This window comes from Prionailurus viverrinus, chromosome A3 (genome assembly GCF_022837055.1).
Source record: "Prionailurus viverrinus isolate Anna chromosome A3, UM_Priviv_1.0, whole genome shotgun sequence".
NCBI lineage: Eukaryota > Metazoa > Chordata > Mammalia > Carnivora > Felidae > Prionailurus > Prionailurus viverrinus.
Window position 1 is genome coordinate 48030507 of NC_062563.1, and position 72089 is coordinate 48102595.

The window sequence follows — 72089 nt, forward strand, 5'->3', positions numbered from 1 at the left end:
TAGGGAGTGACATGGCTTTAAGAGCAAAGTTATGGGGAATCAGATAGGCTTCAGTTTAAATCTTGGTTCTGATAGCTGTGACAATGGACAAATTGCTTAAATGTCATCAAGCTTTAATTTATCTACCTATAAATCGAGCATAATTCATAGTGTCTAGTGCATAATGAAGACATTTAGCACAATACCAAGCACATAGGATGGGCCCAAATAATCATTACTACTATTCGCTCTGTTTTCATGATAGCTAGGACCTCTGAGTCTCGGTTTCCCTTCCCTTTCAAAGTAAAGATAAAAACCACATCCTAGGGTTAGATGACACAATACAGGTGACACAATCAAGGTTACTCTGAACTCCTGGGTCTGCCTCATGGACATCCAGGATGGGCAGTGGAACCAGGCAGGTGTATGGGAAAGTGTCAGACATTTGTTACAGAGAAAATAGATGTTGCTGCTTATGCTGCTGTCAGCAATTATACTGCTATTAAATTCCTATCCAGACCTTGTTGGCAGGGAATTGTTATGAAGATCCATGGTCCTCAAATCTTAAAGCTTATGAGGATGTATGATCATCTTCAATAATCTATACATCAAGGTCATACAAAACTCCTGGGCAAATCTTCAGTTTTAATCCAAAATTATTGTGTCAAACTTCATTTATTTAGATGGGATATAGGAGGATGTGTTTGTCTTGTTGGGAGAGAAAAAGTGAGTCTGAAAATGTGAAAAAATTGAATTAGAGAATGTTTTAAATGGCAGTGTGACAGACACTTTATGACACCCCCCTTTCCCGATCCACAAGCCCTACACTTTAATGTCCCTTCCAGTGCTTGGGCTAGAGAAGGTCATGTTGTCCAATTCTAGCCAACTGAGCATAAAAACACGTGGTGAGTGACTTGGAGGGTACTTCAAAAATGACAAGCTTAGGATCTGGTTTTGGTAAAACAAAACAAAACACTAGTAATAATACTTCTGGACAAAATATGAAAAACAGCCATTTGAAGGCACTGGGGCATTACCAAAACCAGGCAGAAACTGCAGGGATTTAACCCTTTGAAGGAGGAACTTACTTTGGATGATATCCATGTTATTCATACTTTCCCTGAACATACCCCCAATTCACAGAACGTGGGGTAACTAAAACACTTGTAGGCAGTCTTGTGTTATTGGCTGGAAGTGTCAAAAGATGGATTTCAGGGTTTACACAACTGGATATTAAGATGGTAATCTTGGAAAACAAGAAGCCACAGGGAAGAGTCCCAGATCATCTAAATATAAGCTCCACGTAAAGCTTTGACTAACCCCAAAATACATGCAAGAAGGAGAATCCAAGAAGCCCAGTGGAAATTAACAGACAGATGAATGAAAAGGCTGAGCATTTATGTCTTCCACTGACCACGACAGGGGAGACAGAGTTTAAAGTTTAAGTATCACCAAGTTAGGAGGGCTTGGTAAACACCTGGGCTTTTCACTGAAATCCCCCAAAAAGCCATACTTTAGAAGTAAAGATTATATCCCAGAACTAAGGAATTTACTCTAGGATTAAGGGGAGAAAACACAAAATATACATACCCTAATAAAGCATAAAACCAAGTCTTCACAAGTTCTGTGTAATCAACCAAGAATTTAACAGCCTGGTAGAATAAAAGTCAAATTCACAGAACAGAGGGAAATTATACAAACGAGAGCCTCCAAGTATGTCAAAGTCTGCCATAAAATTTAAAATACTAGATGTAAAAAGAAACAGGAAAAAATGACTCATAATTTAAAAAAAAAGAGAGAGAGAAAGCTATCAACAAAACAGGTGTTAAAATGAATCAAAAAGTGTAATTAACAGATAAAAAACTATAAAGAAACTATTATAAGCATATTCAAAGAGTTAAGGAAAAGATAATCATATTGAGTAAACAATAAATCTCAGCAAATAAATGAAAGCTAAAAAATGAAATTCTAGTACTGAAAATTACAATATCTGAAATGAAAACTTTACATTATGATATAGGAAATGGTAGGGAGATAAGTCAGTAAACTTATGAATTTGAATATAACTCAGTAGAAATCAATCAGTATGGAGGATAGAAAGATACATAGATTCAGAAAGAATAAATAAAGCTTCAGTAATAACAAATTGGAGTCTTAGATGCAGAGAAGACAAAGAATGTAACAATAAAGTATTTGATGACATATTTCCCAAATTTCCCAAATTTTGTTAAAATTTTAGTTCCAAGAATTTTAGTAAGCCCCAAGCAGGTAAGTACAGAGAAAACCATAATTATGTCTCTTATGGCCAAATTGATGAAAAGGAACAATAGGGGGAATATCTTGAAAGTAGCTAGAGAAAAACAAACTGATCTCTTATCAGAAACAATGAAAACCAGAAGACAATGAGACAATATCATTAAAGTAGTTAAACAAACAATAAAGCTACTGTCAACACAAAATATTATGCCCAGATAAAATATTCTTCAAGGAAGGAGAAGAAATAAATACATTTTCAAATAAAAGAAAACTAAGATAATCCAGTGCTGGCAGATGTGCACTGTAATAGTGCTAAAGGAAGCTCTCAGGTGACAGGAAATGACACCTCATGAAAATTGGGATGACATCCAAAATGGTAAATATGTGAATAATTATAAAAGATAACATTTACTCAACTCCCACAAAAACAACTGACAATTTAAAGCAAAGACTATGACATTGTATTGTAGGATTTATAAGTTCTGTAGATATAAAACACATGACCAAAAAAATACAAAAGACAGGCATAATAGAATTATACTGTTTTAAGTCCTTGTTATTTCATACAAGGTGGTACAGTATTAATTCTAAACAGACTGTGATTAGATATAATTTCTAAAGCAACAATAAAATAATAATATTCAGGGATATCTGTAAATACCCACGGGAAGTCCATCTACAGGCTGAAACTTTCAAGCTTGACTATAGGTAATTGCAAAGACTTTAGCTAATGGGTGTCATGGGCGAAGCTGCCCTCCCACAGTGGACTTGAGGCATGGCCAGTGCACTGCAGTCTCTGAATGGGGGTGCAGTCAGGACTCAGGACCCCCTGGATGGAGCTGCTCCCTACATGTTTGCATTCCTAGCCCTGGATGCCTTCATTCCTAGGTCTGTTTATCTGAGGCCTGGACAGAGGTCTTTTTCCTGTACCTTGGCTGAGGTCTCCTTATGGGCAGGGCTGGGAGCCAAGGAGAATCTTGAAGACTTTTCCCCACTCTGACTCAGTCCACTCCTAGCCTTCCCCTTCTCTGACTCTACCTCCTCATAACCCATAAAACTTCTGGAGCCTTTTGTTCAGGGCTTCCTCCACAGTGAGACCACTCCCATGCTTGTGTTGATTTAGCTGACCCCTTACCCATGCAACTCCATGGGAGAAAATGGAACAGGGGTTCAGCACTTTCTCCCGTTTTAGATACTTGCATATACTGTCTTAGTAAGTGATTAAAGGCTTCATTGCTTACTTAGTTTTTTAATTTTTTTAAATGTTTATTTATTTTGAGAGAGAGAGAGAAAGCTCAGGAAGGAGAGGGGCACAGAGAGAGTAAGAGAGAGAATACCAAGCAGGTTCCACGCTGCCAACACAGAGCCCCATGTGGTGCTTGAAACCACAAGCAATGAGACCATTACCTGAGCCAAAATCAAGAGTTGACACTAACCAACTGAACCATCCAGGCACCCCTCTTTCATTTTGCCTTATTGTTGTTTTAATCAGCTACTCCAACACCTGACAGACTCTCTCTCTCTCTCTTTCCAGCTCAGCTGAACTCCTGACACCCAACAGAAAAATAAAAATGCACTAGTAAAATATACTGAAAATTTAAAACTTCTCTTAATGGATGGAAAGACAAGCCACAGCCTGGGAAATATCATCAAAACAAATATCTGAAAAAGAAATGTTACCCAAAATATACAGAAAACTTTTAAAACTCAACAATAAGACTACAAATAATCCATTTTTTTAAATGAGCAAAAGACCTGAACAGACACTTCATCAGAGAAGATACACAGATAGCAAGTAAGTGTCTGAAAAGACGTTCCACATCATGTCATCAAGGAAATGCAAACTAAAACAACAATAAGATACCACTACACACCTATTAGATTAGCCAAAATCCAGAGCACTAACAATACCATGTGCTGGCAAGGATGTGGAGCAACAGGAGATCTCATTCATTGCTAGTGGAAAGGCAAGATGAAACAGTTTCTTTGAAAAGCAGTTGGGCTGTTTCTTATAAAACTAAACATACTCTTATCATCTGACCCAGTAAGCACACTCCTAGGTTTTTTACCCACCAAATGGTTTGAAAACTTATGTCCACACAAACACCTGCACACAAAAGTTTATATTTTATTGATAATGTAAAACTTGGAAACAACCAGTATGTCCTAAGGTGAACAGATAAACTGTAGTACATACTGACAATGGAGTATTATTCTATATTAAAAAGAAATGAGCTATCAATCCATGAAAGACATGGAGGAACTTTAAATACTAAGCCATAGCATAGCCATATTGCTAAGCCAATCTTAAAAATCTATGTACTATATGATTATAGCTATATGACTTTCTAGGAAAAGCGAAACTGTTGAGACAGTAAAAGATCAATTTTTGCCAGGGCTTCAGAGGGGAGGAAAGAGGGAGAGGTGAACAGATGGAGCACAGGGTTTTTTTAGGGCAGTGAATACTCTGCATGACACTGTAATGATGAATACATGTCATCACACATTTTTCAAAGCCCATAGAATATGCAACAGAAAAAGTGAATCCTAATGTTAACTGTGGACTCTGGGTAATAATAATGTGTCAATATTGGCATATCAAGTGTACCAAACGTCCCACATCAATGCAGAATGTTAATAACAGGGAAAGTGTTGGGTTAAGTGTTGAAAGATTATACGGGAACTCTTTGTATTTTCAGCTCAATTATTCCATAACCCTAAAACTGCTCAAAAAAATGTCTAGTAATTAAAAAAAAGAATACTTGATTAACCCAAAATAAAACAAGAAAAGAAAAAAAAAAACAGGCAAGAGAGGCAGAAAACAAACAACAAAATGATAGGCCTAAACCTAGTAAACTGATTCGATCAATATGATTTTCTTGAAGCAAAAGTAATGCATTGTGATAGAAAGGAGGGTGTTTGTCTCTGGGGTAAGAAACGACTGGAGGGAGCTTGGGATGTGTGCCAGGTAATGGCATGTTCTGTGTCTTGATTGGAGAGATGGTGATAGGGTGTATGCATTCATCAAAACTCATCAGATTGTATAGTCTGGATTGGTACCTTTCTCTGCAGGTAGATCTTACTTCAAAATTTAAAACAAGAAAAGAAAAAGGGACTGCCTTGGTGGGCCATGCCATAAACATGAATATGAAAGCCACAGGTTGGTGATGAAGGACCAAAAATATTGGAAGACCCCTGAGAGCAGGGGCCCTAGAGTCCCCATCTCTGAACTCTTTATCAAGTGAGAGAAATAAGCATAATGTCAGCCGGCTTTATTAAGTGCAGTCAAATTCACTGCTAAATATTGTGAGTTTGCTTCACATACAAGTGGAACCAGAATAAAATACCCAGAACAGATATTGATTCATTTCCATTCATGTAAGAATTATTTGTAATTCATATCTGTTTTACAAAATAGCATATAAGCATTGAGATAAGTGTCTTAAAAGGTGAATTTTTAGTTAGGCTAAAGAGCTTACCTGAAAATCTCTCATCAAACTCATTTCCCCAATGAACATTTATTTATTTATTTATTTATGGTTTGTTTTCTTGTTTGTTCAACTAACTCATGAGTTGATTCTAGACCTTCTGACTCCAAATTTTGAAATAACAAGGCCCAAATGAACTATTTTTTTCTGTGCTCAAAAAGGATAAATGCCTCATGGTGAAGACCATTCATAATGTATCTAAAGTTAACAATCAACACTTAATTTCAGCCACAGACCATTAAACATCAAATCTAGTCTCTGTGAGCATTAAAGAAGTCATTCTGGGCATCTGGTATCCTCTGTGCAATGCAAAAAAGTATCTTAATGAAAGGCCATGACTTTCCGGCTGACACTGGTTTCACTTCCAACTTGGCATCTGCAGTAACCAAGAGCTTTTCTAAAGTTGTTTTTACTTATGAATTTTAATAACATAAAAGTTGTTCCGTAGTAAAAAGCTGCTTCCCTAAAAGTACTTGGCTTAAAGCCAAAGGGTAGGGTTTGACTGGCCATCTCAAAGAAGGAAATGTGTAGTTAGATGATTTACAGAAGTGCAGAAGGGGGGTGGTGATAAAAGAAATAACCCAATAATGTGAATTTTAAAACTCCATATTCCTTATATGGGAGAGGAAAGTGGGTGTGGAGCAGACAAGATATTTTCTTCATGGTATTATTGAATGTTTTGATGGAGGTCAGCAAAATGAAGGGGATTAATATTTCTTGTGCTACCTTGGAGAGAGATAGAGAGAAGATTGGTCACAGAAGAGGTACCTCCCCAATCATTAAAGCTGAGTGCAAGATATAGACAAGTAACCAGCATTGGAGACAATTCATACAGTTCAAGGCTAACTTCAGAGTCATTCATTTTTTATTACCTCTGCAATAATGAAGCCCAACTCAATCATGGTTCCCTGTTCCATAAAAAATACAGATCACAACTTATAAACTTTTATTTTTATCTATAACATCACTAACCAAGAGTTTAAAGTCAACTTAATGATGGTTTCCAGATGGGAGGAGCTGGGGAGATGGATGAAATAGGCGAAGGCGATTAAGAGTACACTTTTCATGATGAGCTCTGACTAATGTCTCGAATTGCTGGATCATTATATTGTGCACCTGAAACTAATATAACGCTGTATGTTAACTATATTGGAGTTAAAATAAAAAACTTAAGAAATATAAAAAATAAAATAAACTTAATGAGGTGTAATTTACATACAATAAAATGTACCCATTTTATAGGTATGGTTTGATGAGTTTTGATAAATACAAACACTCATGTAACCACCACCCAATCAAAACAGAATTTTTTTTCCCGTGAAGTTCCCTCAAGGTCCTTTGTGATCAGTTCTCATTCCACTCTCATATAATCACTGATCTACTTTCTAGCATGATAGAATAGTGTTACCCAGTCTAGAATTTCATAGAAATGGAATCATGTGAGTTATAGTCTCATGTGTCTGGTTTACTCTGCAAAACATAATACTTTTGAAATTTACCCATGTCATTGTTGTGTATAACAAAAGTCTTCCTCCTCTTCTCCTTCTCCTCCACCTCTTCCTCCTTCCCTTCCTTCCTCCTCCTTCTCCTCCTCCTTCTTCCTCTTCCTTTTCGTCTTCTTCAGAATATTTCACTGTATGGTAAAAAGCTCAATCTTTATCCATTCACCTGCTGATGAATTTTTAGGTACTTTGCAGGTTGAGCCTCCATAAATAAACCTCCTGTGAGTATCTGTGGCCAAGAGTTTGTATAGATGATGGTTCCATTTCCCTTAAGTAAATATCTAAGAGGAGACTGCTACATCATACATGTATATTCAGGTTTTTTTTTTTAATTTTTTTTTCAACGTTTATTTATTTTTGGGACAGAGAGAGACAGAGCATGAACGGGGGTGGGGCAGAGAGAGAGGGAGACACAGAATCGGAAACAGGCTCCAGGCTCTGAGCCATCAGCCCAGAGCCCGACGCGGGGCTCGAACTCACGGACCGCGAGATCGTGACCTGGCTGAAGTCGGACGCTTAACCGACTGCGCCACCCAGGCGCCCCAGGTTTTTAAGAAACTAGTCTATAGTTTTGAAAAGATTGCTGCATTCCCATGGGCTTACATTACAGCCTCAGTGGAGAAGTAGCCTTTGAGGGCAAGGCACAACTACAGGGTGATTCGCACATGCTTTGTTCCCTCCTCCTCCTCTGCCATACACAAACACATCATTTTGATCCAGATAGAAGATGGATGACCACTCTGGGGATCAGTGAGGGTGCGGTCATGGGATTTGCCCTCAGATCATGGTGAGTTGCAGGTGGCACGATCTTTCTGGGGATGGCAGGCAGCTTTGTAGAGATTCCAGTCCCAGTACTTGTGTGTGTGTCAGTGTGTGTCTGTGTGTGTCTCTGTATGTGTGTGTCAGGGGAATGCACAAGCTTAAGTATGTTCATTTGGACATAAAATATTATTAAAACTACCCACAATTGCTTCATGCTCCACCTTTCTTATCTTGAATAGGTTGAGAGGACAACCAGTCTAGCTTGTTGCTGGTTGACACTTTTTCAATTATAGCTCTCATTCATGTTAATTGAAGGCAGTGAAACCTAGTGATCAAGACTGACACCATCAGCTTCCATCCCTACTTCATCAGCTGGCATCTGTGTGACCATGGGCAGGTTTCTCACTTCCCTATCTAAAGTGAGAATAGTAAAAGGGCGTGTTTCTCAATCAATAAATACTACTTTCACATCCAGTAAGTAGTAAAAGTTAAATGAATGGTTTCCCCTATGTGGTTTTAATAACATGTCACATGAAATAATATATCCAGTTGGTCTTTAATTTAAAGAATATTTATGACTCAACTATGTGTGAAGCACTGTGTGAGGCACAATAAGGATGCAGTCCCTTCCCTCTAGCACCTTATAATCTCTTAGGAGGCCATAGCCACTGAGCCAGCACTTGAGAATTAAGTGATTGAGGACATTAGATAGAACAATCCAGAAAGAGAACCCCTTTCTTAGAGTCCTGATTCCTCCTGAGAAAATCAGTCTATGACTTGTGGAAGAAGGAAGGGGTGTCTCAGCTGGATGTAAGGGACAGGTGAGGATGCTGCCAGTGCTTAACCTGTAGCCCTTAGGCTTTTCACTGTGTGCGGGTCAAGTCCCATCTGCCTGTGCCTCATCTCTGTACCTGATGGCTTCCTCAGCCCTTCTGCCCATATGTTTGGTAGTCTGGAAGTGCCAGCAATTACTCACCACCACCCCTGAGGGCAGCCCCCTCCCCATTACAGACAGGAATCCGTGTATGAATACCCTGATTCCCTTGTCCTGCAGGTAGAATGACCCCTCTGGGTTTAATACATTTCCTAGAACTTCCATGGTTACATGACTCTACCAATGTTCCTCATACTTCTAAGGAAAGTACTTGCTTTGGAATCCTTGTATCCAGCTCTGCTTTTGGGAGTTGGAGTGAAAGGAGCCTGGAGGCCAGATGGACATTAAGGTGACAGTCCAGGGGAACTGTAGTGAAGGCTTGAGTATGGGCAGCATCCTGAGACAGACAGGGTCAGGCTGAGCAGACTGTGAAGGGGCAGTTTATGGTCTCTGGCTGCTGGTAGGGGAGAGAGAGGTCACAGATGTCAAGGGTGCAAACAGGACCACCCAGGGGTGGCATTGGCTCACCCTGCCTGTTATACTGCTCCAATGCCCTGCTTTCTCACCATTCAACACTTATTGAGCACCACTGTATGCAAGGCCCTGGTCTAGGTGCCTGGGGTATATCAAAGACCACTGGCCTTCTGGAGCTTGCATATATATAAATATGGATGATAAATAATGCATCGTAATTATGAAAGGAAATTATAAGCTATGTTAGAAGGCATCCAGTGCATTGAAAAAAAGCAGGGCCGAGCAAGCATCCCTGGGAGGCTGGAGAGAAGGAGCATAACCCACTGAGACAGAACAGAAAGGTGGAAAGTATGGAAGAAAAGTCAGGAGACACAGAAAAGAGAACCACCTACAAATTGTTTCCAGAATAAGAGAGTCAAGAGAAAAGACAAGAGGCATGCTCACAATAGTAAGAGAAGAAAACTGCCCTAAACTGAATAAAGCAGAGGTTCTCCAGGAAACAGCAGCAGCTTCACCTGGAAACCTGTCAGAAATGTAAATTCTCGGGCTTCATCCCCAACGTGCTGACTCAGAAACTCTGGGCTGAGGCCAGCTCTGTGGGCTTCAGCACCCCTTGTGGGATTCAGCACCCCTTTAGCACCCCAACACACACATGTTCAAGTTCACAAAGTGCCAGAATAAAGCACCCTCCCGAGATGGGAATGTTCTAGCACAGGCAGGATGGGAAGAAGGACCACATCTGTACACCTGACGTGAAACCTCAGAACACAGAAGGAAGTGAGAAAATAAAAGCATTCAGCAGTAGAATAGAAAAGAAAACAAATTGCTTGTGAAGGAAAATAATCATATGACATCAGCCTTCACACCAGGAACAGCCTGCGAGAATGCAAGGGCTCCGTATCTACAGCGTTCCTGAGGATGATAGTTTAAAGGCAGTCCCCAACTTACCATCACTCCACCTAGGTTTTAGGCTTTATGACAGTGTGAAAGCAATACATATTCGGTAGAAACCACACTTTGAATTTTACATTTTGATCTTTTCCCAGGCTAGTGACATGAGTTACAATCCTCTCTCATGATGTGGGGCAGGGGTAGCTCCCACTCAGCCACACCATCACCAGGGTCAACAAATGGTCCACTGACAACCATTCTGCTTTTCACTTTTAGTGCAGTATTCCACAAATTATATGTGATAGTCAACACTTTATTATAACATAAGCCTTGGGTTAGTTGATTTTGCTCAACTGTAGGCTAATGTAAGTATTCCAAACATGTTTAAGGTAGGCTAGGCTAAGGCATGATGTTGGGGGGCGGCAGGAGGTCAGGCATATTAAATGCATTTTTAACTTACAATATTTTCAACTTACAATGGCTTTAATGGCATGAAACCCCATTGTAAATCAAGGAAAATCTGTATATTACAGAAATCATTATCCAGGTAAGCCATCATTCAGTCAGGAAAAGAAGTATTTCCAGTAGCACAAGGTTGCAGCAAATCTAGTCTTCAATGGACCCCTCAGTAAAAGACAAAAAAAACAACCAACCAGAACACTTGGTATTTAGCTCCACTCCTGTGAAATTCAAGAGCACTTGGAATTAGGGGAGGGGGAGTGGAGAAGGAGATCATGTACAATTCGTAGCATCTAAATAGGTGTTGATCATAAAAATGTATAGAAATCAAACAGTAAAATTCAAATGCAGTGAAGGTGGGTGATAGTGTTGGAAGTTAGTGTAGTTTGAGAAGAAGAGAGAAGAAATCACAGATTGCTACGATTCTTGTCATTTCTTTTTTCAGGGAGAAGGATATAGCTATTAATTAACATTAGATATCAATGGAGAAATACAGGTTTAAGTATATGAGGCAAAAATTAAGATGAGTCAGGGGCGCCTGGGTGGCGCAGTCGGTTAAGCGTCCGACTTCAGCCAGGTCACGATCTCGCGGTCCGTGAGTTCGAGCCCCGCGTCAGGCTCTGGGCTGATGGCTCAGAGCCTGGAGCCTGTTTCCGATTCTGTGTCTCCCTCTCTCTCTGTCCCCTCCCCCCCCCGTTCATGCTCTGTCTCTCTCTGTCCCAAAAATAAATAAAAAACGTTGAAAAAAAAATTAAAAAAATAAAAATAAAAAATTAAGATGAGTCATTTGAAGAATACAATCAGTCCTTACAAATTTCCATACTATTAAGGTAGCAAATAGACAAAGAAATGTCAATAAAGCCAATAATTGATTAAAAAGAGAGAAAGAGAGAGAGAAAGAGAATAGAAGCACCAAAAACACATTAAAAATAGAATAAACAAAATAAGCTGCTGCAAATTTACTAGTAATCTCAGTAACTGTGAATAGGTTAAATCTCCCATTAAAAGACAAAGATTTTTGATTGGATAAAATGAGGGGAAAACCCAGCTTTGTTTTTACAAAAGACAAACAAAGGAGACACAAAGAAGCTGAACATTTGTTTTTAATTTTTTTTTTAATGAAAAAGTATTCAACAAATGTAACCAATTAATCAGGTATATCAGTTGTGATAGACAAAATATAATTGATATAAACTTGTTAAGAAAGGTATACTTCATATTGGTAAAGCATCTGGCAATACATATCAATCACTTAACCACACAGTTTTAAGTAGAAAGCAAAACCGGTAGAAAGGTCAGCAAAGTCACACCACCATGAGAGAAGATGACAGGGACAAAGTCAATGGAAGAGCCTGATGTGGTCAACATGCAGAACCTGCATGCAGTGCCCACGCTGTGACCAGAGAAGGCAGGCCAGGATGCCCAGAGGTCATCTGCTTGGGGTGCCCATGCTGTGACCAGAGGAGGCAGGCTGGTATGTCCAGGGGTCATCAGCTTGGGGTGCCCACACTGTGACCAGAGAAGGCAGACCAGGATGCCCAGGTCATCTGCTTGGGAGGGCAGATGATTGCTTTGACAAGAAAGCGAAACACTTGATTTGTGACATAATGTTTTTGGGAAAGGAAGACCCTGGTGAAACAGGGTAAAAGGCACAATTATTTGCTCTACCTCACAAATTTTATTATTTTCATTTGTTATTTGAACATAGAAGGATTTCTACAGCACACAAGTCATCAATCAGCTTAACATTATGATATGAATTATGTGGACAGGCCTAAAACGTGAAGTGGGAGAGATAAGCAGTGCTTCACAGGAAGAGCTGGAAGGATCATGATACAAAGGGCATTGGTCTTCAGCCAAACTCGGCGAAATAGAGCTATGCCTTCTGTGAGTGTGGTCAAGGAAGTTACAGATGGCAGTGAGGACAAATGGCCCCCAAATATCTCAAACTGAAGTGGAGATGTGTGAATGGTGACCCAATGACCTTGCTGAGTCATCCGTTACCTTGGTGTTCTCTCTTTCCCTCTCTCTCTCTCCCTCCCATCTCTCTGCTCTCTCCTTTTTTTAAATCTCTGTTTCTTCTATTCCTTCCTTCCCTTCTTGCATTCCTTCCTTTCTTTCTCCTTCATTCCTTCCCTCCATTCCTCCCTCCTTTCTTCCCTCTCCTTCTATCTGTCTCTCTCTCTCTCTCCTTCCTTTCTTCCTTCCTTCCTTCCTTCCTTCCTTCCTTCTTTCTAACCACGCAGTTGAATTCTATGGACCAGTTTCAACCAGAAGAGAAGATCAACATCCAAGTCAATGGTGACAGATTTCAAATAAAAACCCCAAAACTAGAATTTGGGGTTGGGCAGCAGCTCAAGGTGCTGCAGTTGTGGGGACCCAGAGGCTCAGGTGAGGACTTGTATGTGCAGCCCCGTGAAGAGCATCCTGTCAATTCAGGCTCCCTGGGAGTGGTTGCTGGCCTCATGGGTTATCCTGGCTCTTTCATTTCTTTGCTCTCCTTTGCTCACTTTTCACCACTTACCTGTCCATCATTTCCTCCACAAAGGATGGCCTGGGGGTATAAGGAAGCTGTGAAGGGCTAATGGAGACTTAGAGTATGTGGGTTTATTTCCTGTGCTCTGTCCCCTCTTACTGAATAAATTTAAAAGTAGGTTGAGAACTTGATATGTTCATCCATCCATGTTAAACTCCTTGGCATGTGCATGATACATATGTGAGTCTTGTATTTTAATCTACATGTCATCTGTTACAAGTGGACTTTGTTGTGCAATAAATATAACTCTGTATAAATTGAATTTCCTTGTAAATGATTCATATTTGAAATATTTATCTAATATTTGTTATTTTAGTTAGCAGATAGCAAAAGTCACCAAGAGATGTTAAATTTGGCATTTTTGTTCATGGGCTTTTCCTAAATTAGGAAACACCGGCCTCGGGTTTTTCTGTATGAAAGAGAAGAATGTTGAAATTGTGGTGTGTGTGTGTGTGTGTGTGTGTGTGTGTTGGGGAGCAGCGATGGTTGTTTATGTTAAGATATAATTTCCAAATGTATTTTGTCACTCACTGGACTGCTAACAGGATCAGCTTTCTTTAACTCTAAGAAACGAATGGTCATCACACGTGTCCTGTCCGTCTGCAGGACAGCAGGATCCTATCCAAGCCCTGTTCTTACCCAGCACCATCCAAGAGGCAGGCAGACTCAGATCTGAACACCTGCTGCCCTGGCATCCAGCCACAGTGAGATTCGTGCAGCCAAGCTGGAGGGGATCAGGTTTGCCTGTCCAATGAGTTAAACAAACTGAAAAGGCTTTGCTGACAAAGTGGTGACAAATGCTCCTATGCTAATTAGGGAATGGTGTGCTCACATCACACCAGTTGTACATGTTTAATCCTGCACCAGGTGTCCCCTGTGCAGTTAAAATGATGTGGGGAATTAAACAGGCAGAGAGGCATGGGGCAGTAGACTCCAGGTCAGAAGAAAATATCTGGAAGCATGGAGTCCGGCCTGGCTGGGTTCAGCAGCTAGGACCCAGGACACACTGTGGCCCCATCCCTCTGAATGTCCCTGTTCCTGTGGATAGGGCCTTGCCCCAACCTAGCTGCTTTGGGGTCAGTATCACAACCAGTAGGTAGAAATGCAGAAGTGGAGCAGCCAAAGTACATTTTTTAGCAGCTCTTTGAGAAGGGAAACGGATATGCTTAATAGCCATAAATGTAAGTCCTTCAGTGTATCTTGAGTTGTTATGAAATAGATTGAAACAAGGTGACAACTGTAGTCCAGAGTTTATTAGGTTAGGCATGTGACATAAAACACAAAGGATGGCAGGCTTGCTGCTTGTCGAGGTGGACTCGATATGGCCCTTGGTTTCTCAGAGTTCCGAGGCCCTGTGCATCAGCCAAGCCTGCCCTCCCCCCGCCTGGGAAACAGTCGGGCCCAAGACAGAAAGACGCCCTGCACAGAAATCCCACGATGGCAGAATGAGTGGAACAAATTTCAAATACACAGATTTAAAAATACTAAATTCTTATCTAGCATTTGTGAAGGGATGACTGACATTTACAGTCCCATTGAGTGTCATAGAACAAGGCCTTGCAAACAACCTAATTCAAGCTTCAGTCAAATGTGCACCAAGAACCCAGTCCAGAAGAATGGTGGGCAAGATTTGTGGAAAGGAAATGCTTGCCCCCTTGCAGATAAAGAGGAACAATGTGAGAAAGATATTCTAGAGTTTTTTCCTAGAAGAGATGCGCATGATCCCCAAGAACAGGTCAAAACACAATTCACTTTTTAAAAAAGCACTTCAGCGTGTATTAGTTTTGGGAATCTGGAACAGAATATGGTATTTGATTACAGAATATGTGGAGAATTCTGATTATCGGCTTTTTTGTTTGTTTGTTTTGGTTGACAAATGCCACAAACCACATGGCTATAAGCAGTAGGTTTTGCAGCCAGACAGGGACAGATGTTTTCAAGGATCATATCTCGGATTCCCATGCTAATCTATTGTTTAAGGTGATGGAAACATGGAGGGGACATTACACCATTTTGCAGCTGCTAGAAAGCCATGCTTTCCTGTTTTCCTGATTTAGACAATGGAGAAGCTAAGGAGAAAAATAATAGGAAAAGGCTGTCCTATATTTGCTTTTAAAAATGCATTACTTTGAATGTAGTACATTTTTGGGAATCAAAACTCCTCTGTTCTCAGTTTTCACAGAAACGTTTATAGGAAAGAGGGTTGGAATAAAATCAGCTAATGATCACATCTATATTTTCCAAAGGTAACGTTCAGTGATAAAAGTGCAGGTGCCACCAGAATGAGTTCAAACAGGGGCTCCTGACTGAAACATAAGAATAGTAACACACATGTGTGTGTTTCAGGGACAGAGATTCATTTCCAACCTAATTCTTCCTGTACTGTGCACATACAACGCTCACATACATGTTTAACTTTTTATTCCACCTTTTTGTCTAATCACGGACAGGATGTTAGCCTGCATCCCTCCCGTTCTTAAGGCAGAACCCACTTAAGTCACCCACTTGATGCAGAAGGGAAAACACGATGTGGATGTGTGGTGCCAGATGCCACAATTATGATGATCAGGCATGTGGGTGAACCAAAGGGACACCTGCAAGGCCATCTTTTGCCTCAAGGTCACTATGTTGAGCAGGGGTGGGTGCATCCTACAAAAGACCTCACTGGGTCCAACTCTTTCAAAGGCATTTTCAGATAATTGCCCCACCTTTGCTTTTTACACTCCTCAGATTCTGGAGCGAGGCTTGTCCAGCATCACATGTTCAAATGAACGAGAAAAAAGAGCAGTGATTATCTCTAAGTTCGGGAATGAACATAGTGGGCTGCATGTTTTAGGAGTCATTCTCCCTTTCAATTATCTGCCTTGGGAGATGGAGAGAGGGCAGAGGGTGAGTTTCTTCCTAATATAAATTGTCCAAGAGCATCCTAGAATTATTGAACTATGGAAAATTCTATTTGGGCAAAAGTATCCATTGTCTTTAAGCCTGTTGCCAAATGGACCTGTCACCCTTTCCCCATCACCCTGGCCGTTCTGCTGCTCTGCAGGTCAGGGACAGAACAGCCCTCAGTCTGCCCCAGCCCAGCCCAGGCACACAGTTGGAGGAGTCTGTGCACAGCAGAGTCTACCTCTCCCATGCTCCAACCCCTCCATTTCCCAGGCTGTGTCGTGGCCGAGCCACCCGGGGAGCTTCTGTATATATAAATGGACAGTTTGCCGACAACTAGTTTGTCAATGGCCACGTGGCCAGTGGTTCATCCACTGCTGGGTCCCCATCTCCCCAAACAGTAGTTCACATCCCTCATACAAAATGGCAGCAGTATCAAAGGGGAGAACAGTATTTGTTTGAGGCCAGTGGTTTTCATCAGATAAGGTCATCCAATTCAGGGATCTTGGCCACTGGTTGGAGCTTCCGGGAGAGAAGGTAGGGCTCATCTGCTCACGAATGGACTGATTCTGCTAGAGGGGATTGGGGGAATTATTTATCGGTCCATTTCTCCCCTTGTGTGTTTCACAGTGGGTATCTGCGGTCTGCCTGCCATCAGGGATAGGGCTTCACATTCCCACGCACAGAGAGATTTGAACAGAAAAGTCAAAAATGGGGCTGGGCAGTAGAAGAAGTCAGACTCCGTAAAAATGAGAGAGCATGTTTGGGGACCTCAGCCAGTACAAGGTCCCACAGGCCCTCAGAGGGACTTAGGGGAAGCCTAAATAGGAATGTCTTCTTTCCCCTAGTGATAAGGGTAGAACTGTAAAAGCCTGGAGGCAAAGCTGTTGAATTTGCAGTTAGTTCAAGTAAGTGCACATATTGTCAGCAATGCCTCTGGCCAGCTCTGAATAGTGGTGTGGTTGGTTCCCACACAACAGACAGCCAAGGGTCCTGGGGCCAGTGGATATAAGCCTTTGCCTCCTGAGTGTTACACACCAGTATTTCAACTGAAATCTAAATAATATTAGATGTCTTTAAAAAGCAAAGTTCCAAACACCTTGCTAAGTCCTCCAAAACCTTCATCTTTCTGTATACTCACTCCTTCAGTTACTCTTTTTCCTAAAAAAAAAAAAAATCTGAACTATAGAATTTACATTTCAATATTGGCAAAAGGATATTTACTTAACTCTGAGGGCCGGCCGTTCACCTGGCAGCTATTCCTGCCCCAGGTGTCCGCCTCTGGAACAGATGTGTTTCTAAGGCAAAGCCAGAAACAATAGGGCACCCTGGTTTTGAGAGGCAGACTTGGGAATCCCCGGAAGGAAACACATTCCTAATCTGTTCTGCGTGGTGACAGCAACAAGCCTGCAGGTGACCTGAGTCCTCCTGGTGCTACTCAAGCGGTTGTGGGCAGAGAGGAGAGCGCTTGTTGGGATGAGCGCTGGGTGTTGTATGGAAACCAATTTGACAAATTATATTAAAAAAAATTTAAACTCCTCTAATATAAAGTAAAAAAAAAAAGCTCTGATCATCATAAAGTAAAAAAAAAAAAAAAAATCTGAATCCCACGGCTACTTTCCAGTGACCCAGGCAGAACCACATGAGAAGGTAGTGCTCTCCACCACTACCTCAGGAGGGGAAATCTTCACAAGCAAGCATTTAAAAAGGAGGAAATAAATTAAAATTGCTTCAAGCAGTTTTTATGGTTGCAAAAGATTTGAATTATTCTTTTTCTCTCTCCTTCTCTTCTCCCCCCTTTTTTAAGAACAAGAGAAAAATATGGCAAATGTTTTTTAAGCAGCACAGGGCCAGCGTCCCTCCTGTCTGGTCCCTGACCTGGTTGCAAGCTATAGCCACAAATCAGGAATCATGCCCTCAGGAAGCAATACCAACTGTGAGCTGTGTTAAAATGCTTTATGATGCCAGCTTTCAAAGCTCAGCATCTCATCTCCCTCATACAGTGTTAACAGTCAGAATGAGAGACTTCTAGGGGCTCCATCCATCTATAATCAGAGCATTTAAATCCAGAGCACAATGCAGGGAAGGCAGGTGGCATAGGAGAGACGACTCTGACTTTTCTCCTTGTGCGTGTTCACCTCATCAATAGTGTGTGTTAACACAAGTGCATTTAGATGGATTGATTCAAGTATTTGTGAAACAAGCCCCAGGCCTTTCTCTCCAGCTCTTTGGATTACTGGCTTTCAAAAACACTTTCAACTCACTTCATCCTTCTCCCACCCTTTCCAGACTTCACTTGCAAAGAAACCCAAAACTATTAGCAATGTTAAGAACTAGGAAATGCAATTTGTAAACTTCCAGCATCCTTGCTACTTGAGCAGTCCAGGGTACTATGGTCATTCTGGAGGATTTCAACAAGGTCAAGCTTATCAGGGCTTGTGATGGGAAAATACATGAATGCAAATGTAAAGAAATGTTTCCAGTCCTCAATATGTTCCTTTTGACAAAAAAAGAAAAGAAAAACTTTTTACATCATTAAACAATGATTTAGTCTCTGTTATGCCAAGAGGAACAAATCATTTCAACACTAATTAGCATTAGCAGACAGCCTTTTCTCCTCAGATGTTCAAGCGAGCAGGGAAGCAGTTTAGAAGGAGCCCCATTAGCACCTGATTTGTAACTCCCTCATCCAGAATCAGTGGGAAATGTGAAATTGGTCACATTTGAATTTGCAAAGGGAAAGTGAGTAAGAATTGTTAACATCCACAAAATTCCCGAAATCACATCCCAACCCATTGCTTCTACTTCAGGATTACCACGCACAAGTAGAAAATACCTGTATATTCCAAGGTGCTAGGCTTTTAAGAATGTTTACAACTGTTTGCTAAGATTCCAGTCCAGTCTTTGGGAAGGATGTGGGTCGCCCCTTCCGATGGGGTGTGGAAAGCTCTGAGGATGGTGATGGCCGACTGGCAGTGTCCCTGAGGCTGCCTCACCTTTCAGCAGTCCGTCCCTGGCGTTGGACTATGAGAAACAATGATGACAGTATTGGAAGCCGCTTTGACCTGCCTTGCACATCTAGACCCTGGGAGAAACCCGCGTGGTCCACGCACCAGGCAAGGAAAGAGCCTCAGTGAGTGCCTCTGGGCCAAAGGGTTTAGACAGTACCTGCCCCTTGTGCTCCGTCTGCTTTGTATGGTGGTCCTTGCCCTCCCACCTCCCTGCACCTGCCCACCCTCCTGCCCCCTGTAGGTGATCTGAGGCCTCCTTTACCTGTACTGATTCTCCAAGGCCCTGTTCTCAGCCCGCTCTGGAGCCCAGGAGTAGCTGTCAGCAGCGTTCTGGGGCTTTTTCTCCTTCTCCTCCTCCCTCTTTGCTTTCCGCTTGCGATAGACCAGAAGTCCAAGAGCCAGAGCCAGTAAGAGTAAGATGGCTACCACTGTGCCCAGGATATAGAACAAAAGCAGCTTTTGCCCATCGGTGCCATTGTCACTTTGTTTGGACATGGAATCCTCATCCATATTCTCCCCACCATCTGTGGTAGCCTTGGGGTGATGGGTGCTGGGCTCCATCCATTCGCCAGGGGGCCCACTGTGAGCCAGCATGTCAGGCACAGTCAGGGTGGTGGGGGCCTCAGATGGGAGGGAGGGAGTCTTCATGGTGGATGCCTCCTTGGAGGTGCCCTCGGAGTCCCTGGTGGGCCTGGATATTGTGGAAGAATACACAAGATTCCCCTCTCTATCTCCCATATCCTCTCCCTGGGGAGGCCCAGTCTGTGGTGCCAGAGACGTGGACCCTGTGGTACACGAGACCCCATCCGGGCCCAGCTCCCAGCCCGGCAGGCAGCTGCACTGGAAGGACCCCTGTGTATTGAGGCACAAGCCCTCACAAAGGCCATGCTCCGGGCCCTCACACTCGTCCACATCCAGGCACTGGGTGCCATCCTCCTTAGCCAGGACATAGCCCTTCTTGCAGGAGCAGTAGAACGAGCCATCTGTGTTAGTGCAGCCCTGGGCGCAGGGCGAGTGGCCAGGGGCACACTCGTCCACATCCTGACAGGCCTCCTCCCCAGGGCCACGGGGCTCGTAGCCCACCCAGCACTCACAGTGGAAGCCCCCGGGGGTGTTGACACACTCTTGTGGGCAGGGGGAGTCCTGGCACTCGTCCACATCCACACAATCCTGCTGACTTGAGTCCAGCTGGTAGCCTTGGGGGCAGAGGCACGTGTAGTTCTTCCTGTGAGGTCCCAGGACACAGGTGGCTGCCCCTTTACAGGGACTGGAGCTGCAAGGGTTCCGGGAGGCACAGGTCACCAGGTCGTCCAGCAGCCGGAATCCCGGCCGACAGCCACAGCGGAAGGAGCCATCACCACCCTCGAAACAGTCTTGCTGGCAGCCCCCGTTGTTGAAGCTGCAGCCGTACTTGGGGCTAACACAGAGGGGGCCTGCGCTTCCCCAGTCGAACACATCTGAGGCCTTCTCCTTACACAGGAAGTAATGCTCCCGACCCTCGTCCCCATCCCCACAGGCCACGTTAGCCACAGAGGCAAAGGGCACAGTGTCCAGGGAGGAGCTGGTGGCCTGGAACGGGGTCCTGTATTCCACCCGGCCTGGGCCCCCCAGAGCCAGAGGCTGGCACATGCCTTTGAAATTGAACTTGCACACAAAGCCCTCGATGTTGCTTCCAGGAGAGTTTGGGCTCCCACAGGGGCCCTCAGACCATTTGGGGAGGTAGCTGGCATGAGACGGCAGAGACAGATAGAGCAGCAGGGATACACAGCGCCTAGAGATGCAGGAGCTCCTGACCTCCCTGTTCCAGTTGGTGTAAAGTGTGTCTTCCCCGCCGCCCACCCAGCTGAAGCCTTTCAGCGGCAAGCTGGAGTCTAAGCACTTTCCCTTTTCGCGCTGGAGCCCGATCCAGAACTTGCCCATCCGAGCTTCTAGGGCCTCCTCCAACTCCAAGAGCTGGGCCAGGGCTCGCTGGATGTGCCAAGCCTCCTCTTCACTCTTCACGGTGGCCAGGTTGCCCCCATTCTTGCTGCAGTGACTCTGGGCCTCGGCCGCACTCAGCTTGCCCCAGTGGGCTGTGTAGCAGGCATTCCCCGCGCACACCACAGCTTCCCCGGGAGCTCCAGCCCCCGCCCAGGGCTGGCCCAGGAGCAGCAGCGGCAGCAGCAGGCCGGCAGAGGTGGCCATTATGGACCCGTGTCCCCTTCAGCGGGAGGCTGGCAGCCGTGCAGTGACAGCAGCTGAGCTGAGAGGAGAACTGAGGGCTCCGACGCAGACGTTCTGGCACAGGGAAGAACACAAAGACCGAGGGCTTTTCACATCCCCCTGACCCAAGGCGCATCCTGTACTGTTGTACTTCTTATTTCTCACCGGATACTGGGGCTTCCTGCAGTGAATAGTTTTCTGACTCCTGTTGCCTTCATCACGGTTTTGTTGTTCGTAAAAGAGGTCAGGCGGCTGTGTTGGGTCCCTGGCTAATCGCTGGGGAAATGCAGAGGCGTGGGGGCAGACCGTTGCAGCTGGGAGACACCCTTCTGTTTTATTTGGGTTCCCTTGTCTTCCCCATCTGCAGGAGGAACTTAAATGGCATGCTACAGAGTGAGTGGAGACTTCTGGGGACTGAGAACTTGAAAAAGCTCACTTAGTAACCCATAATAAAATTCCACTTTGGTTTGCAAACAGCCAGAAGAGAAAAAAAAAATTCTCAGACTTGAGACATGAGGCCACGGATGGTTATAATTTTCAGCCTTTTTTAGAAGCAAACTGGATTTTTCTTCTGCCTATCTCATGTTCCCTTTGGCTTTGGAAGTCTTTTTTCTTTTATCCCCCACATCATGAACTTTAAATAGATGGGCAGTTTTTAAATAGGAACCGGGCCGTGGGAATCACAGAGTGTCTAACACAATGCCAAGCTCCTAAAGAACATTAAAATAAATAGGGTGAAATTTGGCAGTTTTCAGGGTTTTGTGGTGCATATATTGTGTTGTGAGGTGGCAGTGTCACAAAAAGCCATCAGAAAGAAAAAAAGAAAATGCTTCTGGCCTCATGGCCCTGGACTGGCACTCTTGTCTCCCAGCTCAGAGTTACCAGGAAGGGCCAGAGTTCTGAGAATCCTGGTCACGGCAGGCCCCTTCCGCTCAGCAGCTCATCAAAGGCCCTTGAAGAAAACAAAGGGTGTTCCTCCTGCAGTTCTTCCTGCAGATGTGTTACTCACTGGCGCTGTCTTTAGTTGGGGCACTTCCCCTAGAAGTAGACCCTGACTCAAGGACTGGGGACAAGTCATTCATTTGAGAGGGCAAGTCAGGCAGGGAATGGGGGTACCAACACAGGGTGCCTGAGTGCATAGGTGACACTGGGGCTCCTGCACCGTGGTCTCTGGAACACCTGCATCAGTTTTCTGAGCCAAGGAGAGGGGGCTGTGGCAGCTCTCCTCCAGCCCCTTTCCTCACTGGAGGCAACAAGTTCTTGGCACTCTGGGCTGACAGGAAGAACCTGCCTGACCAGAGGCAACACTGAAGAGAATTGCAGGGAGCTGCCAAGGGGCTATGGGCATGGCACCAGTGTCTGCTACATCGGCCTTCCACAGAGATCTGAGTTTAGGGTGTTGTGAAGATAATGAACTTGCTGGCTTTCGCCTCCCCAAGGCATGCGACGCCCATCTCAGACTCTTGGAGACTCATCAGAGGTGTTCCTTATGTTCTTATTTTAATAAGATATTTGAGATAGTCCAGAGATTCTCTCCCAGAACCCATAGGATACTCCTGTGTTCTTTGGTGCCATCTATCTACCCACTCACCTATCCATCCATCCATCCATCCATCCATCCATTCACCCATCCATCTAACCACCCACTCATATATCCATCCATCCATCCATCCATCCATCCATCTATACACCCACTCACCTATCCAGCCACCTAGCCAATGTTATTTAAGCCTCCAGCATGCACTGGGCTGGGCACAGGGATTAAAGGAAGGAACTCCTACCTTCATGACCCTTGAAGTCTGTTATATTAGATAGCTATGAACATGTTGAACAGTTGTAGCTATGACACGTACACAGGGAGAAGATGAGGGTGTCAGCCAAGGTACTGACTTGGTTGGGAAGTGGGAAATGGGAAGTGGGAAGTGTGACAGTGTCCTCTGATGGAGAATGGCAGTGAAGCTGGAATCAGAAGGAAGAATAGCAAAGAAGGGGAATGATTTCCATCTGGGGTAACAGCACGAACAAAGGCCCTGTGATATGAGGGTTGTACCCTTTACAAGGGAGTGAAAGAAGGGCTGTAAGACCAAAGCCTGAAAAATGGAAAGGAGGACCCAGTCAAGGAGAAGCTCTGTGAGTCCAAACAATGAAAATTTGGAGTTTTGTTCTGAAATCCATGGGGAAACACCCAGGGGCCAACTTGTTAAGACCTGCATGTAGAAGATTGGGGAACAGGTTGATGGACCCCAGCAATGTGGGGGAATCACTCAGCAGGCAACTGCTGATTTCCAGGCACATATGACAGTCACTTGACCTGGGCTGGTTCCCCTGGATTAGGGATAGCAGATTTAGTGATAACGATCCAGAACACTCTGTTCTTGGCAATGGATGGAGTAGGAATAGAGGACATGGGAGGTACCCAGTAGGACTTCATGGCTCTCTGCTTATACTACCAAGGGTTGGGGGTCCTAGAAGGCTGTGTCTACTGGAGGCAGAAAAATGGGACCTGGGCCAGAGAACAATTGGAGGGAGGCTGCCTCTTGGGGCTTAGAGTCTCCCTGCCTCCTCAGGACTCTGCATTCACCCCCTTGGGAAGATTGGGAAGTAGCCAGACTACTTACTGTCTGTAGAGCACAGAGCTAGATTCCTCGGCAAACTGTTGTGATCCTGCAGGACTCATCCAACACATTGCTTGGTTGGTGCTTAAGGACGTGGGTTGAATCAGTGACTTAGAACTTATTAACCAGTCAGACCCCCAGATCTTTGTCAGGGTATTCCTTTGCTGGCAGTTCTTCATCTTTCACGTGGGAACTTTCAAATCAACTACTCTTCACTTAGCCAAGTGTTGACATCATAAAGAAGAAAGTGAAGCAAGGCCATGAGCTCAGTTTATCTATTCATTAACCCAGGGAGAATTGTAAAGCACCAACTGTGAGAAAGGCCATGTTCAGTGCAGAAAGCTGCCTTCTCTTAGGCTTGTGGATTCTACTTTATTATCTCCAGTAACCTGGTTATCTAAGCCTCACTCTTGATCCCCCTCATCTGCAAATGACATGGGAACAGGGCCTTTGGATATCTTTCTTACTCTAGTGTCAACAACAGTGAACTCATGTAGTTATGTATCATTCCCTCCTCTGGAGCTGGGAAGAAAGCAGACTAGCAAGAGAGTAGGGATGGAGTCCACTGCTGAGCCCTCACTATGTGGCACAAGGAACCAAACCATCTGTCTAAACCACAAGAGTGCATTTGACCTCATACTGACCCACCGAATGTTGAATGCAGAACAGTTTCTCTGTTATCTCCTCTCCCCCTGTACCTCACATCTTCTGAATTTTCCTCTGATCCTTGATCCTTCAGTCTCTGCCTGCTGAGCTTGGCTGAGTTAACTCTCCTGGCACCCCATGGCCTGAGGTTTCTAGCTCCAGGTGTCCTACTGTCCTCTCCCTGCTGTATACTCCATAAGGATGTGGCAGGAGCGTCAGCGTGGTGAGGTTGGGAGCACAGTGCTTTTGCCTGTGAGCTCAGCAGAAGAAGGAGAGCTTACTTTTACCAGATAGAACTTGGCTAAGTTCACAAAGGATTGAGGATTGTTTGGATACCAACTTGGAGGAAATTCTGAACATCACATACTGAATTCCTCCATGGATGAAAATTTATTACATTTTATTTAAAATGTAGATTTTATCAAATCTCTCTGAAGATTGATAATTTAAAAAAAAATCAGCAGTTGGAAGACCAGAGAGCTTTCCTTGGCAGATCTTTGAATACAAGCCACTTTACATGTTCTAGAATAAACGTAAACCTAATAGCATGGTGTAAGCACTGAGCCATGACCCCAAACTGGCTACTTTTATTCTGGACTCTTAATGAGTACTCTGCGCTTTCTTTTTAAATTGTCCTAAAATGTACTTCATACAATGTTCGGAATGGATCCATTCCAGTCTCTAATATGGGGATAGTTTAATCTCAATTATTCTGGAGCACAGTGATCGGTTTGTGGGTCATTCAGGCATCTGATGTCTCTTTTTCTTTATTCTCTAAACTAAAAATTGAATGAAGACATGTCCAAAAGGTACACTGCATTTTTCCTGACATACACAGCAGGTATCCCCAATATGTATGTCAGTTCATTGTCCCCCTTTTGTATCTTCACTCAGGAAATGTATGTCAGCACCTACTATGTGCCAGGCTCTGTTTTCTGCACAGGGAGGAGGAAGGGACATGGGTTTTGGTACTATTTGATTTTGCACCAGACAGGTAAGACAGAGGACAAGAGGACAGTCCTTGGTAGAGAGGGACAGGCTGGCCGGCCACAGGCTCTCAGCAGCAATTCTCTTGCTGAGTGAAGGACACCTTCTAGAGGTGACCCAGGTAAGTGGGGGGCCTGAGGTGGCTGCCAGGGAGCGGTGCACTTCACAGGGTTTGCAGGGAATTTCAAATAGTAAAGTACTAAAACTGATTCAATGATGGTCTTGTTTTTATTGTCTTTTTACTTTTGCCAATTCCCACCAATTCTAAACAAGATCAGTGATAAAATTCTGCTACACACACACACACACACACACACCTCTGTTGCTCTACATTCTAAACAATTGTGGTGGTTACTGTTATTTTATTTTTTTAAAGCTTATTTAGTTACTTTGAAAAAGAGAGAGGGGCAGTAGAGTATGAGTTGGGAGGGGCAGAGATAGAGAGGGAGAGAGACAATTCCAAGCAGGCTCCATGCTGTCATCATGGAGCCCCACACAGGGCTTGAACTCACAAACCTCGAGATCATGACCTGAGCCAAAACCAAAGTCAGACACTTAACCGACTGAGCCTCCCAGAAACCCCTGTTTAATAATATATATGCAAGCTTCAGTGCAGCACCTTGTAATTACATATCCTTTAATAAACATTGTATATTCTGTGGAAGCTTATTTGGGAAATTCCCAGTGGCAAAGCAGGACTCCACCCCACATGGACCACACCTTCCACAGACCTGTGGAGCAAGTTCACAGTGGCGGGGAATTGTTCAGCCGGCTCAGTCTCCAGCTCCTCTAGCAGATTCCCAACAAACAGTAACAGCACAGAGTCTGTAGAGAGAAAGACACAGCTCAAGCCACTTGTATTCCATCACTGTCTGTGGCCACTTGGGTTATTTGTGATTGAAAGCTTAAACCAGGGGAACAGAGATAGTTAATTGAATCTGAGTATTTTTTTTTCTTTTCAACTGAAGCTTCACCTTTTAAAATAAATGGTTTAAAATTTTTTTTAATGTTTGATTATTTTTGAAGAAAGAGAGACAGAGCATGAGTGGGGGAGGGACAGAGAGAGGGAGTCACAGAATCCGAAACAGACTCCAGGCTCCAAGCTGTTAGCACAGAGCCCAATGCGGGGCTTGAACTCACAAACCACAAGATCATCACTTGAGCTGAAGTCGGTTGCTTAACCAACTGAGACACCCAGGTGCCCCTAAAGTACATGATTTTAAAATGAAAAAACAGATAAAGAAAACTCACTAATAGTGATCGTGACATGATCATTTCTGAAAGTTACGGCATTATACAGAAGAGTGAGCCACTGCACTCACCCACCCAGGGTGTAAGTATGCTCAGGCATCCCAAGGGGCAGCTTGTGGATTTTTTGCATTGAAGGGATAGAACACATCCATCCTTGGTTCAAATCCTACTGGGTCACTTAGTAACTGTGTGACCTTAGACAAGCTGCTGAACCACTCTGTTATTCATTGTGTAGTAAAACAATCTGTGACCATTTTCTCAAATGCAATGGGAGACAATGCAGTGTCATTTTCCTAGGTCTTTGTGAGGATTATTAAATGAGCTCATACCTCAAAAGCACTCAGAACAGTGCCTGGCAGGAGGTGAGCTACCATCACACCAGGAGACTGAGGAGCTGAGACAGCCCAGACTCTCCTTTTACAAGAGCTGAAGCCTCAATCTGGCCATTTGCTTGCTTTGGGATTGAACCCAACCTCTTCACGTCCAGAGATGTTGATTTCCTCATCTGAAAAAGGGGAAAATAAGAATCAAGATACCATCATGTTCTGAGCATTAAATTCAAGGAGACAATAGCTGTTAGCACTTCCTGTGGAGGCTGGGGCAGAGCAGATCTTCAGGAGACAAGAGTCACTGTTACTGTGAATGCAAGGAAACAGAGAAGAGGCAGGCTCCACACCTCCGGCCAGTCCCCACTGAAGAAAAAATGAAAGGGACAAAAAGGCCCCATTACATTTGGTGGAGACTTGGAGATTTTCTTTTTCAAAGAATTCCCTGCCTTCAAGTCTTGTTTGGCTCCTTGGCTGGTTAAACATTCTTCCTTAGAGCATTATTGATTTTTCCACATTTTGTAAATAGTCTCCTAACGTGATTTATCATGCACAATATTTCTAGAAAACTTGACCGGGCTGAATGTTGTTTTTAAGGTTAACTGGTGTTCACCTCCTGACAACTGGCTTTGATAAGAAAAGGCCGCTTGTCAGGATTTGGAAAGAGATAAATCACAAAGAGAAATAGTGCTTTTCGGCAGGATCTTTTTTCTTTTCATCTCCAGCAACAGCTCTGTGCTTGAAATACAAGGTTGTAAATCATGCTTCCATGGCTAAGCTGGGCAATTTGCAGGATCTCTTTGGCATTTACAATATTCTCAGTGGTTCCAATAAGCTGTCATAACAAGTTAGCCCGATTTAGACAATATAATTTCATAGAAATACAAATGACCTCTTTGGCCTCACACGCCAAGTTTTGATTCTCAGTAAATGAGAACAGTAACACTGCAGTTGTTTGCAAGGAGGTCTCACAGGTTGAATAGATAGAATTTTACTGCTTTCAGGAAGCTGAGTGGGCAGTCTTGGAGGTTCCTGAGAAGTATAGACTAGATGTAGAGAAGCAGACGTCTCAAGCATCCATCAGAGAACAGGCCAGATACCAGGTAGGTCCAGGACATGCTGAGTGGGTGCTAAACCATTTGCAACTGGGAGCCTGGGCTGCAGAGGAGAAGAGTGTCCTGCTCCAGGAGCACACAGAAAAGACAGGCCCCATCTTCCTAGGTCAGGACTGCTGCCTGGCCTCAGTTGGCATCCTCAAACTCACCTCAACTACAAACAGGAATGATAATTCCCACTTTCTGTAGTTGTGATTGCTGGCAAATATGACACTTGCTAGTCATGTGACTTTTGCAAATATCTTTCCTCTCTGGACCTCAGTTTCCTAATATGTAAATGATGTCACACAGCCGGAAGCATGTGGATTAAATGAGATGACATAGTAAAGGTTTTGGAAGTCAGTTCTTCACCAACAATTGCCATCATTAGCCCTGTGAATAGAGTCTCACATTCACTACGTGACAATTTTATGATTACGGTTATTTCTGCTCTAGTTGGTTCTGAAACAGCCACCACGAATACCCCAGGGGTAGCACAATGCCCAATAGCCCTGAACGGGACCCAAAGAGGTCCGACTGCCTGTTGTGGGGGCCTGGGAGGATGAATGGGAGAGGAGCCAGCCAGTGCAGACGGACCATGGCCATAGGTGTCTTTAACCCAGGACCCCAGGCAGATGTGTGTAGTGCATGGGGCACTGTGTGTGTATTTAAAGACAGCACCATGACCTGAGATCTCAACATGTGCCCAGCAAATTTTTCCTGCCTGCCGTGGGATTGAATTGTCCAGAAGTTACCACACTGTATTTTCCCTCAGTGGTGCACTGTTATGCCAATCAATCACCCTTGCCACTGGGGTTACAAGTTGCTGTTGGCACCTAGGACCTGCTGACCCCATATGGGTGCTTGGAGGCTGCTTCTCTGCAAGGACACTGATGCTTCAAAGGCCCAGGCCCTGCTGGCCAGGTGGAGACAGAGGAGGCAGCAGGGCCATTCAATTGTAACTGCCGCTCAAACAGCGCCATCAGAAGGCTCATGCGTGGACTCCTGACTTCTGGAGCAGAGGCAGGCTCTCCTGGAAATGAGCTGGGAGCTCGCCTGCTGGCTGTGAAGCATTCAGATCCACAAGTCAAGAACTGCAGCCAGAGTGTACAGGGTTCCCTGAGTGCCCTGAGGGCTCCCTAGAATCTGATCTTCCTGATTGGCCCAGACTATTCCATGGAAATGTAAACTAGACACCCCCCTCTCCTGTCTTCCTGTTGCATGAGAAGTCAGAGTCCCTGGGGTCTAGATAGAGATACACTGTGAATTCTCCTCTGCTGCCTGGTCCAAGCTCTGTGACTTCGGGGGAGTGACTCAGCTCTTCTGTGCCCTTGTTTTTCCATCTACAAAAGGCTACTGTGTCACTCTGACCCTTTTCCACACAGTAGGAGGAAGTGAGGGCAGGAGAGGGCAGACCCTGGAGGAGATCAGCCCGCATTCATTGCCTCTGTCACAGCATTTACTGGGCAAATGAAGAAGACTCCTGTTTTCATATCGTAAAAAATGGTGGAGCAATTTAGTTCCATTAAGTTGTTTTGAAAATAAACCAGGTTGCTTTTTTAATATCCTTTTTAAAAAAATAATAAATAGCTGACCTTTTTATGAACTGCTGTGTTTCCCTTAGCATCTTCTTGGGAAGAGGGGTGTAAGGAGAGGAAAGCTGGGCAGTCAGGACAGGGTAGGGATACAGCTGTCCCACAGCCCCAGTGGCCAGAGTGTCTCCAGCTAACAGATAGGTGTTGACAGCGAGATATGTGACATGTTGAGAGTGTGGGTGTGGGTGGGTACCCAGGGCACAATGACAAAGAAAAGTCCATATGAGTCGGGCATCCAACCATGACTGGACTGTCCTGGACAAGAAGGCATGACTGACCCCCCAGTACCAGCACTGAATCTTGTTAGAACTGACAAGAGTCAAAGTAGAGATGGTCCACGTACACAGAGGCCCTGTGTCCCAGTTTCTGGAGGTTTCTGCAACTGCAGCTGCCCATAAGGTGGAATTAGCTGCCCATGCTTGTGCTCATTTGTCTAATTTTATTCAATGGTGACTAAGTTTCATCACCCCATTGCTTTTCCCATAAACATTCTGGATTGTGTCTAGTTTCCATCTGAAACTATGAATCACGTGGTCCACACCCTACCTTTCTCCAATACGGCAAGGGAAATATTCCTGTTGGCAGGATGCATTCCGTCTTATTTCCTAAAAGCATCCTGGTTTATGTCATATCCCTTTTCCAGTCCTTTCTAGAAGATAAAAGTTAGAAAGTGGCCTGATCCTCAGTCCTGGGAGAATGTAACAGAGCTCTTGGGCTTCTGCTGTAATATTTGGTGTCTCTCAATCCAGGGGTGTCACCCATGGTCAGTGACAATCATTAATGGCAAAGCCTCATAACTTCTAGACGTGAGCCTCTTTATCAGTATGAGGAATCCCAGTCCTAGACTAGGTCTAACTCTTGCACATTTTTTATTAGAATCACACAGTGTTCTTAAAAATTTGAGTTGATCAATATTTAAGAAGTGTAAGGTTTTACACGAAGATCTGGGTTTCTAGCTTCTTATGACAAATCAGAGTGTGTAGCAACACTGGCCTCAGTCCAACGTGGCCATCAGCAGCCACACCATGCTCATGGGTGCTGCTGTGATGGATCCAGTAGCCCTGGGACCTCAAATCCACTAAATAGCATCTCTGTAGCCCACCTGTCTTCCACCTAAAGCTATGATCATTCTTCAGCTGAAAGTTGCAGGGGGTCTATCCAGAATTCTCTGGGTCCCTCCCTCTATATGAAGTAGGATGTAGGGAATCTTTCTAATCACAACAGCTTATGACTCCTTGATGCCTCTTCAACAGATGCTCCCTCTTAATTTTCCAGAGGGGAACTCAGTTGTGTATCCATTGGCCATAAGCTTCAGGAGATGCTGGGAGATTCCTTTATCCAGCACATGAACCTGGACAAGTCTGAGCCAATGATGACATGTCCATCCCTCTGGCCAACACCTGAGTCTGGGCAGACATGAGACCCAGGCTGACCACGTGGTGTGAGGGAGAGTGCTGGGTGCTTGTCCTCAAACAGGGAAGCGAGCAATAGTCATCCTGTCCTCTTATCTTCTGATGCTGGTGTACAAAGCTGCTGGGGATCAGGAAAAGCAGGCATGCTTGGGACAAGAGAGAACAAAGAACCTGGGACCTCGGAGGCCTCAATGAATCGCTACATTAGCTAAGCCTGAAATCACCCTACCTGAGACTTCTTGAATGAAATTATTAGCATACTTTGTTGTGTGAACAACTTATATGTTGGCTATCACTTGCAGCCAAAAGCATTAATTCCAGACTTTTGAGTCCTAAATATTTTACCTTGTGGGACAAGAGATGACCCAGAAGCTTTTCAAGTTATTCCCAAGTCTGCAGAGCTTTGGTCTGTTTGCCAAATCAAATCCCCCCCAAAAAGTTCGAGGGGTCAAACTATTCCCCCCACCCATATTGGAAGAGAAAAAAAAGTCTTCTAGTTGGCTCTTTCTGGTGGAAGAGTAGGCATACCTTGCCAGGAGCTGATAGTGAGAGATGTAGCTGCTTATACCTGAAGATATTCCAGATGGAATGCCATGGAACAGCCGGCAAAGTCATGTTTGGAGAGAAGGCTTTTGTCTGTTTGTCCATGCTTCAATAGCCTCCCCTCATCTTGAGGTCTAGTGACATCAGGGAGAGGTAGATGGCACAAAGAGGGCCATGGAACACATGGCTGAGCTGCCCAGAGACCTGGCTTCTACACCTGCCATCACCTCCCTGTTTCACATGGGAATGAAGTGGGTGGCAGAGAGGAAGGCAAGAACCCAGGCTGCTACAGTTTCCAACATTCAGAAGCCGCTTCTGAACTACACCAGAAGCAGGATTGGAGACTGTTTGGGATGAAACATGATGATGTCACATCACACAGAGCAGCGGCAGCTCCCCATGATTCCCTACAAAAAGTAAAGTCAGAATGCCCAGGGTCTGCAGGCACTTCACCTGAGGGATTCAGCAAGTGTGTGTTGTTTCTTTTATCTCTTATGTTGAAAAGGCATAAGTGATTTTGGTGTGTTAGTGATTCATCTCTGTGTCCGTCAAACAAATTATAATTTTAAATGGTGACCAACTTACAAGAGTTAGGTTGTCACATGGTGAAAACAGCTGGTTCCATAGAATTCAGTGAAAGAAATGTGTTTCCATTCAACTCTAATTCAAGTTAGAGGTGGTGGAGGTGCAGAATGATAGTAGATTGCTTTACTAGCACACTGCATCATTCATTAGATCTATGTAGAGTCATAAAGGACATGAGTGACCTGCTCTGAATGAAGTTTACTGTTGATTTCTTCTCCCTGTAACACAGCAAACTGATTCACAAAGACACAGAAGGGCAGTAGACATTTTAGCTCCAGGGGATGCCCTGCTCTGCCTGGAAAGGCTGAGTCAACAAGCGAGGCTGGCTTCACCAGGTCTTTGCACCCGCCTGGAACGCATTACGAGAATGTGCCTGCAGGACAGCGCATCCCTGCCCCCACCAATGTCCTTCTCACCTCCTGCCACTGCCACGCTCCTTATGGTTGTACATGTCACCTCTGCTTTCCTGTCTCTCCTGCTTCTCTCTTTACAGCCTCTTTGATGCCCTGAAGCTGCTCTCACAAAAGTCCCCTCTGGCTTCCGTGGGTGACCATATGGCTCATGTCAGTCCTCAGTTTCTCAACCTTCTGGCATTCCTTTGATGTCAAGGACATCAGGCAGTCCGCATACCCCCAGGTTTCTTCCCCTGGTGGCTGATCTCCTGGTCCCCTGTCTCCTGATGTCTTGGTCTTCCCTGAATTACCTCACGTATCCAAACATCGCCATGACTGATCCAACTCCTTACTTCTCACTTGGGCTGCTCCAAATCACCAAAATGAAAGTCACGTTCACTCTTTGCCTGGCCCCATGAAGCACGCAGTTAGTTATACAGGATGTGCATGGAGCATCCTTACCTTCTGTCCCCCCAACCTTTTATGGATAATCTGTCATCAATCCAGAATTGCCTTTCTTCTCTCTGCCCAGTCTCTTCCTGTGCTGCATCTCCACCATCATTCATGGGGACCTCTGTGCAGGACTCCTGGTGGGACGCCTGCTTCAGTTCCAGCCTCTCACACTCACACTGGAAGGTGAAACCACTTTAATATGTAAACGTGGTCTCTTCTTCCCCGTCCTCCACCACATACTCCTCAATGAGATGCTGCTGAGGCTTCCCACTGCTTTCAGGAGAAAAACCAAAATCCTAAATGGCCTGGTTAGGTCTGGTACTTTTCCCCTTTCTTTTCCCCATCTCTGCTTTCTCCAGCTGTAGCACTAGGGGCTGCTGGCTCTTCCCACAGGGCATCTGCAAGCTATGTACACTGGCCTGATTACACACACATGCCTACACATTTGTACATATATGTACACCAACACACACCTATCCACACTTACACGCATGCCCCCACATGCTTCCATATACATACATGCATGCGCACCAACTCACACCTATACACCCCTATATACACTTGCAAACTCCTATACATACCCACAAATATGCATGTACACACACACATACACTTACACACATGCCTACACACACTCCTATACATATATCTACACACATACATGCATGCACACCTACACATAGACTCCTATATACACATTTATGTGCACTTAGACACACATACCCACACACTCCTATACACACTTACACATATTCACATACATATACTCTTATACACATGCTTACAAACACATACACATATATCTATACACACGTATATCATGTACTTATACATATATCTATACACACACAAATATGCACTCCTATATACACACTTATACACACAAGCACACATTCCTATATGCATACCTACACATACCTACACATATACACGCACTCCTATATATACATAAACACATATTCACACATATCTACACACACACACACATACACACACTCCTATACACACATGCCTACTAACAATACACACATGCCTAGAGACACACATACATATACACACACATCTATACATATACCTTTCTATACACACACCTACACACACATACATGTACTCCGATACACACATATAGACATGGCCACACACACACAAACTAGTTAACTAGTTAACCCTTTTAACTTCTTTAGGTGTTAGTGAAGCTGTGCCCATCTTCACAGAGTAGATCCAAATTCCATGTTATTTGCTCTCAGAGCAAAGCCTCCCTGCGTTGCACCTCTTCTCCCTAGAACTTCACACATTTGAAACCTCATATAGGCACGTGGGACACAGTGTCCCTCCAGTAACTGTATGGGAGGCGGTGTCTCCCTCCAGTAACTATAAACCTGTCAGAGCTGGAAACCCATCTGTCTTGTCACCGTAGGTCCCTGGTGGCTGCTACAGGAGTAGGAGGTCAGTAACTGTTCAATGACAGTGAGTTGGTTGAATGAAAGAATGAACAATTTGTTGAATGAATGAACCCCCAACGTGAGCATGGAGGGAAGGAGGAGAAGGTCTGGTCAGCTGGGAAATCCAATGGACAATTATGATGTATATTGCCAACTTGTCTGAGGCATTTACATTTCAGAAAGAGGTCTGTTCAAGTTTAAAAGCAATGGAGGAGGGTTTGCTAGGTTGGCCCCTGCCCCCTGCTGCTTGCAGGTCTTCTGTTCCTGTAAGTGAAATAGAATTCATGACTGCCTTACGCTGGCCTTCACCTTTGCTCACCAGACCCTTTCTGCCTGTGTCAAGCTCCGTTTTTCCATCTCCACCATTCTGTCAGCATGGGCACATGCATTCTGGAGGATGCATCAAGGATTCCTGTCCTTCCACATTGTGCTTTCCATTTTTTGTTAACATCAGGGTTCTTAGCTTTCTCAAGCAGGGTTGACACTAAGATATTATTTTAAAGGCCCACCACTCAGTGTTCCTTCTTGACTTTCCTTCTCCTTGTGTGTCTTTTTGTAAAACATTAAATCCCACTGTCCGAAATACACTAGGGAATGCTTTTAAAGGAATAACACCCACACAAAGGTGGTGATTAGAACAAGCACAGAGGAGGGAATGGCAGGAAGAAGGCCATCTAGTCACACTTGTTTTCATCATCCTTTAAAGTGTCCCCATTTTGAGCAAAGTCTCTCAGATGTGAAGCATTCAACTTGAATATTCTTGCCTTCTAAAGTAGGAAGGGCAGGGCAGAGACAAAGTGCATCCCTAAGGCTGCCAGGGAATCTGGACCAGGAGGACCAGGGACTGGAAACCACCAAACACCACTTCTCCTGGCTCCTGCAGTGACACTGGGCATGATGCTCATATTTAGTATCAAGAGAATCATCGTGGGAGTGTGACAAACCACAGTGCCGAGCCCCAGCCTGGACAAAGTAAATCAGACTCACTGTGGGTGAGGCCTGGGCTGGGTGTCCTTGTTCTCTCTCTCTCTCTCCTCTCTCCATTCTCTCTCTCTCTCTCTTTCTCTCTCTCTCTCTCTCTCTCTCTCACACACACACACACACACACACATACACACACACACACACACACACACACACTCACCCAGATCCCCCCCCCTACACACACACACACAGCATTGAGAAACAAAAGGCCTGGAACAGTCCAAATACTCAATATACCCTCACTGAACAGACCTGTCACCTCTCTTTCATAGAATAACATATTGCAGCTCCAGTAGAAACCTCTTTCCTAGCAGCTAGCATTTGCCTGGATATGTGTGTGCACTGTTGTGCACAGGGCCCTTAAGCTGAGCCACAGGACATCTGAGCATTTTTGATAACTGGGAGTTCAAAGAGTTTTCTCATACTTTGTCTCATTAATCCTCTTACTCACCAGCAAGGGAGGTTCTCCCAAGAGCACATGCTGAGGTGGGTAATGACAATCCTCTCTAAACTGGAAAGCTGCACCCAAGACCAACTTGGAGGAATGATGGAAGAGCCAGGAATAATGATGGAGGATCCAAGACTAATGAAGGGCATAAGAGTGATGATAGAGCCAGGTGTGATGATGCACCCAGGAATGATAATGGAACCAGGAGTGATTGATGTTAGAACCAGGAATAATTATGAAACCAGGGGCGATGGGAAAGCTATGAAGAACAGAGGGCCCAGAAATGATGATTGAGACCAGAAATGATAACAGGATCAGGGGTAATGCTGGGTCCATAGGTGATGGTGGATCCAGGGGTGATGGAGAAGGCAGAATTCTGACCTAGATCTGAGGGTGGAAGAAGGGTGGCAGGCAGGTGAGCATCCATCCGGGTGGTTTATTATCCACTTCAACCTGATGATGCATAGGTCTATGGAGACTATCAGGGAAGGGCATCCATAGCCAGAACACTTCTCCCTGTCTGCGTCCAATCCCTCTGAGACTCTACTGTATTAATTCCATGCTCACACAACAACCTCCACACAGATGTCCATATCAGATTAGTTTGTAGTAGCCCCCATCTAACAGGAACCCAAAAGTTCTTCCATTAGCTCAGGGTTAAATAAACTGTGGTCCATCAAACACCATGAATACAACTCAGTAACAACAAGGTAAGAACTAGGCACACATGTCAACCTCCAAGTAATAATGCTGAGTGAGAAGAGCCAGTCCCAACAATCATACGCTGTATGGTTCCATGTATATAATAACTTTTGAAATGATAAAATTTTAGCAATGAGAGGCAGAATTTTGGTCACTGTTATAAAAGGACAAGGAGGTGTCCTTGTGTGACAGAAATTATCTGTGTCTCGACTGTATCATTGTTGGTATCCCAGGTGTGACAGTGTATTACATAGTTCTGCAAGACGCTACCATTGAGAAAACTGAGTAAAGGGAACATGGCATCTTTCTGTGTTTTTTCTTACAAACTGAATGTTACCACACAATGATCTCAAAATGAAAAGTTAAAAAAAAAAAGGAGAGGGTCTTGGACACATGTTTATTCACACATGCATATAACCTAGGTGGAAATTGCTCCATCACCTGTTAGATGCAGAAAAGCCAGACCTATTCACGGAGGCCCACCACCATCTACCTCTGTCTCAACCTCTGTCTCAGGCCAGAGTTAGTCCCAAGGAGTCCCAACGCTTTGTGGTCCTTTGGTAGGACCAAAGCTAAGGGCCCTCAGAAGGGAGGATACCAGTCCAATGCATGGGAAGTGTGGGGAGCCATCAAACATGTCTGTGAGGTCTACTGAAGGACCAGTGAGTAACATCGCCTCCACTATTTGGAGAAGATGCCTCAACTGTGAGCATAGCAGCCACACCTCTGCAGCTAGTATCTCTAAAATATAAATAGAATATGTAATATAATATAAAATGTTAACATAATATCAGGGGTCACCAATGTTTCTCATAAAGGGCCAGATAATGAACATTTTTAGCTTTGCAGGCCATATGGACTCTTACAATTGCTTAGCTCTGTCTTTGTAGCTCAAAAGCAGTTTACAATATGTAAACAAATGGGCACGGCTGTGTTGCAATAAAACTTTATTTATGAAAATAAGCAGTGGGCAGGATTTGGTCCACAGGTCATGGTTTGTTGACCCCCACCATACTCACCTCATATCTATATGACATTTTTGCAGTTCACACAGCATATCCAGCATCAGTGGGGCCTGGGTAACTCTTAACATGCTCAGGAGTGGACCTTTCTTACAGAAGAGAAACCTGGGACAGCAGAGGGGCAGACATAGGTTGGGGGCCAGGGAAAGGAAAATGAAAGCCATCTTGGACACCCCACACTGAGGGTATGTTCATTCATACTGATTCTGACTCAGGCTGATACTTGGATTGTGGATCAGGACAGGAAGACACCACTGGGGCAAGAAACACAGAACTTCTTCCAGCTCTGGGCCTCGCCAGCTGTGGGAGCCCTCACCAGCTCTGCATCCCCTTATGTCTGAGCCCTGATGTCTTTAAAAATCCCCAGAGGCCCTTCTCTTACCCCTCACTTCAATCCCACTCATCTCCCTCAGGATTGCTGAGTGGGGGCAGGGGGGGCACACTGAAAGTACCTTCCCTGAATCGCAAGATCCTTTATGTCATGAAAAAGTGAGCTTTCATCTCTAAAACAACAGGATTTTTTGTCTCCATCAGGAGATCCAGTGAAGTTGATCATACATAGAGTCATGTCCTGCTGAAAACTCCACTTGTTGATTTCCTACCTGATTTTCTGTCCAGCCCATGGCTATATCTGGATAGAAGGCCCCTGGAGAAACAAAGTGTAGAACTTACAATCCATCTTGGGTATTAAGTTCCTTATCTAAAGCAGACAAAGACCTTGGGAAATGACTCAAATGCCAGGAAGGAAGTTTAAAAAAAAAAAGAGCTCATTTAAAGCAAGAACAAAAAATAATGAAAGGCGAGCTAAAATAACAAGGAAAACCTGTGACATCAGCACCATTTTTCCTACTCGAGATGCCAACCCCCACTCAAATTGGGTGAATTTGCAAAATTGGGTGAATTTTGCAACAGGCAAGATGCTTCCTGGGAAGGTAGAAGAGGTAACTTCCTTTGTGTACTTTCATCTCTTCTTCTTGAAGCATAACTTACCTATAGGAAAGAGCACATAGCATAACTTGACAGCCTGATGAGTTTTTAGCAGCTGGACTCACTCACCAAACCCACTCCCAGGTCAAGAAAAAAAGCATCCTCATGCCCTGGAACCCCTGGCACCCTCCCAACACTGTCATCCTCAAGGATGATCTCTCTTGACCCTGATAGCATGGATGTGCAGTTTGCTCAGTTCATCTGTGAAATCACGTGGGGGTGTGATCTTTTGCCTCTGGCTTCTTTCTCCCAGAGTCGTTTGTGTCATTCAACCACTTTGCATGTAGTCATGGATGGCACATCTTCATTTCCTTGTTAAGTGTCCCCCCTGGGGAAATATGCCACAAGTTTTAAATCTATTCAGCTATTGATGAGATTTGGGTGGTTTCCATTTGTTGTACATGACTTAACAGAGGTGAGGGCCCCGCTATTCCAAATCCTCTTTCTGAACAGTCTGAAATGCATCACCATAGGAACATGCTGGTCGGTACCCCTCTTTCTTACTGTGCTCTCCTTAGCAAGGGCACACTCCATGAAGGGGCCCCATGAAGTTACCAGCTCCCTGAGGAGCTCTCTGAGCTCCAGGGGTCCTTCCTTCTAAAAAGGTAGAAGACAAGTAAGTGTAACACCTTTTGGTTCCTTTCTCATTTTGTACTCAACCAGTCCTGCATCCACTTATGCCTGAGCCATATGATGTTTTTAAAACTTCTCAGAGGCCCTCTTCCTGCCCCTCACTTCAATCTCACTCATGGGCAGCCTGAAGGCCTCGCTAAGCAATGGGATTTGAGATAAAATAGTGTTGCTCTCAAGGAACTCACAGAGAGGTTAAGAAAATCAAGACAGAGCTTGATCAGTATAATACGAGAAAATGTGAGAAAGTCTGGGGAAGATGGGGAGGAGGTGTGTCAGGAAAAGTTTCTTAGATCTGAGCTAGGTTTTAAAGAATAATATAGTTTCATCCAGGGAAAAGGCTGTGTCTAGACACCGTCTCAGGACGAGAAACATTATCTACAGATTTGGAAGCAAGGCCCATCTTTGAAGTAAAATGGGGTGGAACCAGGTAAACAAAATTACATTCTTGTCACTCAGGTGCCTGACTAGGGCACTGCCAGTTCGGGTTGTGGGTGAAGAATAGAGTGGGGTCCCAAGCACAGACACCAAATCTCAGTCCCGAGAGTGGGGCTGACCCTCTGATGTGCCTTGCCCAGCCTCCTGCTCAGGACACAGCTAGCCAGCTGCCCTGTGTCCACCAGGAATCCTTCACCCCTGGAGGCTGTTCCTGCCATTTTCTCTCCCTCCTGGAAGCTTCTCACCTACCCTGGGATCCAAGAAGTCTGTCTTCTCACTAGCAGAAAGGCTAAATCACATGGCAGGAATTCCAGAAGCAGTCCCCAGGTCAGGTCTGTGGAGAGAAACCAATGACTCCGTTTCCTGTGAGTTTTCTTTGACGTGGCTCTGAGTACAGAGTTCTGGAGGGGCCTTCCAGGGGGTCTGCCAGCATGGCTCCAATTTGGTGTGAGGGCCTCCTTCGGCCCCGCCAGCTCACGCTGGGCTCCTTCGGGGCCGCCTTCCATTGACAGCGTGGGTCCTGTTGGCAACTTGTGGCCATATGTTTCCCACAGACTTCCTGAAAAATTACCAAGTTTTAAAAATTGGATATGAACATATGTATGTGATTTGAAATTCCAGCCGTATTTACAAGAATATAACGAAATTAGTTCCCTTCCTCCTCTAGACCTCCAGGCTTCCTCCAGAAGATTCCCAATAGGGAGAGTTCCTAGTACTTCTTTCCATAGTTTTCCCTTCAAATAGAAACATATCCATAGATGTGCAGTCATGTTGTGCACACACTTTGCCACTTAGAAATGTCTTAGAGATTGTCCCTTATCAGCTCCTATAGCTTTGGCACTTTTTCTCAAGTCTGTGTTCAATAATTTAATCATAGCAAGAAGCCTTTAACCAGACCCTGCAAACTGCTTTTTTTTGGGCGGAAAAGTGGAGGGGGGTTATTTTCCAATTAAGATTTTGGTGGTGTTGTGTGTGCGTGTGTGTTTACTGAAATATAATACATATTTATAAAGTTAGCCTTTTGTGAGGTGTGTGTGCGTGCATGTGTGTGCATTTTTTTCTCAGTTAGCTATTTGCCTTTTGATTTCATTTATGGTATTTTTTTTTATTTCCAGACAATTTTGATTTTTACCTAATTAAATTTTTTACCTATGTCTTTTATGGCATCTGAATTTATATTTTCTGTGAACAGAGTTTTCTTATCCCACACCTATAAAAGAATGCTTCCATGTTTCCAGTTGTTTCAGTTTTGCCTTTTTTATTTTATTTAATGTTTTTTGTTACATCTGGAGTATAATTTGATTGATGGGGGAAGTTGGAGATTCAACTTAATATTATTCCAGATAATTATCTACTTTCCTAATTTCAATTAATAAACCAAATCTTTCTGCTCTATTTATTCTGTTTTATTTTATTTTTAAGTTTATTTATTGATTTTTAGAATGGAGAGAAAGAGAAAGAGAGAGAGAGAACAAGCAGGAGAGGGACAGGGAGAGAGGGAGAGAGAGAGAATCCCAAGCAGGGATGCAGGGCTCAAACTCACAAACTGTGACATCGTGACATGAGTCGAAATCAAGAGCTGGATGTTTAACCGACTGAGCCACCCAGAGCCCCATGCTATATGTATTTTATTTTAATTTTTTTAATGTTTACTTATTTTTGAGAGACAGTGCAAGTGGGGGAGGAGTAGAGGGAGAGGGAGACACAGAATCAGAAGCAGGCTCCAGTCTCTGAGCTGTCAGCACAGAACCTGACACAGGGCTCAAACTCACAGACCTTAAGGCCATGACCTGAGCCGAAGTGGGATGCTTAACTGACTGAGCCACACAGGTGCCCTTATTTTAAATGCCATTTTATTGTGAATGAAGTTCTGATATTATTCAGGTATACCCTGCAGTCGGTTATCTCCACTGGCTTGTGTGTTTATGCATACACCAAACCACCACATCCCTTATACCTCTGTAGTTTGTAAAGCTTACGTCTGAATTTTATGTGCCTGAATCTCCTCTCGATCTGAATCTCCCTGGCTTTTCTCTCACTCTTCTATTTTTATAAGAACTCCCTATAGATTGAAACCAGCTTACCTAGTTGAAACCAAACGATCTTTATATTTTTATTTAGACAACCATAACCACATGGAGCAATTAGAGAAAAACTTCAAGTTGATAACATGGAGATTTTCAATCCCAAAAGAGAGAATATCTTTCTATGTAGTCATACTGCTAATTTTCTTTTTCTCTTTGGTGTTTTAAGTTGTTGGAACAAGGAACATTTTTTATTCTTTGGTGTTTTTAAATCTTTTTTAAATTGCTAGCATAAATGGAATACTTTTCCCATTTTATTGTCTGACTTGTTTTGGTTTTTATAAAGTCATTGATTTTTGCAAATTAAATTCATAGTCAGACACTTGACTGACCTGCCCATTACTTAAAATAAAATTTCAGTTTTCTTTGTTCTTTCATATCTCATCTGCAAACATGATAAATCACCCCTCTCTTATATTTTTTAATTTGATATTTTTCCTGTGGTTAATTGCCCTAATACTTCAAGAATATGCTATGGTGTAGCATTAGTTGATATCCTTGTTTGAGGCTTTTATGGAAATGTTACTAGTGTTTTGCCACTAAGTATGCATTTTTATCATTAATTGTTTTATCATGTTGTGGAAGCTAATGTCTATTCCTTTTCAGTTGATTTTTAATATCGGAAATATGTTGAATTTCACCAAATGCCTCATTGACCTCTATGGAAATGATTGTCTTTTCTCCCTTGACTTGGTAGGAGATGCTGGTGGAGCCCCCACTTCCGAGCTTCCCACTTGAGATTTGCATCCAAGCTGGGTGCACTCATCTGCTCACTCGCTGCTGAGAGAGTGGGCTGCTAAGGGCTCACAGTTGCTGCCTCTGTGAGAATTGCCCTCAGACCGCAGGGGCCCTTTTGCCAGAGATCCCTTGGAAGTGGGGACAGCCCACAGTCTCACAGAACTGGAACTGGTTACAGAAAGCCAGTACCCTGGCCTCCAGCTGGAGCAGAAGATGCTCCAGAGCCCCCTGCAGATCAGACCAAAACTGGAGTCCTGAGAAAACTCCTATTCACCCTGCACCTCCCCACCTGCTCCTGCCCCTTACAGCTTTACCCTGATAGCTCCCCTGATACAGCAGCTGCATGAGAGTCCCCACCTCAGGCTCAGCCTCCAGGAACTGATTGAGTCGGACATAAAGTTGTACAAATAGTAATTGATTTCCTAACTTGGCCTATGTTTGCATTTTGAGGAGGATCCCTACATGGTGGGGTTCTTGTTTCTTAACATATTCCTGGGTTGTATTTGCTAGTATTTCACTTATGATGTTTCCATCAATTATCATAAAAAGATTAGTTTATTGTTTGTGTGTGTGTGTGTGTGTGTTCTCTCAGGATTTGGTATCATATGTGCTGAATAAAAATAATCATGTGTCATTATCTTTTTATTGATCTACAAAATTTAAAATGTCATTGGAATTATCCATTATTTTAACTGGAGGATTTCATCACATTTCATAAAGATTATCTGGACCTTGGTGGGGGAATCAGACCTTCAGGAACACTCTCAGTTGTTTCATGGTAAGTTGTCTTTTTAAACATTCTCTCTCTCTCTCTCTCTCTCCCCTTCTCTTTTTTGAGGTCAGAAATTGTTTTTCTAGATAAGGAAAAATACAGGTACTGAATATATCTCCAGAATAACATCCATTCTATTTTGCTTTCATGGTTTGAAACAAAATGTACTTTATTTTTTTTTTTCAAAATGTACTTTCAAAATTACTTCATTTTCATCTGGTTGTGTGTGTGTGTGTGTGTGTGTGTGTGTGTGTGTTAGTTCTTCATCTCATTTCTACTTTCGTGCTTTGGGCTTCCCTTTTTATTCCCTTGTTATAAAAATAGTTTTGTTGAGGTTTTTTTTTTTTTTTTGGTGTGTAAAAACTGCAGATAATATCTTAAAATGAAGAACAAAGTAAAGGTCAAAAAAGAAAGAAAGAAAAGTAAATTCTCCCCAAATTCCATCACTCTGAGTTGACACTATTAATAATTTGATGGCCTCCCCTTCAAAATATGTTTAGGTATCCATATGTATAAACATATGCAGTCAACATAAGAAGGATAATCCCCATGCTATTTTAATTGTAGCCACCATCTTTTACACAGATTATATTATCTTACAGTGTTGGAGGTCAGAAGTCAGAAATGGAGCTTATGAGGCTAAAATCTAGTAGTGAGCAGAACTGTGTCTCCTAGAGACTCCTGGGATAACCATCTCCTTGCCTCTCCCAGCTTCTAGAGGCTGCCTGTATCTCTTGGCTCATGGCCCCCTCTGTCTTCCCAGCCAACATTAGAGGGTTTGGTGTTTCTCACGCTACATCATTTTGATCCTCCTACCTCCTTCTCTCACTTACAAGGAACTTTTTTATTACACTGGACCATCCAGGTAATCCAAAATATCTCCCCATCTCAAGATCAGCTGATCAGCAATCCTAGCTCCATCTGCTATCTTAGTCTCCGCTTGCCACGTAGCGTAAGATACTCACGGGTTGTGGGGGTTAAAATGCAGATCTCTTTGGTTTTGTTGATCACAACTCCCAAATATTATTTCCCACATACTACTCCCACACCCCTAGGATTTGGTCCCATGACATTTGCTGGGTTGTATTTGGCAGAAGAACCTTTGGAGAAGTGGACTGGAGAGAGAGAGACACCGTCAAAAGGAAGTGACCTCCCTGGGTGTGGGCTTTGCACACAAAGAGGCAAACCCTCTCTTTGGGCTCACATCTCCATCAGCCCCCTCATATTAAGTCATTGCTGTTGACCTCTGAACAGCACAGGGGTTAGGAGGCACTGACACCCTGCATAGTTGAAAAATCCACCTATAACTTTTGACTCTCCAAAACATAACTAATAATAACCTACTGTTGACTGGAAGCCTTACTGATAACATAAACAATTGATTAATACACATTTTATACGTATTATCATATACTATATTTTTATAATAAAGTCAGCTAGAGCAAATAAAATGTTATTAAGAAAATCATAAGGTCGAGAAAATATATTTTCAGTACTGTACGGTTTTTATTTAAAAAAAAAATCCTTTCATGAGTGTGCCCGTGCAGTTCAAATCCATGTTATTCAAAGGTTAACTGTATTGTCCTCACATTCACAATTTAGGAACTGAGGATCAGAGAGGTTCAGGGCCAGCCAATGATAGAATCTGAAATTGGAGCTCACATGCCCCATGTTCCCTCAGCACACTGGAAATACCCCAGTGATCTAACTCAGGAAGATGTTGCAGGAAAGTGCTCCTCCCCTTGCTCATCAAGCCTCCAGCAGGTCTCTAAATATTACAGAGGGCAGGGAAGTTGTTCCACTTACAGACCAAAAGACTCTCTGCGGGTTAAGGGTGTTTTCTGTTACCAGAAGGGGATTTTCCTCAGCTGGCTGGATCTCTGTTACAACACAATGGAGTAGCAGATGCTGCCAGCGCCCCTTGAGCCCCCAACTTTCCCTCACCTCAGGCCATCCTGACATCCAACTGCATGCACCTGCATCTCTGTGCTCAAGGTAGGCTGGAAGTGCCAAGACATCAAGCAGTGATAACCTCAGCTCGCTTGATCCTCCAGCAGGAAAGTTCTGAGGTGTGTGCACCAGCCCACTCCCAGGTTCCCCAGCAGGATGACACTCCAGCTCCCATAACAATCACCTGCTGATAACAGCCCTTTCTTCTGCTTCCTTTCTCTGGCAAATGAAGATACTCAAGACCTTTCAGGGACCTGCACATTGGCCCCATGCCTAGGGAAAGATAAGTCAAGGAGATGTGTCTGGCCCTGCAACCCTCCACTCCCAGCAGGCGATGGTCCACCAGGGACAAACTCTTTCCAGAACATTACCTCTCTGCACCAATGGAGACTCCACCTCCTACTTTTTTTAAGCTACCAATGTTTGTAGCTTAAATGCCAGACATTGTGCTAAAAATGTCACAGACCTCATTATATCCTTTTAATCTGAATAACGAAAGGAGGGATTATTCCCAGAGTTTAGAGACGTGAAAAAAGAAACTCCTAGAACCTGAGCACTGGAAATTGTAGAAAAACCCCAGATCATACAGGAATGATGGCACCCATATCTTGGAGGCACACTGCCTCAATGAAATGTTCTCTTATTCACAAGGTTGACTTCCTCAGCCAAGTTCAGTAATGAGCATTCTGGGAGAAGCCTATTCCCTGACTCATTTCTGAGAATTAAGGCTAATATGGAAAGTTACTACCACACTTATACCTCTATTCCCCTGGCCCCACAAATTAGGGATCAGTACTTTTGCTGTCTGTCTCCCCCAAAATCAAAGAGTCTATAGAAAAAGGCCGCATCCACCCGGCACCTGTGACCCCTGCCTCTAGACCACACTCTGGATACCTCACATGTGCAGTGCTGAGTGGGCTTTTTCCTGGTTGTCTTGTGTTCCTGTGGAATAAAGAGCCCTTGTTGTGTGCACTCTGACCTCAAAGCATGGCCTCAACTGTTTGTGGGATATTTGTGGGGGGGGTCTGCACATGTGGGCAGGCTGGGTGATCATGCATGTGCACACAAAACCCTTTGAAGTGCAGGAAAACTGGGTGGAAGGAGCAGGACAGTGGCCATGGCCCAAGAGCTCAGAGGAGCTTTGCCCCAGCTGCCATGTTCCATCAGGAATGTGGAGGAGTCCAAGAGCCCTAACTTCAGACTTCCAGCGCTTCCAGGTCATTAGGAAGGTATATTTATCAAGATAGCAAGATAAATTGTGTGTTATTTCATAGTTTGTTGGTTTGACTCAGGAATTTTAAATATTTAAATCTCTAGTAAACAGGCTTCTCATTGTGCTCTTGCTTCTTGCCCTAACATCTTAGGGGCAGACTGGGACAGGGAACTGTGGGGGTGCCAATAATAGGTAAAGAGAGCACAGAGAAGCATCCAGGGCATTCAGAAGCCCCAGTGTCCCACTAGCCAACCTTGGTGCAGGCTGGATGACCCTGCCCACCTTGGCAATGCTTATCCACTGGTTCATGTGCCCAGCTCTGCAAGTCGTGTGACTTGTGAACACCCCCGTGACTTGAAGGCTTTCTGAGACAGCATTTCTTTGTGAGTAAGAAGACTGGTACCCTGCAGGATGAGGAGAAAACTTTCCTGGGCAAATCAGCTGAAGCTGATTTTGATGCCTGGAAATCATAACATATACCATCGCAGCACCAAACTAAACAATGAAGCTTTACAGGCTGCTTCCAAAGGAATAACCAGACTGAGTCTGGCAAACCCTTACACCCCGACAGAGGTTCTTGGAGTGAATCAGTCTTCGATTTGGCCCATCTGTCGTGTGATGCTGACCCTTCTTCATTGGATGGCTTAGTCTGGCTTTGTTGTTCCCTTTTTTATGACTTTGCCAGAAATTTTCTCTGATGGTGGAATTCAGCCTCTTATCTTAGCAGAAAGTAATATGTTTTCATCTGCTATGGCAGGTCTTTCCTTATGTGTGAGTGAAATCTAGCAGGTGACAGTTGACATGTATCTCCCCAATATGTTTCAAGAGTAAACAAGTTCCACTTCACATGAGTTGACTTCCTAAAGGAAAACTTGATTATATAAGTATTCTACTAGGTCAACCTAAGGTCACATCATTTTGATTGAACTGAAGTTTAAAAAATAACAACAAAAAGAATCACATTTATTTCATAGCCTCTTGCCTAACATTTTAGGCATGCTCACACTGGGGATTCTTATGTCAGAGGTTCTCAAATATTAGCATGCATCAGAATGACTGGGTGGGTCCTGTGAGAAGCAGATGCCTGGCCTCCACCCCAGACCTACAAGAGCTGACTTTTAGGGGCCAGAGCGGGGATGCCTGCTCTTCTATTTAGTGCGTTAGGTGATTCTGATGGAAGTGGATCATGAACCATGCCAGGGAAATGCACAGAGACAACACCAACCACACTACTTATGTGACATTCAGAGGGAGGTGGTGGGGGTAAGTTTTGAGGAGAAGAATATGTTTTTGAAGTAAGGTGAAAGGAAGAAGTTTGCGCCAGATAACAAAGATTCATCATTTAAAAAGTATGCATGGAATGAAGCACATCAAGAATGTTTAAGTATCTAAGTTCATAATGATGCTAAACACAATCTTAAAACCCAAATTATTAGACATTTCTAGCCAGATGCTACAGTGACCCCATAGACACCTCCCCCTGGAGCCAGGCCTTCAGTCTCCTAACCCAGGGAAATGGGTTCTGCCAACACTCTGCGTGAGCTGGGAGACAGGTCCTACCCCAGCTGAGCCCCTGATGAGACTGCAGCCTTGGCCAACCCTTGACTGCAGCCTGGTGAGACCCTGAGCAGAGAACATGCTGCTCAGACACATTTTGAGTCTGGACCCACAGAAACTAGGAGATAATGAAAGCATGTTGCTATAAGCTGCTAAGTTTCTGGTCATTTGTTACCTGGCAGTAGAAACCAATACTTCTACCTTTGGAGAATTCTAGAGAAATACCTCTTTGAAAAAGAAAGGAAAGGAAAGGAAAGGAAAGGAAAGGAAAGAAAGGAAAGGAAGGGAAAGAAAGGAAAGGAAGGGAAAGAAAGGAAAGGAAAGGAAAGGTGAAGGAAAATAAAAGGACAGAACAAAGCATTTGTTCTGCCTATCCTAGAGGAGTTGTACCTTAGGGCAACACAAAAGTGAATGAAGCCAATTTTTTCTTTATGAAAATATTCCAGCTAATAAATTAGATCATAGTAATATAATTAAAATAATATTTTCTTGTGCCTGCATCAAGTAATGGAAATCATCATCAATGACTGCTAACAGAGCAAAAAGAGAGACAAGTGGGCAATTTGTGCCTCCTGAGAGAAGCACTCCACACCTCTCATGATATGGCTTTGCAAATCATCAACCAACCCATTCCTGAAGCTGACCACGCTTCTAGATCTAACCATGAGTATGCAGACAACACACAAGGTAAGATGACACAGTAATAATATTATGGAGATGCAATCAGCAAAATCCAGACTATAGAAAAACCTACAAGACAAATAACTAGCTTCTTTAACCAGTGGGGGGAGAGAAAGAAAGAGAGAGAGAGAGAGAGGGAGAGAGACAACATGGGAACCTATAGATTAAAAGAGGCTTAAGAGATGTATCAACCAATTGTTATTTTGCACTTTATTTAGGTCCTGCTTCAAACAAGTTGTAGACAGCAGTTATAGGAAAATTAAGGTAATAGGGACCCTAATTGGATATTTGATTATGGTTATCCTTTTTAAAGGTATATTATTGCTATTAGATGATATATTTTTGAAAGAGTCTTTATATGTTAGAGATATTTTCTGAAATATTTGCAGGTGAGCTGTTGCCCTGTCTGGGATTTGATGCTGAACAATTGGCTGTGGGAACGGGTGGGATGCAGATGAGACAGGATTGGCCATACATCAAAGGTGGGTGATGGTCATGTGAAGGCCATTGTGTTATTGATTATTATTTCATTATTACCTTCTATATGTGATTAAAAGTGTCCAAAATCAAAAGTTAAAATTTCAACGAAAAAATTGGCAAAAGCACAGCCCTTTAAGACTAGAATTTAAGGGACTAATCGTTTCTTCCCACGAAAACTTTCTCCTACATGTCAACATAGAAAATGAATGGAGAAATCAGATTTGCTTTGAAGAAACAAACTGATGTGACCGACTGCACCGGAACACATCTATTACATGGAATGAAGAGAGACTGAATAAAGGTTGTAGTGTGGAATTATGTAATGACAGCGAAATACTTCTCTCTCTTCCCAGATTGCTGGGAACTCTTCAGTTTCCTCTTTATTTAACTGTTCTGACTTTGATAATGGCTTGTCAGATAGCAGAAGTCTCTGCAGAATCTCACTTCAGCATGAAGGGCACTTTTGTTGAAATAACAAGGTGTTTGGGAAATGTTATGTTTGCTTTGTTTTAGAAGGGGAGTGCTGATTTAAGTGCTCAATTACTTGTCAGCTCCCAGTGGGCAGAAACTACCAGAAGCCTGGATGCCCAAGGAGACAGGCAGCTGGAAGGTGGAGCCAGGACCCAGGGTGGAGGGGGAGGGCAGAGAAAGAATGCAGAATGAGGATTTTTGTGCTGATTTGGCTCCAGAGCCCACAAGAGATCGAGGCCATCCCAGCCAGCATGTGGCTTGCATCAAGCGTATCCACAGGACATTGTTTTTTAATGTTTATTTATTTATTTTGAGAGAAAGAGAGAGAGAGAGGGAGAGGGAGAGAGAAAGAGAGCATGAGCAGGGGAGAGGGGCAGAGAGAGAGGAACACAGAGAATGTCAAGCAGGCTCCAAGCTGTCAGCACAGAGCCCCACTTGGGGCTCTAACTCACAAACTGTCATATCATGACCTGAGCCTAAATCAAGAATCAGATGCTTAACCGACAGAACCACCCAGGTGCCCCTATGTGGGACAATTAATTATTGACACCTTGCCCCTCCAGCTTTCTGATCAAAGAATAACTGTTAACTCTGATATTACCCAGGCCTGCTGGGGTACACCCTGGATGCCCTTGAGGTGTGCTGTACCTGGTTGCACCCCTGGGCTCACTCACCTCAGCACCTTTTCACACCCTTTGAAGCCAGGTAAGGCCAACTCAGACAGGCTGAGGCAGCACCATTGAGGGAAGCCAGGGCTTCAGTTCAGGGCAACTAAAAGACCCATCATGACTACTCTGATCATTTCTTTTCTATGTCTTTCTAGCTTCATAACAACCATGGAAAGGGAACCCTAGGATCATCCCATTAACAGATGGGGAGACTGGGGTATATAGCAACCAAGTGCCTGTACAAAGGTCATGACCGAGGGAGGCTTTGAACTCCAGGTGCTTTGGCTCTTACATCACCTGGGCCATGACTCCCAGAGCAGGAAGCCCAGGAGCATAGGATGGGGAGCCAGAGCTGGGGACAAGCCAAAAGGTCACCACGCTTGTGGAGATGGATCTGTAAGTATCTTGGCCTGACCCTGCCCTCAGAGACACCCAGCAAGTTCTCTGGAGGTAAGAAATTTCAGAGAAACCTCAGAGGAGCTTCTCTGCAGAAAATTGTTAGGAAATGCTTGGCCCCTAAGTGTCCATCACTGTGCTGCATACTATAAGGCACAGCAATGACCTGGGAACATCTTCATGGAGGGGTCCTGGTAAATTATATGCTACCTCCTTTCTGGGAGAAAAATCCCCCACTTGTAGCATTTTCCTCTGTCTATGATATGAATACTTCTACTGTGGCTGGTTTCCATCTGCCAAAGGACATCACTGAACATGGAGCAGAGAATGTATGCAAGAACACACCATCATAGAGTGTTTCCACCATACCGGTACTGAATAACCTCAAGAGCACAGATTGTCTTAAAAATCATCAGGAAGTCATAAGTTTTTAACATTTGTTACCTTTGTCTCAGTATAATTTATTTACTTACATTTATATCATTTATTTTTAATAATGGTTGTATTTAAGAACCACCTTGCCCGATTCCCCCAAAGGTTACAATTTGCTCTCACAAGCAAGTGGGATCTGGGGCAGACTCCAGCTCCCTGTGAATGAGGCACATGGCTCTGCAAATCTAGTTGGGAAGACAAGGGGTGACACAGAGGACCTTTAAGGGCTGAGCCTGTTTGGTGCTGAGCTGCCAGGGTAGACGCATGTTAAGTGTGTAATGATCAATCAAATGTCAGTGAGAGGCCACCTTTAGTTCAGCCCCTGCAGATCAGAGTGGAGAAGTGCAGCTGCCATTGAGCTAATGGGCTCCAGCTCAAGCCTAATATGGAAGTGCAGGGTGTTCTGCTGGTACAAAGAAAGGGATTGCAGGAAACTTGTCAAATTGCTCATTCAATTCAAGGGCCAGGAAATTGTGTGGGCCTTGCCTGTCAGTGATTGTTTATAGCACACACAATACATGTCTTTCAGCTTGTCTGCGGGGGCCAACTTGACCTTGCGGGGCACCCTAAGTGTTCTGCCTGCAGACCACCTAAGCAATCAAACAGAGGCTGTGGCGCCAGGTGGTGACAGGGCTCCTCAGATACACTGGAAACCACACATGTCCTGTGGCTTTGGAACCTCGACATTCTTTCAGGAGTGAAAGCGGCTGTGTGAGCCAGGGGGCTATGTGGCTCAGTGTGAGTGCTTTGGCCCATGCTGGCCTCTGGGGACCTGTGTGGCCCTAAATCATAGGGCGTTCACTCTGCAAATTTGTCTTCTCATCAGACATCACTTGTTAAGAATCTACTTTCTAAAAGATTACTAGATTCGGAAGCAGAAATGCTGGGTTATCACAAAGCTGGTGGCAATTTTAAAACTTTGGGGAGGCTCACTTTTACTCAGAGTCTGTCTTCAATGATACCCACGTAAGATGTTAGTTAGATCTAACTTCATACGCTATGAGAGTAAGTAGCAAAGTGTGAACAAGTTTTAAACTCTCTTGTAATAACAGGGAAGGAGGGGGTGCCTGGGTGGCTCAGTTGGTTGTGTGTCCAACTTCGGGTCAGGTCATGATCTCATTCACAGTCCATGAGTTCGAGCCCTGTGTCGGGCTCTGTGCTGACAGTTCAGAGCCTGGAGCCTGCTTCGGATTCTGTGTCTCCCTCTTTCTCTGCTCCTCCCCCACTCATTCTCTCTCTCTCTCTCTCTCTCTCTCTCTCTCTCAAAACTAAATAAACACAAAAAAAAAGAGAGAGAGGGAAGGAGGTGGTGCAGGCCTTCAGTGCACAGAACTGGCTGCAGATGGACAGTCAAAGAAGGCCAAGGGGCTATGGGGGACTGTCATGGTGGGGACTGTCATGGTAGTTGGAGTCCAGAATTTAGAGGGACTTCTCCAAATCTCTGGAGAATGGACATCCCCCACCTCTCCTGGATGTTACTAGAATGTGGGCTCCCTGCCCTATAGCCAGTCAGTGAAGTTCCTCATTTTTTTAAAGTTTATTTATTTATTTTGAGAGAGAGAGCAAGTGAGCAAAGGAGGGGCAGAGAGAGGAGTGAGAATCCCAAGCAGGCTGTGAGAGCAGAGCCCGATGTGGGACTCAAAACCATGAACCATGAGATCATGACCTGAGTCGAGATCGAGTCAGATGCTTAACCAATCGAGCCACCCAGGCACCCCAAAGCTCCCCGAATTACTATAAATCCACAACTACACACATCTACTAATACTTTGTAGCTCCTGTATATTATCTGTGACTTACATTGTTAAATTCTCTTCCAGGTTTAAAGCCAGGCTTCTGGGGAATTTTGTATAACTCATTTCTGGGGCATTGTGAAAAAAATTGGGTCAAAAGAGGGCAAAAAGGAGCTGTGGGCTTTATCACATGACCTTCAGGAATTCCTGCCTGCCAGCCATTCGTGCACCCACTGGAAACCTGCCTCACTAGGATGGACAGTGTCACAGATGCTGGCCACACCAGGCGGTCCCCAGGATCTGTTGGAGGGCAGGTTTGGAAAGGCCAGAACAGGCCCTAGCTGGTCCTCACACTTGAGAGTGTATGACAGAATTGGGCTTTTGTTTGTACACTCTGCAGTTATAATTTTAAAAACACTGCCTTTCCTGTACCCTCACCCCTTAACATTCCACCCAAGGAACACCCTGCATCTTTTGGAAAACCCAGGAGATGTCAACACCAATGGTGTCACACAGCAGGGAGTATACAGTGACTGTGGTATTTTCTAACTAAAAAACAAGGCAAAAACAAAACTTTACTGAGTCTTCATATTGAATTGACATTAGTGCATAACTATAATTTATAAACAAATATACATGAATGGGGTGATACAGGTAAAAAAAAATGGTTTGGATGGATTTTATTCAGAAATGCTCCAAGAGCATAGGTGCAAACATACACTTAGGTGCATGATTAAAGTCTACCATGAAAATGTCCATGTGAAGCCTTTGTGAAAGATCATTTATTTTCATGCTCCAGGTGGAAGGAACCTAGAAGTCATTTGCTCTGACCCCTCATTTCACAAAGGGAAAAAAATCACATCCAAAAAGATTAAGTGACTTGACCAATCTGAAACATTTGGTTAGCGGCAGAAGCCAAACTAGAATCTAAGGTATGTGTATGTGCGCATATGTGTGCATATGCATGCATGTGCATGTGTGAGCAGATATGTGTACATGCTTAAAATCATTTATACTTTTCTACAGATATCACTTTTAAAGCAATCTGTCCTAAGGGAATAATATGAATTATAAAGGAATGTTTTGTGTTTGTTAATATCATGGAACCATTATTTAAATTAAAAAATAAGTTGTTGTATTAATCCAACAATAATATTCTGGTTAAGTAAACTATAATGTAACCACATGATGATGTATCATGCATAAATTAAATTATGTTCACAGAAGTTTATGCACATAGAGGGAAATGTTTATCTTTTAACATTCAAGGTTTAAACCTCTCTGCAGAGGGAACTCAGCATGTTTGAAACTGCACAGAAATCCACCCATCTGCCAGCAGTGACCCCCTCAGGGTGGCGACATATGGATGACATTTTTGTCTCAAATACTTCTCTGTCTTTTCCAACTTCTATAATAAGTATTAGAGTCCATTTTTTTAACTGGAAAGAAAATGAGAATTTATAACTGGAGACTTGCACTGCAGCCTCCTGACCCAGAGCAGTTTGGGGCGATACTGCCTGCATTCCAGTTTCTTGTCAGCACTGAGAGTGCTCCTGGGGGGCACTGAGGCAGAAAGAGGGCCACCCTCCTGACCTGGACTTCTTGCTTAGAAAGTCCCCAGTGTTTGTTCTGCCTCTAGCACATGCTTGGCATCCAAGGATGGTTCTGGAGTTCAAAGCCCCATTTTTCTGCAGTTGAAAATGTCATTTTCCTGACTTCCTCTGGTGGGGTCTCCCTGCCACACCTCAATGACCACAGTGGCCATGGTCACAGGTCCTCAGGCAACATCTATCCATGTCTCAGGAGCAAACAGGGCTTCCTGAGACATCTGACCTTCAATTCCTCTTTGTTTATTTCCCTAAAGCATCTTGAGATTTCACAAGTCTCTTGAGGCTCACTGTGACCTCTGATGGGCTTTGAAAGCACAGCTTTCTGGAAAAGGGAGGAGGAAACAGGGTTGACTCAGGCAGTCCCCACCCTCCCTTGGCCTCAGGCACTCAGGGGAAACTAAATTTTCTCCCCCAACACACACATGATTTTTCCCTGTAGGACACATGAGTTTGACATATGGTAGAAACCGGCCAGTTCAGACTCCATGGCTACCTGCTGAGTAAAGACTGCAAATTTCCTGAGGTCTGGGTGGGCCATGGGAAGCTGAGTTAAGCCGCAGTCTCTGCTCTTCACATGCATTACTTGGAGGAACTTTTGTTCAGGGAAGGCGATGGGCCCGAGTCATTTATTACTCATCACGGTATGTTGCATGGTGGGCTCAGGCCAGTTGCTGAAAGGCAAGCCAGAATGCTCTTCTCTGCTAAACCAATGGTGCTGCCCAAGACACAGGTCTCTGCAGTAATAAACCAGCCTTCACAGCACAGACCATGGGAGGAAAACAGAAAAGGAGTTAATTTAAGTGCCAGGGAGGTTATTTGAAACAACATTGACCCAAGCTACTCTGAAATACTCTGGGAAAATGTGTCTGCTGTGTTTTGTGGAAAACATACCCTGGCTAGCAGTGGACAACTCTGGACATACAGTCCTTTATGTGCTCTCCTAGTGTTTCCGGAAACACTGATAAGCTTCCACAATGCACCACGAGCACCACACTGTGCCGGGTGTTTTACCGGGTAATTGGGCTCCAGTTAGATTCCAAGTGGAAGGGGAGGTAGGTATTCAGGGTGTAAGATGGGAAGGTGTGGCAATGGCAGTGCTCGGCAGGTTCAGTGCAGCACAAACCATGAACTCCATGGTGAGAGAGGCCACACGGGTGCTGTTCCAGGAGACTGGGAACTGGGCTGGATTTGAAAGTTAACTTGGAGTGTTCTACTTCACAGCCAGGCTGTCAACTCTCAAGGCACCCCACAGAGTAGGAGCAGATACCCATACCTCTTGCAACATATGTTACCGGAACCTTACAAGAGCCTCAGTCACTCTAGAACCTGCATCATGTATGGTCCTGCACTTGACGTATGTTTGTTTCCAGGCACAGGCATGATATGGCCCCCACCACCTCTCTGACCTCATGTACACTTCTTCCTAACCCACTGGCTTCCTGGATTTTCTTAAAATACATCAAGCATATGTCACCTCAGGGCCTTTGCACCTGCTATTTCCTCTGCCTAGGATGTTTTTTCTCCAGGTATCCTCATAGCTAATGCCTTCAGCTCCTGCAGGTATTTACACCTGTTGAGAGGGGCCTTCACTCCACACACTGTGGAGAAGAGCCTTGTGACCCTGCACTCCCACTCCCAGCCCCCTGCTGTGTCTTCTTCCATAGTACTTATGATGTCAGGTTGCAAGGTCAGGGGCTTGCCTGGAGTGTTTCTGGCTCAACCTGAGTACCTAGAGCAGTAGCTGGTGCATGCAACACCTTGTAAACACACTAAACAAATAAACATCTAGGTCATCCTGCTCAGTGCTCATCCCCAGCTTTTTCTGATGTCCCGGACACACAGTAGGAGTTTGATAAGTGTTGGCTGATGGACTGCCCACCTTCATCTCACGGTTCTGCAAAAAATATGAATAATTCCAGTTAATGTAGACAGAAAATGGTCTCTATTAAATTATTCTTACCAGCTGGTGTCTGGAATGTCACAGCTGTTTGGAGGACTTGAAGACCTGGCTTTGTAGATCCCTAGAAAAGAAGGACTGACATCCACGCCATAAGCCAGGCTATCGGAGCAGCTCAGAGAACAGCCAGAACTAAGACTACTGTGTCATATATTCATTGAGAGAGCAAAAAACCACTTCAATGACTTCAGAAAAACTGTCTGCATGTCACAGCCTTCGGAGGGCTTTAATTTTTTGAAAATCCAGAATAGTTGTAGTTGGACATCTCACAGAGTACCCCTCTCCCCTCCTGCTTCAACCTCCCTCCACCACTTTTGTCCTAGTGAAATCAGATTAAGGGCAAGCATGAAGAGGAGGTGGCATGCCCGGGGTTCAGGGTAGGGCTTCAGGCTGTGTGCAGAAGCCGGGTGGTTCCCTGTGTACACAGGCAGGTTGGGCACCAGGGGACAGAATGGCATCTGCCGAGCACAGAATCGGTGCTAGGTGCCACACATCACTTACATCTGTGGTGGCATTGCATCCTTACAACCAACAGGGGAGTGAGCTTTATTATCACGTTTTGAATCCCTATGTGACAAATGAAAAAAGTAGGGCTTGCGCTGTGAAAGAGACCTCCTTATCCACCATCACATTCTCAGTAAGCAGCAGAGATGAAGTATGAACCCAGCTTCTTCCAGTTCCAAACCAGTGTCCTTCTCTCCCCTCTGCTATTCCAGAAACTCTTCTGGAAGCCACTTACTACCTCTTGCCTTTGAGCAAATGTCCTGAGGTCTATATCTTCTCTCTGGTTCCTGGATCAAGGAAACACCCATGTCTCCTGGTCCAGAGTGCTGGAAACCAATGGAAGGGGGCTGCCTTTTGGGGTGCTGCTCCCCATCTTTCCCACCTGGAAAGAGCACCACCTGCCATGTTCCTCCAATGAGGACCCTTCCTTGGTGCTGGCTGATTGCTCCCATATGGGCACTGGCAAAGTCCTTCAGTCTTTGAACCAAGAGCACTACTTCTTCTTCCTCTCCTCCTCTTCCTCCTCCTCTTCCTTCTTTGTCGTCTTCTTCTTCTTCTTCTTCCTCCTCCTCTTCTTCATCTGAAGGGCCAGTCTCTTTTTGAGCCACTAAAATGTGGCTCAATATTTGGGCTATAGGAGCCCATATTATTTGGCCTATGGGAGCCCATACTTCCCACCATGTACTTAAATAAGTGTTTCTGCCATCACCGTAGGCATTAACCCTCATTGACTATGAAGCCAAAATATTTACAAGTCAGTTACAAGGAAGACTTCAAAGCCAAGATGGTTCAATTTAACATTGACCTAGTATGACAGAGGAACTGTCACTTGCTAATATTAAACCTCAACTTGCAGCATGCCCACGGAGAACTTACGAAGTAGGCTCTCATGAATCTGGGGATGGGTGCCCCTCTCCCCTGCTTGAATCACCGGGAGCCTCCATCTGCCAGTATGTGGCTGCAGCCACATGTGGCCCTCGCTTGGCAATGAAGCATCATGCGACCATCATGCCTCTGGTTTCTCTGACACAAGGACAGCAGCCCTGTGTGAGCCCCACAAAGGAAATGCAGCTCCAAGAGGTCCTGGAAGCTCTAGGTTGCACTGCAGCCTCCCAACCAAGTAGACTTGACTTCTATTCCTACTTCTCTTTTTACTAAACACCGGACTGAGGCGGAAGCATTCCTATGGAAAACTGACCCTCCTCCAGCAGGTACCTCTGAACCAAGACTGAAGTCTGTGAGATGTTAATCTAGACTTTTATATTTCTCAGTATTTTTGAAGTTTTAACCTCTAGCTTTCCCCCACTTTTCTGTTTTGTCACTTTGGGAGCATTATATTTAATACAAGGGGTGGAAATTAAACCAGAAACATCAATTTACCTCTGCTAATTTTCAAACAAAAATAAAAGGGCATCCAAATTGAATAATTCTTCTCTAATAAGTTGATTATTTATAGCAGTCTTTCAAAGAAAACTCAGTTTTCTTTGAAAAATGGCTGTCTTTGCTGTTGTATAAGAGCAATTTCTACAGTCATTTCTCCGAAGTTTTTTTTTTTTCTCAGAATAAATCTCAAAAACCTAAACTGAGTGAAAAAAGGTTCTTTTGAGTTTCCTGAGTTGGTTATCTTAGCTATGAGATAATTTTTATTCGGGCCACAGCATTCCTGGGTATCCACGTAAGCCCCACAGCTTTAAATACAGGAGAGACATATTCCATGAAGCACTCCTGGGTTTCTTTGACTTCTGATTATACTCGAAGGTAACCGTATCTTTTACAGTCAAGCATAGTCAAGCAAGTCACCCAAGGTAACACAGGAAATGGATAGCTTGGATCAGGATCTAGCTCTGGGCTCCTGACTCCAGTGTAATGCTTTTGCCTGGGCTAATTGAGAGGCTGGAGTTAACAGAAGCAAGGAGCTTCTTGCACAAGTGGCTGTCATCATTTCCCAAATCTTGCCATGCTGCTGGGTCACTGGGGTATGCACAGGAGAGGTGGGCTGATGATTCAGTGCACACCCTGCACCCTGTGGCCAGCTCCACACTCTGGTGCCAGTGACACTTACTTTCTCTGGCATTGTAAGTCTTCAGCAACTTTCTCTATTGGTGAACATGTGTATTCCATGGAAATGGTTTTTCTGGAGTTGCAAAACAGTGTTGGCTCCATGGCTCAATGATCTGCTTCAAACCCTAGCTCTGCCTCTTGATATGTGTGATATCTGGCAAGTGACTCAAAATGAAGACTAGGAAAGCATTGAGGGCCACTCTCCCCCCAGCCTTGTGGCCCTCAGCCTTGTTTTGGAAGACTTCTGTCCATTCTCTGATAGAAGGGGCTCAGGTTCAATTCCCCCTGTGTGGACTCCAGGGCCTATAGGTTAAGTGGAGGTGACCCCAGGAGTCAGCATTAGGGCACCTGGAGAAGTGAAGCAGGTCAGAGACAAGCCAACACAGAATGGTGCCTCTATGCAGGGTGTGAAACATGCTTGGGAGTTGTCCAGCAGGCCAGACCAATCCAAGTTTGGTTGCTGTTGTTTATGCATTAACTCACTTACTGGCCCCAGGTCTCCTGATCTAGCATTGGGTGTTGACATTGTGAGGCCTTTGTCCACCTGTGCACCAGGCACTCAAACAAGGAGTTCTGGGCTTGGTGACTTTGCACTGGAAACTTCTCCTCTCTGGGACCAGTTTCTCCACTTGGAAAATAAGGGGGTGGACTCAGATGATCCTCTGACCCTGAAAACGGCAAAACTCACCTCCCACTTACATTTTATAGCTTTTCTCATGTGCTTTTATGGCCTCCTCTCCCCAGCAGTGAGAGTCACAGCCGACTTTGAATATCCTGCATGCCGGTGGTGGGGCGAACTTGGCTTATGCTCATGTGATCATGTTGCATTTGGGCTGGTTGGTAGACATGTGACTCCATGGGGGCACCTGCCCTGGGTGTGCACAATTGAATTGAATTGAATTAACCACAGGCAGACATGCCTTTCATGTTCTCAACCATTTTGCTGCAGGCATTTTCCTGTTGAAGTTTGGCTTCTCTGTGTCCCTAGGAGGTAAGGGGGGCATAACTGCATTATGTGTTGGTGTTTGAAGGGAACAACAATATTTTAATGGTGGTCCCGGGGAATGTTGCAAAAACCACAACTGAAAGTTTGCATTCAGGCATTTTTCTGGATCATAGTGGAAATACCTTCACTGCCCGAGCTGGGGTGGTGGACTGCTGTGAGTCCAGGGGATTTACCATCAAGGAATCTGGCATTTTGTAGTCATGTCCTTACTGATATCCAAGAGTCCAAATGAAAACCAATCACCTGTTGGGCATGAACATAATCCTCAGAGCAAGGGCTAGGACAAGGTCTGAGCCCTCACTGAGATGTAGAGAGCTCTAGGGGAGAGGGAAGGGAGGCAGAGGGCTTCCGGGCACTTGGAATAGCAGCTCCTTGCCTGTGAGCATGGCAGCATTGATGCCTGACCTGTACCACAGCCTGCAGCCCATGATTCCCAGATAGAATCTTCATGCCTGAGTTTCCCTCACACTGCGATTTTAAGAACATGCCCCAGTAGCACCTGCGTCCCACTGGGTGGTGCCTTAACACAACCAACATGGTGTGTTGCCTTGGCAAGGGGCCTGCCTGCTTTGGGGAAGACACTCACCTTCTGGAGGGGTCGTGGGCTGAGTGCAGGGCAGGCAATATGGAGCCTGGGACAGACCCACGTCTAGCACCCCAAGGCCATGTTAGGTGGGAAGGTTGGTGGCGCAGATGAGTACCGAGTGTGGTGTGAATCACAGCTTACTTGAGAAATCGAAAGCAGGAGATCTGGAACAAACACGTTGTCAGTGTAAAGGGGATAGCAAAGAGGAGGGACTCATATGAGAGTGGTGAACAGGAGGACAGTGAGCAGGGTACCCAGGAAGGGTGATCTCTGAGACTGCTTTTTCAGAAAAACTGTGGCTTGACCCTGGTCAGGAGGGAGCCCCAGGTGGCACTGAGTGGACATGTACCACCATGGATGCTGAGTGAGGTTTCAGAACAGCTCTCCCATCAAAGCGGCTCCAGCTTTGACCAAAGCAGGATATTTCCAGCCTAGGAAATGTTGGGAAAGACAAAAGCACTGTTTAGTACTATCACACTCATCTTGAGCTCTCCTAGCACTGCAAGCAACCCCAGACTCCTCATGTTCTCCAGGTACCCACAGCCTCTGCTTGGGAAACATCACCCCACATTCAGTTATGCTAAAGTATAAATGATTTGCTACAGTTTTTGGGAACTGGGATCAGAGTAGGATAAAATGCCCCAGCCTAGTGAATGAAACTGTAAGTTATACATCAACGAAGGCCAGTATGGATATTTTGATACCAGAAATTTCTTTGCACCACACATAGGTATAAAGTTGACTTTGGGAAGAAACATTCCATGTTGATACATTAGAAACCGGTTCACAATTGTGCCTCTGGGATTCCTTTGTCCCAGTCAGGCACTGCTCCCTGACAATCCTCTCCAAGTCTGATATATAAACAGCAACATTCACTTTGTTCGCTTATGAGATCAGGGCACTCAGTGGGGATCTCTGCTGTCTGCTCCACTCAGCTATGGCAGGAGCTGGGCTGCAGGCATCAGCTTCTGGTACCTGGGCTATGCTGGAGATGCTGTATCAGCATGAGCTCCTCAGGCATCTCTCCATATGGTCACTGAAATGTGGCAGACCTGGGCAGTTGGATTTCCCACTGTCACCCAGGGCTGTCACTTAGGGCTGCCACCCAAAGGCATGTGACTAGAGAATTACAGACAGAATTTTCATGCCCTTTCACAACCTAGTCTTGGAAGTCATGAAGCATCGCTTGCCTCCATCACAGTTTGTTCACGGAGCAGGCACAAAGGTCCACTTGGGAGATGAGGAGAAGGGACATGATCTCTGGCTTATGATGGACAGTGACGAGGTATGGGAGGAGCATGTGGGACCAGAAATATTGTTGGAGCCAAATTTTGGATAATACCATCAGCCTTGCTCTGCATTTCCAGAAGACAATGCTATAGCTTAAATGTTTGCACTTGCCCAAAAGTCATATGCTGAAACCTCACCCCACATGTGATGGTGTTAGGAGATAGAGCCTCTGGGAGGTGATTAGGTAATAAGCCTCAAACCCTCAGGAATGGGACTAGTGTTCTCATAAAAAAGACCCCAGAGAGTTCCCTTTCCCATTCCTCCCCACAGCTATCTGCAACCAGGAAAGGGACCCTCACCTGACCACGTTAGCATCCTGGACTCCAAAAGGACTGCCCACATCCAAAACTGAAAGAAATAATTTTTTGTTGTTTGTAAGCCACACAGTCTCTGGTATTTTGCAATAGTGGTCCAAACAGACTAGGGCAGTCAGTTAGACCTTATCTTGGTTTTCCCGCACACTGGGCTGGCTCCACACCCTTCCTCTCCTTTTTGCAAGAACAGGTGTAAGGTTATACATATAGACAGGTGGGAAGGTGGATATGGATATAGTATACATAGAAACTGAGCTAAATGCATAAATTTCTAAGTCTTCATTATTGAGTGCCCATTATGTGCAAAAACCTAGCCAGTGCACCACCTTCGTACATTACCCTGATTCTACAATAACCCTGCAAGATATTTATTATTGCACCCATTGTAAAGATGAGCCCATTGAGGGGCACCTGGGTGGCTCAGTCAGTTAAGCGTCTGACTTCAGCTCAGGTCATGATCTCATGGTTCATGAGTTCAAGCCCCACATCAGGCTCTGTTGATGACAGCTCGGAGCCTGGAGACTGCTTCAGATTATGTGTCTCCCTCTCTCTCTCTCTGCCCCTTCCTCTCTCTCTCTCTCTCTCTCTCTCTCAAAAATAAACATTAATTTTTTAAATCTGAATGTTAAAGAGTTCTTGAGCTCTAAACAAAAAAAAGATGAGCTCATTGAGGGTCAGAAAAGTGAGATAAGTTGTTGAAGTTCACACCACCATGGGCTTCTGGTGTGTGAGAACCCAAAGCCACATTCTTCCATCACACCCTTCCTTATGTAGCTCAGCATGGGGGAAAGGGCAGGGGGAGAGGTCTGGAGTGACCCAGGAGACCAAGCAAGTACTGAAGGCCCATGCATGTATGACCAGAGAGATGCCAACACGGTCCACACCTGTCACTCAGATGATACACCCGCTCTGTGCAAAGTATTTTCTCAAAAGTTCAACTTGGTGGGTTCAGGGAGAGCTGCTATTAATATCTCCACTCTATAGAAGAGTACAAGAGTCCTCAGAGAAGTTAACTGACCTCCTAATTTGTCAGAGAGTTGGCGATGAGGGTGGAGAGGCCATGACACGTATCTTTTGGTCCTGGCCCCAGATTTCCTCCCAGATGCTTCAATCGACTCCACTGTGCAGAATTTTCTCTCACTGTGTTGTGTTGGTCTTATGGTGTGGTACAAAGCTAGGCCACCTGATTCTTGGCATTACCATCTAGTTATCTATGTGCAGTTGGATTATCTGCCCCAATGCCTTGGAAAGCCCCTCCTAGACATCAGGGCTTGGATCTGTACAAGCTGAATTTCAACCCAGTGATCTCAATCAGCAGCTTCCTCTCCCTAATTTCTGGATGCTGAAACAGTCTCTGGAAAGCTGAAGCTAATTAACAGTAACTATGGAGATAATAAGCCAAAATTCTCAAAATAGCACTCTTAGTGTATGTGCCAGGGCCCATCTTCTAGCTCTGTTCCATGGATTTGAATATCCAGCCTCCCTCCACCAGTGGGAGAAACTGCAGGCTTTGATGACCCAAGTGAGAATCTGAGATTCAAATGTCAAGTGACAGACACTTGGATGAGACCCCAGGATGCAGGGTGGGAAAGCCAGATAGCATCTCCTTCTGCTATTTATTCCCTTTCTCTTCCAACTCACTCTCCCTAGCCCTGCCAAGCTCATCTCCTTAAAGCACCAGTTCCTTGTGGGTCTTGCCATGTGAATTAGACAGCAAGCTAAGCTGCTAGAACAAGACTTGAAAGTCCAACATCTCCAACAAAACAAAGTGCATTGCTCTCCCATGTGACAGTGCAGTCCAGCTGGCCAGGGTGGTGAGCATGGCTCCCTCACATGACAGTGCAGTCCAGCGGGCCACAGTGGCGGGCATGGCTCCCCCACATGACAGTGCAGTCCAGCAGGCCAGGGTGCCAGGAAATGCTGCTTCTTGGGATCATCTGAGGTCCCAATCTCCAGGATCCAGGGGCCCTGGGATTCCTCTGGACACCCAGATGCATCTGTCTGAATGCAGGCATGTTCTTACTTCTGCCATCTGTTGAGCTCAGTGCTCTCCACTTCCCACTGCATGTTGGGATCTCTTTCCCTCCCACTCTGTCCCCATTGGCTATGGTGATTTGCTTGGACAAGAGAATGGCTGAGGTGATGTTAGGGGACTTCTAAGGGGAGGCCTTAGGAAGATGGCGACTCTGCCTGTTCCTCACAGGACATTGGCTCTCAGACCTCTGAACACCTGAAGGAACTGGCCACCTGAGATGGCCATCCTGGGGTAATGTTACATGGGTGCTCCGGTCACCAGGCCCCCTGGCCCAGGCCATTCAGCAAACCCACCACAGTGCCCTAGGCCTATGTGAGACTGACTGGAACCCATGAACACCATGAACAGCTCCAACAGCACCCTGAGAAACAGAAGACTTGCCCAGCAGAGCCTGCTTAGATTCCTGACTCACAGGCTGTAACTGTAACAAAATGGCAGCTTTCTGTGTTAAGCCACTGTGTTTCAGAGTGGTTTATTATACAATAAAAATGAATGGAATACGAGGCTACTTTGGAGACATAATTCTGGATTTTTGCAAAATCTGATTTCAGGGCCTCAGGGTCAGGATTAGGAAAGGTCACTGAGGATCCTCACTCAAGACCCTGTGCAAACCTGCTCCAGGTGAGTCCCCACACCTCTGACTCCATGTCCTGGTGGTTTGGTCATGCGACGGCACTGCAAAGGACAGCCAGGACTCAGGGCCCTCTCTAGGTGGTGGATATTCTGGAAACTGAGAGGTAAGCAGCCAGAGCCAGGCTCAGGTGTGTGGTAGACAGTTAGGAGGGACTGTGTTGGGGCACGGATGCTGGGCTGCCAACATGATAATGAGTCCAAGCAGAGTGGATGCAAGCACTGGACAAGCAGGTGCAACAGTTTCAAGGAGCCAACCAACTGGGATGGAGGAGAAGGAGGGAGAATGTCTGTGTGTCAGGGAGGGGAGCAGGGCTGACTGTGGGCTCCCTTGTGCTCAGGTGTGGAGGTAGGACTACTTCCATACACATAGGGGACACCAGAGGCAGGGACCCAGGTGTGAGATCTTGCTTCCCCTGGGTAGGCTGATATGCCCTTGGTTGCCTCCTTATAATAGGAAGGCAGAGGGAAGCTGGGGCTGTCAGGGGAATTGGCCCCTCAGATTTCCTGCTGTGGCCTGACCCATGGCTCAGCCAAAACCTTCTGGATCCACAGCCAGGTCTGAGCTGAAGTCACACTTCCAGAGACGGGTCCCAGCCAATGACTGGATGACAAGCCCTCCACTCATTTCTGGGTGTCCCTGTGATGAAGACTCAAGAATCTGACCATCCTGGGGTCCCTCCTTCTGTGGTCTTCACAGTGTCAGACCTGTCAGTTCTGAATGCCCTCCCCACCAGCTCCACTTCCTCCTCTGTGTTCTTCACAGGTGTTGCTCCCAGTAAAGCTCTTGCGCGTGTGTGTTCATCTGCTGGGGCTGCCACAGCGAAGTCGTACAGACCAGGTTATTGTCTCACAACATTGGAGTCTATTAGCCTGAGGTCAAGGTGAGGTTGATTCCTCCCAAGGGTCATAAGAGGAGGAGCTGTCCCAACTTCTCTCCTTGGCACCTCCTCTCTTGTGTCTTCATATCTTCTCTCAATGTGTGTCAGTCTCTGAGTCCAAATTTCCCCTTTTTATAAAGACGTTAGTCATATTGCATTAGGGGCCACCCTAAGCACCTCATTTTAATTTATTACCTCTTTAAAAGCCCCAGATCCGAATATGGTACATTCTGATGTACTGAGAGGTAGAATGTGTGAACTTTTAGGTGGCGGGGGGGTGGGGGGGGCACTGTTAAACTCATAACCATGTCAATCTCATCTTGGTTTCTGCTTCTGAGAACAGACCTCTCTCAGCTGCTTAAGCTTAAAAGAAAACCAACATCTGCAGGCTCTGCTAACCTGCATAGTCCTGGAGGTGGAGCAAAGCACCAGGTCTTTGGGGATCATTGCCAGGGAGTAGTGGGTAAATCCAGATTGGAGCCAAAAATCAGTCACCCAATGAACCGCAGAGGAGATGCCCCCGGTCAGGGACTGAGAAGCAGAGGGAAAGACTGAGAAAGGCCAAGGCATACGAGGGAAAAAGAAGGAAGGAAGGGGTACTGCTGGCTGAGAGAATTTTTGGCATTGGTGCTCCGGGGTAAAGAAGACATCAGCTCTTGGGGCCAGGTTGAGCAGGGGCCTGGGTGGCTCAAACAGAGGGAGAGGACCACAGCTTCGAGGAAGCAGCACTGGCTTTCACAGCCCTTGTGCACTGGGCTCTCCGTGCCCCGCCAGCCTGGACTGTCCTGCTGCACAGGGCACTGGCCATTTCATCCAGGCAAGAGAAAACTTTCATATGTTCAGCTTTTTATTGGACCGTTACATGCTTCTGGACTGCCCCAGGAACGAGGCAGACCAGCCCCTGCTTCCAAGTCCCCGCTTCCCAGCCCCCTCCCCACTCCCAATAGCCTCTGGAGTCAATGTACCCATTTCAGGCAGAAGGCAGTGTTAGGAAAAGGAAGAGAGCTCGTCAGTCATAACCAGCCCCCAAAGGAGTGCTGTGAGACAGGAGGGAACAATATGGGCCGATGCCAGCAGGCAGGCTCCTCTGTAAGATCACACTCCTTCCTTCCTGTGCCTGGAACAATAAAGCTGTCTCCACGCTGAATATACAACCTCAGAAAGCCCATCCATCAAAGCGCTGAGTTATACAAAGTGTGGACGAGTCAGGAGAGAGGGTGTCGCCCAGCACTATGGCACAATGGCCTCTGCTCATAGTCCTCCCGTCTCCAGGAGCCAAGGCCATGCCTGTGCACACACTGCTGACCCAGCAGCCAGCCACCAGCTCCCCGTGACCCTCCAGAGCACACACAGTATGTGGGACAAAGTGGCTCTAGACCCCTCTGTACCTTAAGGCTTTCCTGTCTCCACAAGGTCACACTCACCCTGAGTGTGCTCTCTCTCCAGTCTTCTCCCACATTCACCTAGGGCAGCCTAATCCTCTGCCCTGCACACCCACTCCTCTCCACCAGCCCTGCTCCCACCCTGCCCAGGACACCTCCATGCTGGCCCAGACAGCCATGGACACCTAATGAGTCACCCCACTCCCACTTGTCCCAAGGCTTTTGCCCCACAGTGTGCAGAGTGGTCCTTTCAATGTACATCTCTGATGGTGACACAGCCCTGTGCACAAATTCCCTCATTTCTCTCACACTTGGATCAGAATCCCAGGTCCTTCTGACAGCCTCCCTGGGTCGCATGAGTCCCTTTCCTACCCTACTCACCCTCCACTCCCATAGCACACTGGGTTTCCTCATTGCAAGGCCTGCAAGGCCTTGCCCTGCGACACCCTGACACTGTCTGGCTCGGCACCTGCACAGAGAAGCCTGTCACCTCCTGCCCCTACTCTCCTTTGCCTTCCTACTTACTGTTTCTCACTGTCCTGGAACAAAGACCCCTCCAGGGCTGGGATTTTTATTCCCTCTGTGATATTGCCAGCTCTCAGAACTGTCTCCAGCAAGGAGGCACTGGTCAGTGCTGTTGGAAAAGTAAGTTTGTGAATGAAGTATGTTCAGAGTATAGCAGAGATGCGCTACCTCCAGTGTTTGCTGCCAGATGCCCCACTAGCAGTGATGGAGGGCAGTCACAGCCCTGTCTCCCCAGTGCATCCAGCCCACTTGGAAAGAGGTCAAGAGCAGACCTGTCCTGCAGCCTCCCTGCCTGTGCACTCCAGAGCAGCTGCCGTGTGAGCCCAGCCTAATGTCTTCCACCTACTGGGAGACTTCCCGCAACTGTGACAGAGGCAGGAGCCAGCCTCCTCTTAGGCCCTCAGCTTGGGGCTTTGCCCAAGGACAGCACTTAAACAAGGGCCTGGGACCAGTTGAGACACCTCCATCACTGAGACAACCCTGAGATGTGGCCCCGCAAGTTCCTTGGAGGGACCTGTGACACCCAGCCCAGCAATGACCTGCTCATTGACAGACCTTCGCCACTTCGTCCCCACCCAGCCTGGCTTCCCTCACCTGTGCATCCAGGGACCACCTCCCAAATAAACTACCTGCCCCCACATCCTTTTCCCAGTATCTGCTTTTTAGGGATATGGATTGATGGGGGCTAAGAGAACCTCCCAGCGCTGAGCTATGCCCAGAGCAGAGTCCCCAGGATTCCTTCAGACCTCAGAATTCCTGGCAGCTCCAACATGAGCCTCTGTGGGTGGAATTCGGTTGTTTCAACATAGCCTCCCTTAGAAGGGTCCCTGTCATGTGGCCATGCTTTGTGACTGCTTGTTGAAGTAAGACATTCTCAAAGGCTTTTCCAGCACCTCCCATGGAACAGGGAGAAGTAATCATGCAAGAATGACCCAACTAAACCACACATTTTCAGTGCATGTCCCTGGGCTTGGAGTGCACAGGTGGACTTTGTTCTCCACTCCACACTGGGCAGCAGGTTCAGGGGCCAGCACAGAGCAGCACTCAGGAACATATGCTGGTTGAATAAATGAATCCCACCCCTGGAACTGTGGCAGGTGACCTTCCAGCATGATCTATACATGCTGCTCCTAGTTCCTCCCTTCTCTTCTCAACACCCCCCAATGCTGCCACTTCTTTCCCATCTCAACCAAGCCATAGTTAGTACTCTGTCCTCTCTTGTTCGGTGTCCCTGTGTGAACAACTGAAAACCCCCTTCTCTTGACTTCTGGGATCTGCTCCTGGTTTCCCCCCACTCCCTGGAGCCCCTTCTCCTTCTCTCAAGCTGATGGGAAGGATCAGTTGATGGAGAAACAGACACAGAGCAGCTTTCCCAAAACCCCAGAAGCCAAACTTTCCTTCAGGAAGCACTGGTATGCTTATTGGTGCAGTGAGCAAGGAGGGGCCATGTAAGTGGGTGGCAGTGCTGGATGTCGGTCCCAGTGTGACAGGATGCTGCCCTACAGGAGGGCTTGAAAGGGCTACACTCAGACACATTGAAAAGTAAAACCTCTCACTCTTTCATGGCCCTGCGTACATCATGACAAACCTCCCCTTCCTCCCAGTTTAACACACAGATGCCCCAGCCCTGTGCCTGTAGAGTGGTCGTCATCCTTTCCCTGCTCCCCACCATGACCTCTCCTACATGCCCTCAAGGGCAGCTCCAGAGATCCTTCCTGCATGATTTCTAAACTCGATGGTAAATATGTTCCTCTTCAAAAACTCAGAACATTGTTCATTTTCTCCCTATAATACAGTTGCACATGGCAATACCTTATACCCCTGTTGTTTCAGTCAGCTATTGCTGTGTAAGAAATCATCCCATGACTCCAACAGCTCTTGTATTTTATTATAGCCTGCATGCCTCAGGGTTGGGAGCTCACGTGTGTTTCTGAAGGGTCAGGGGCTCTGCTCCAAGCTGGCTGAGACCAAACCCAAGTGCACATGTCCCTTCTGTGTTTCTGTCACATCATGTTCACTAACACATGTCTGGCAGAGCCAATCTCATGGCCAAGCCTGGTGTCATGAGTCAGGGCAACCACTCTGCCCAGGGGGAGAAGGCCCAGCAAAGTAACCTGGCAGAAGGGGCCCAGGGAGAAGTGTAGAATTTGGCCAGTAATGTAACCACAACATCTATGAAGCTATGGTTCCTTAAGAGGTGGAAACAGTGCAGCTGATCTGCACATAGGTTTCTGTAATTCACACTGGGCATTCACAAGACTGCTGGCAAGGTAGGCTTCCCTGTGTTGTTTTGGTTTGGTTTGGTTTGGTTTTAGTTTCTTGTTTTGTTTTACCGTTTTTTAAAGTTTATTTATTTAGAGACAGAGAGAGAGAGAGAGAGAGAGAGAGCATGTGTGAGCAGGGGAGGGGCAGAGAGAGAGGGAGGGAGAGAATCCCAAGCAGACTCTATGCTATCAGCACAAAACTGACATGGGGCTCTATCTCATAAACTGGGAGATCATGACCTGAGTCAAAATCCAGAGTTGGATGCTTAACCGACTGAGCCACCCAGGTGACCCTTGTTTTATCATTTTATTGATGAAACCACTTAAATCCAGAGAGGGAAGGTGTCTATCCTGACCAAGGTTTGCAGCGAGGAAAAGACCAGGCCCTGGAGATGAGGCAGGAGCCCAACCTCTCCCTGGATCTTAGAAGCATGCGATGTATTTTGATATGCTTTGGTAACTCGCCAGACATCACAGTGTGGTCTTTGGACGAATGACCCGCAGCTGCCTCAGTGTTGAGAGTTCATTGCCAATTATAAATTATGAGCAAGACTTGATGACATTGTAGGCTACAATGGGAGAAAATCATCTATGTTTTTATGATAGATTCCAAATATTTGAATGTTATTTAATTTGATTTTGTTAACTTTATCTTCAAAATTGGTCTGCAGTGATAAAGCTATGGAAAACCACGTGGGGTAGGGGGTAGACTAGAATACTTGCAGATAGCAAGTGGACTTGATTTCCGTTGCATATCTTGTGCACATCTCTACAAGGTAATACTGCATAACATTGTCCCTTGTTAGGTTTCAGGGTCTGGCACTAGTAGGCCAGTGGCCAGAGACCACTGTTGTCCACTGCCCATACAGTGCCCCAATGGGCAACTTGCCAAAGTATGTTAAAGGTTATTCAAGGGCTGTGCTGTGACAAGAACTGTATGGTATGCTGGAGAAGCGTGTGGTTAGTTTCACAGAAAATTTAAATAACACCAGTTGTGTGCATCATGAAGTCAGCACCCATGCATTTCCCTGGCTGTCTGGGTAGATTCAGCTGGGGTAGAAGGTATATGTGTAACTTGCAAAAGGCTTTCCAAAGAGGCTGGACATCTGTCTATACATCCCCACAGCCATGGAGGAGAGACCTGTTTCCCAGTCCTGGCAAAACTTGGGATGGGCAGTCTCTCAATTTGGTGCTGGTGAGTATGGTGGCATCTCATTGTGAATTCCAGTTTGTATTCAGGAATAAAGATGAACAAACCACTTATCTTTAACAAACTTCTGTCTGTTCAGGCTGCTCTAGCAAAATACCAGACTGGGCTGGGGGGGGGTGTTTGGGGGGACTTATAAACAGCAGAAGCTTATTTCTCACAGTTCTGGAGGCTAGAAGGTGCCAGCATGATCAAGGGAGGACCCTCTTCTAAGTCACAGGCTTCTCCTTGTATCCCCATATGGTGGAAGGGGCTAGGGATCCCTCTGGAACCTCTTTTATAAGGCACTAATAGGGATCCAATTACAGGGCTCCACCTCATGACCTAAGCACCTCCCAAAAGTCCCCCTCCTAAAACGGCCACACCGGGCATTGGAATTTCAACATACGGATTGGGGGGAACATGATCCTTCAGTCTGTAGCACCACTGACATATACACTACCACACTGTGAATCTCGAAAGCATTATACTGAGTAAGATAGGTAAGAACAAAGGTGCACATGTGATTCATTTACATAGAATGAAGACTAATCGCTAAGGACTAAATGCTGGTCAGCAGTCATCTGGGTCCAGGAATAAGAGGGTCTGGTCTACAAAGGGACACAGGGATCTTCTGGAGTTGATGAAAATGTTCAGTACCCTGACTGTGACAGTGACACCACAGGTGTTTACAACCATCCAAGTTGCCTGAATGGTGCATTTTAAATGTACACTTTAAGTGGATGCAGTTTATTGGCCATAAATTTTTCCTCAATAAAGTTGGTAAGAAAAAAAAAAACATCTCTGCTCTG

The 72089-nt window shown here is 45.2% G+C and overlaps 1 protein-coding gene and 1 long non-coding RNA gene across 2 annotated transcripts; both read right to left on the reverse strand.

The window, feature by feature from the left end:
- Window positions 1–14317: 14317 nt before the first annotated feature.
- On the reverse strand, window positions 14318–33997 carry LOC125162603 (uncharacterized). Its single transcript, XR_007151096.1, has 3 exons — window positions 33986–33997; window positions 30085–30088; window positions 14318–14409 (listed from the first exon to the last, which is right to left on the reverse strand). It is a non-coding gene; the product is annotated as an uncharacterized LOC125162603 (long non-coding RNA).
- CD93 (CD93 molecule) lies at window positions 14457–21655 on the reverse strand. The gene is made up of 2 exons (XM_047853829.1): window positions 19381–21655; window positions 14457–19131 (listed from the first exon to the last, which is right to left on the reverse strand). The coding sequence occupies exons 1-2, from the start codon at window positions 21300–21302 to the stop codon at window positions 19107–19109; spliced, it is 1947 nt and encodes a 648-aa protein (XP_047709785.1). The 5' UTR covers window positions 21303–21655; the 3' UTR covers window positions 14457–19106.
- Window positions 33998–72089: the final 38092 nt, after the last annotated feature.

Bases quoted from the DNA above. Each gene is read 5' to 3' on its own strand.
- CD93 (XM_047853829.1), bottom strand. From the start codon at position 21,302: ATGGCCACCTCTGCCGGCCTGCTGCTGCCGCTGCTGCTCCTGGGCCAG. The intron at 19,132-19,380 runs GTAAAGGAGGCC...TGTTTCTCATAG, and splicing joins GCCTTGGAGAATCAGTACAG to TCCAACGCCAGGGACGGACT.